At 43.0% G+C, this 72089-nt stretch overlaps 1 protein-coding gene across 1 annotated transcript; it reads right to left on the reverse strand.

Annotated features, from left to right (window-relative positions):
- Window positions 1-223: 223 nt before the first annotated feature.
- Window positions 224-25911, reverse strand: TLR3 (toll like receptor 3). Its single transcript, XM_054030905.1, has 5 exons — window positions 25705-25911; window positions 20563-21011; window positions 11848-12039; window positions 6576-8404; window positions 224-5901 (listed from the first exon to the last, which is right to left on the reverse strand). Exons 2-5 carry the CDS (start codon window positions 21001-21003, stop codon window positions 5673-5675), a joined length of 2691 nt encoding a protein of 896 aa, XP_053886880.1. The 5' UTR covers window positions 21004-21011; window positions 25705-25911; the 3' UTR covers window positions 224-5672.
- Window positions 25912-72089: the final 46178 nt, after the last annotated feature.

Here is a 72089-nt window from a genome sequence, read left to right on the forward strand (position 1 = left end):
TTAGACAAACATCTGGCAGGGGCGGTCTAGATAATACTTAATCCTGCCATGAGTGCAGGGGACTGGACTAGATGACCTCTCGAGGTCCCCTCCAGTTCTATGATAATATAAAAACAGTATTAGTGTATTGATTATTTGAAATAATTTTACTCAGTCATTTCAGGCACATTATGTTTTCCTTGAAATCCCTTTCATAGAACAAACAATTTTTGAAGAACTCAGTATGAAAATTTTAATTTGTAAATATTGAAGTACAGACAATATTTAGTCTTTGTTTCACAATTAATACCTTTATTACACATGTTAATAGCTAACATTTGTTAGACAGCATGTTATATTGAATTGGGATGAGAAGTCTAATTTTTGCTATTATTTTTCATTACAGTAAAGATTTAGAGAACACACAAGGAATGCTCCACAAGTTAATCTTTAAATAGAGGAAAGTGTAAGTGACATGGTGTAAACCTGGCACCTCATCATTAAAGCCTCGCCTCCTCAACTTTCATGGCTTAAACAAGAAGAGAGAATTTGTCGCTTGGACTGAAAAGACGATGAGAAAGATGAGATGAGAGCATCACAATGAGGATAATCCTGTTACTGTAATTAAGGAATCATCACATATCAGTTCACCTGTAAACAAAGCCCTTTATTTTCATGTTAGATCTTCTGTAATCAGCTGTATGTATCCTTCAATCTCTACCAATGCACACAAAGGCTATTTGTTCATTTTTTCTCTTTAGCTAAACTTTATAATATGGCATCTGTTATCGTAGAATAGGTGCATTTTTGAAAAGGCTGTTAAAACTGATGCTTTTACAAATTGACATGTACATTTTATAGACAAAACAGCTTTATTGTATGATTTATTATTTATATAAAGAGGTACCACATTGTCTGAAATTTGTTACTGTAAAACAAATGGTTAACTCAGAAGTCCACGAGTAGTCAGTCTCCTTTATGGGGACTTTGTCAATTCCCAACTCCCTCCAGAGTTATGCATCTGCCAGTGGCCCAGGTCGACAAATGGATTGAGACATTACAACACTCAGTGTTGCAACACTTAACTTTAGCTGTCTAGAAAATCAGTGGAACAATGGACTCTACAAACCCTGAGTTAGGCACCTAGGCTCCCTATACAATGCATAGGGAGAGATATGTTCTAAAGAATGGGATCTCCAAAAGCCAGTACACTAGTTGCAGAGCTGCAATGGGAGAAGCTGACAAGAAAGGTGTGTCCAAAGCTCCATCCCAGTCTCTGAGTTCAGTACCTAGGTACAGGTTGCAGGGAGGTGCCTATGTCTGCTAGCAATCCACAACCAAGAAGTACCTGTCTCCTGCAGTCAGGTGAATTAGGCCACTAAACCACTTCTTGTGAGAAGGAGTTGGGTGCCTGCCTAAGTCCACGTAAAAATGACCAGGGGAGTGGAGGTGGTAGCCTTCCTCATAGGTGAATACCCTAAACACTGGGCTAAAGGCTAATATGCCAGTATTCTTAGCTCAATTCCCCTCTCTACGTCATAAGAAGGGAGTTGAACAGTGATTTCCCACATCTCAGGTGCCTGCCCTAACTACTGAGCTTTAGAGGGGTTTTCATTCTTTCTTGGGCCCAATTAATATTTAATTATTCAATTAAAGCTTCAACAAGAGAAACTGGGAGAGCCCCCAAACAGAATCTCCTAGAGATCAGTGAGTGTTTTTAAATCTCTTCTCTTCAAGCAGAAGGGGGAACTGAACCAAGGTTTCCCATACTCAGATAAGTACCCAAGGCTATACCTTGTAAGGGAATGGGTGTCCTCTAGCCCCTACCCCTAAATCTGGGGTTCAAGTACCTACCTTCCTTTGAGGATTTGAGCCTGAATGCTTTGCTGAAGCCAGCTAACCCATATTTGTGTGGATTCTGTACATATACACCTCTACCAGATATAATGCGACCTGATATAACATTTTGGTATCAGAGTGGGAGGAAGTTCAACCAAGCAGGTTAATCCATAGAAATTATTAATTATGAGCATGAAAAAATATCCTTCCATATGCTTGCTTTGGGAGTTTGTTTTGCCCATGAATATCTTTTTTCAGGAGAATATTTATGAGTTTCCTGCAGAGGTTACTAGAATAATTAGTTTGTGTGCATTGTGCACCCATATGGTTTAGTTCTTTCTATCTGATATAAGCCACAATGCATTCATCCAGCTCTCTGTCTCAGTCATGAGTTATCCAGCCAAGTATAAGTTACCCAGTGAATTACACAATATCTCAGGTGAAGTTAGGATGTGGATGAGAGAGAGTTGACTGTGATTTAATCTAGACAAGGCACAGATAGGAGGGTGGGATGAGGAAACAGCCATATGGCTTAGCAGAATTTATATGAGCACCCCATCACTGAGGGAATGTGACCATCATTTGTAAAAGTGTTGATAAATCCTGAGCTGCTCTTGGATGTTCAGATAGTGGTTGCAACCATTGGCACTTTTCTGTCTGAGCCTGGTGAGAAGAATGCAGCCTTCCCTCTCTGATGCTGCTATTCATGCCTTTGTTACCTCAAGATTAGATTGCTGTAATATGCGGTATGGGAGGCTACCTTAGGACCTGTCAGAAGCTGAAGCTAATGCACAATGTGGTGGGCTACTTATTCAGTGGAGCTGCACCTTAAAGCATATTAAATAGTACTCCAAGATCTCTGCTGCCTCACAATAATCTTCTAGGTGGAATTCTAGGTATTAGTTTTAACCTATAAAGTCTTAAATAGCTTGGGACACAGTTACCTAAGAAATCACCTCTCTTTCCCCGCCATAAGCCATTGTAGCGATCAATATGAATACTCATGTCTCAGCACCCTCAATGTAAATGAAAGGGAGCTGCTGTCAGCGTGTTCTCTGAAAAGGGTACTCCACTTTGGGACCTACTTTCCCTTTGGTCCACCAGATCCTGTATTTGGGAAGTCTGCAGAACCCATCTGTTCTCAGGTTATTGAAGAGGGGATGGGCTGAGGATTTGGTGGATGAATATGAGACACTTTCATTTGTATTTGTATATTTCTAATTTATGGAAGAGGGCCGCAGAGCCAGATGTGGGTACCTATAGATATTTTTTAGGGACACTAAGAAATAATAGTAATATTGGTAAAATAGTACGATAGGGTTTTTTTCATTCTCCAACTAGATATTGATTTCTGGTAGTAGTCTATTCAGCTGCTCACAGGAAATAGCAGCTATTTCTTATCTTGCTTGTAGAATTTAATGCATATTAGAACAGTTTTCACTGAAGGAGGAAAACCTAAGTGAACTGTATATATAACTCAGGGCTGAATTAAATATATCTCAGTGTTCATTGTAAAACCATGAGGATTTGCAAAGCTCCAGTTTGCAACAGCTTACCAAGAAAAATAGATATCTGAAAACTACAAGGAAAAAAAGAGTTAAAAATCCAATGTAAAGTTGTAACAGGGTTCAAGTCCTACCCTTCTTCCTGGGTTCCACTTGCTGCCCCCAATAAGGCTCAGAGAGGCTTCCGGGTTGTGAAACACATGTCTTTATTTATATAAGGTTCTCCCACCACCAGTGTCTATCTATATACAAGTCTTGTAGGATTAATCACCTCCTTTACAGGCAGAGGCAGCCTTCAGCTAGGAAGCCTGACTGACTGACTTCTCCCTGGCTCCCTCCCAGCCTTTTGGCTTGTCAGGCCAGCAGGTGTCGCCAATCCTCAGGCCAGCATCAGGCCTTTTCCATCAGCCCCAATCAGTTTCCCCTGATTGGAGCTGACTGGGCAGGGGCTAATTAGGTGCTTCTGTACCAGCACCCTGCTAGATAAGTCTACCCATTTCAACCAGAGTCTGTTTCTTAGTTCAGGGTTCCTCAAAGGTCCCCTCCCCGCCCCGCAACATGCATCAAATTTCAATAGAAAGATTGTGATGTGGACCACCTCTTCTATCATTGGCTATCATACAAGCCACCTCCTTTGCTAGTAATAGCCCCATAGTTTCCCTGTGGCATACAAAGAAATTGCATACTTAAATAGGCATGTATTTTTAGCTGCCATTTGATACAAGCTGGCAGCAGGAGAAGGGGAGCTGACTGTTGCTGTCATTCACACTAAGATTTATGTGCATGTAAAATGTCATGCAAATCGGGATGCTGTGGTTTTCTTTCACTGATCTAATCCACAAGAATTTTCCTATGTTTTAGTAATAGATTTCTAGGTAAAGCTACAACCTCTTAAAGAGACATATTGTATTTTGAATAGTATGTGATTATGTCTGTACAAAAACATGAAGGCCCCATTCAGTGCACATCACAACTAGCAGGCTGAATATCAGTGAAATCCATGGAGACCAAGGTAGAAAGAATCATCCCCACATGGCTGGGAAGCTGGACTCCTAGCACCACAGAAGGTATATACCCCTTACATAGACTTCCATGGTCTAGGCACCCAACGCAGCAGAACCATACCAATTTCTCTGCTTAGAGGGGCCTTCCATTATGGGAGAAGGAAGATTTGTCCCTAAAAGGGTTTAAAAGTTTTAGGGGCTGATTCTTCACTACCTTGCAGTTTGTATAGTCATTTATACCTGTGTCAAATGAGTCTGAGACTTCACCAAATCAGAATAGTAGCCTGGTACAAGAGAGTAGGGAATTAGGGCGTCAATGTTCAGTACAGTCAGAGCAATAGCCTGGTTCCTCCATCAAATTCTGCCCTACGGGTAGCTGTGAGTGCGCTCTCGTCAAGTCACTGTTAAGGCTCTCATTTTCCCTTTGACTATTAATTGTACTGTTTACAAGACACATGGTACCAGTATGCCATTCTTATTTAAACACCTTTCTCCAACTCATTTTAAGTGGAAAAACCAAAGGTAGAACTAAAAAGAAAAAAAGTACACAGCTTAGAATTTTGCAAGGTAAGGTCCTTATACCCAGAAAATGCATTTTGGATAATAACTATCTGCTATGGAAGCAATATTTATCAGATTTCATCTTTCATTTGAAAAAAAAATTAAGGACTAGAAATATCAATTTACTGTTCTTGAATTTATAGAATACTAAAACATTTCCTTTCGGGATGCCCTAAATTCAAGCTATTTTAGAGGGGAGGCATTTAGATAAAAGACTATTAGAATTAGGAAGCAGGAGAGAAGTTCTGGATCCTCTCACATTGCTTGAAATTCATCTTAATCCAGAGGGCCTGCAGGCAGCCCTCTCCAACACTGAAGGAATTAACAAATGAGGTCTACATGTCCAGGCGCATACTCCCTCTCTAGCATTCATTACTTTGTATATCTGTATCACATTTCCTCCCTCTTATTCATTTCCTCTTTAAAGTAAACAGTCCCAGTCTTTTCAGCACCCCTTCATATGGAAATTTACCATGCCGCTACTCATTCTCACCACCCCTTTCTTCACTCTATTTCTGCTCTATTTTAAATAAGCTGATTCTTTATGATCACAGATTGAAAGAGTTGTCGGTCCTATTTTTTGTGTCCATCATGACCATTTTATGAACTCAAAATACAGGTGAAACAATATACGAAGGATAAGAACAATTACCAATTAAAAACACATAATAGGAAAAATAGAGAAGTTGCTGTGGATTGGTTTAATTTTTCCCCATAAGGACTCTTATCCTTTAGTCAGTCTGAAATGAAGTGTCCTATCAGTTCAATCTTATACTTTAGAAATTCAATGCATGTTGCTGCTAGATTTAAGTGCCATTTTTAATTGCTGATGAAATGCACTGACCCGTTCTTTCTGAGCTGGCCAATCCAAGATGCAGCGAGATTTGAACATTCCTCTTCTCAAGCAAAGTGCATGATTCAGTTTGTAATCTGGAATGTCATGAAGGAAGATCAGTATGATGGAATCCCGACTTTGCTCAATAGCTTGCTGGACAGCATGGTACACCTTGAACCTTAAGCAAAAAATAAGGCAATTAAAAAATGGTGTCTTGAAAGTACATGCTATATAACTACACAGAGCTTATGAATGATTGAATCAGCTGACTTATGTAGGGATGAGTGACATCAAATAATTTTCTGTGATAGCCCCACAAAAGGTCAGTGCCGAATCTGTATATAGTTTTTAACATTTAACCTTTATGAGAATACTGGTATTACATAAATAAATCACTCATTTTTTAATTTAACAAAAAAAAATAATAATAATTTCCCCTCCAAGAAATTAACTCAAGTTAACTGTCTCAATTTTAGGCTCACTTAGTATACAGTCTTCTTTCTGTCAGTCACCCAAACTGGCAGTGGGACGGCCCTGGCTCAAAAAATGATCTCTGTATGTTTACAACCTCACCAATCATTGTCTTGTCTCAAACATCTATTTTTAGGGAAGATCATCTGAAGGGAAATGATGGTTTGATTGACTAGACAAGCAGGTAGATTATGAGCCAAATTCCGCTTTCAGTTACTCCAGATGTATCCCAGTGTATCTCCATTAAATGTCAGACAGTTATACTCATGTCACAAAGTATAATTTGCCCTGGACTTTCTGTTTTCAAGAAAGTAGACCGCTGTCTTAGAGATGACTGCATTAAAGATCTGCTGAACAAGTGTTACTCACACACATACTCACTTTTTGCACCAGGGATCTTTTAAGAGATGTTCAGTGACAACAAAGATAATCTTCCGACTTCTTTTTATACTATTAATAGTGGCTTCAAATTCAGATATGCCTGCTTCAAAGTCTCGTTCCTCTAAACAAAACCTGATTTGAGACTGATCATTTTCTTCCAGAGGAATGAAGTTCTTGGACACCCAATTCCTGTCCCTTCTTGCATGAATAATGTAGGCATCATAATCAAATTCTTCCTGTTGCCTGTCTATTTCTGTAAAACCAAGTACTCGATTTACTGACACGTTCCAGTAAAATGCTATCCTCCAGCCTTCAAAATGGATAAGAATAACAATAAAGAGGAGGAGCATTATCACAGTGGTGCTTATTATATACAGTAATTTAAAAGGAGCACTATCTTTGCAGGGTGAAATGTCAAAATGCATCACCAGATTACTATGATATTTAGGTGGTGTGTTGCAAAGGTAATGGGTATCTAATCCAGGTATGTTTGTTTGGGTCACATTAAGCCAACTAACAAACCAGGAGATACTTTCACAGGTGCAGTCAAATGGATTGGAATCCATCTCTAGTTCTTTCAGATTCTTGAAAGCTGTCCCAAACACTTTTTCTTCAACAGATGTTATAAGATTTTTCTGAAGGATCAATGAATTCAGAGATATCTGGTCATCAAACAAAGATGCTGGAAGCAAATTCAAATTATTTGATCCTAAATCCAGGCTTCTTAATTGAAACAATCCCTTGAAAACTTGTACTGGAATCTCATCCAAGCCATTAGACTTCAAATTAAGTATATGCAGGTTAAGAAGATCTTTTAAAAAAAAGACAGGGCCACCCGGATTGGCATGTTTCCAAAGTCGAGCCAAATTATTATGTTGCAAATCCAGAATTTCAAGTTTGTGAAGTCCATCAAACAAATCATCTTTTACATTAGCTAGATTGTTGTTGCTGATATCCAGGATGGTTAGATTCCGTAGAGGGTGAAAAGGTGAAGGAGAGAGGTCCAGATTGCTACAAGCTACCTTCCGTAGCATCAGTTTTCTAAGGCTTGGAACAAAAGCAAATGATTCGCTTGTCAAAGTCAACTGTTTGTTGTAGGAAAGGTAGATATCCTCAATATTTTGCAGACCTTTAAACTCATGACCTGTGAGCATCTGGTTTATTTCATTGAGTCCCAAATCAAGAATTTTTAGGTGTCCCAACCAAGAAAATGCTCCACTTTCTATTTTTGTGATTCTACTTTTTGTAAGATTAAGAAACCGCAGAGTAGAATTATCAAGTGATGAAAACGTTTTATTAGTTATTATTTGTAAGCCATTGGTCCAGTTACATAGACTCAAATATTTCAGATTGTCCAAGCCTGTGAACATATTAGGAGTAATTGCTTGAAAATTATTACTATCTATAAGAAGATACTCTAAATGGGTTAGCCAACGAAAGGAGAAATCATCAATTTTTCTGACATGTGACCGTCTCAGATTCAAATATTTGACATTGGACAATCCATACAATGAATGAGAAGATAAGTGATAAATCCTATTATCCTCTAGGTTTAAATTCTCTAAGTTTGAAAGCCAGGTAAAAGAGTCATTGTCTATCATGTTCAAATAATTTTTGGAAAGGTTTAAAGCTGTGATGTTTGTTGTTTGCAGTCCGTGGAAGGTTGACTTGTAAATATAAGAAAGCTGGACCTGGCTCAGTGACAGATTCTGAATTCTTGTGCCTGATAATTCCAAGCAAAGTGTCTCTGTGTGATTTTCGCCAAGCTCAACGTTGTTCAGCACAAGGCCATACAGATTTCCAATTGCATGTAAACAACCTGTGTGAAACTAGAAGGAAAAAACATTAATGATTTTGACATCAAAAAGAAAAAAAAAACCTAAGAAAGTTGTTCCATAAAGCCAAAAGCTGGAAAGTTCTTCAAATCACTACCATAGACCAAGAATACAATTTAAATTAACTCATAGATTTTCACTAAATTCCACAGGATTTAACCAAACTTTGTTTTAAAGTGTGTTATATTTCTATAGTAATGGTTCAAAACACTGTAGTAATACCCTTGAAAATTAATATTTTTCATCAGTAATGAAAAAACCTACCTCACTTTTACAGTAGATACATGAAAGTGATTTAAAGTCTGTGTCTAATTCTCATTTAGCTCTGAATCTTTAGCGGTAACTTGGAAATATATGTAACAAATCTCTCTGCCATGTATTTCCTGTGAGGTTTCATTTACTGGTCTATTGTCAAGAAGTGTCAATATGACACTAAATGAAGGAGAACATAGAATACTTTGGCAAAAAAAGCAAACAAAAAAGTATTTAGGCCTACAACAACAGTTAAGATTAACTCAGCCTCCTTTATGTGGGCACAATATGCACTCATGAAACTAGAGCCCATACATTTTTCCACAAAACGAATGGCAGTTACAAATCAGAATATTTGCCCCTCTTCTTGATTCGTTACCAGAATTGATGAGTGATAGGCAGAAGTACTCATCTGTGCTAGTACATGAGCTAGAAAGAACACAGGTTGACTTTCAGAGCTGACAGGGGGGTAGGAGGGAAAGAGACAACAACAAAACAAAACCAATACCAATTTACTTGTGAAATGAATACACTTACCTTGAAAGTCAGGGAGGACTCAACAATGCCATTTTTGCAATCACTTTTCAGGGCAGAACCATATTTTAAATGCTGCATTGACTGGAGTGTACATGTGTAGTACATAAAATAGCATGCAGGGAGTAAACTTGGATAGAGGACATCCACTTTTTAATCTATTTGTATGCTTTTCTACTGTGCTCATTTTCATAATAGCTAAATTCATTCATGCAAAGTGCTCAGCTAACACCATCTCTGTGAGCTAGGTAAAGGTTAGGAAATGAAAGGACAGACTGATTAACTAGTTTGTCCAAGATACCAGGGGACTATTTATGGCAGAACTAGGAATAAAACCCAGATGTTGGCAGTTCTTGTACAATGCATTGATAACCAGAGCCATTGGAACTTCAGTTAAAAGAGTCAGAGAGGTGGTGTGATGCCAGGGAAGATGCCACAGAGGGGGAAGAAATATACAGGAGAGAGAAGAAAGGAAGACGGGAAACAGAAAAACAAAAGTGGGCAATGGCACACAGGTAAGAAACAAGGAATGAAGGTGACAGTTGAACAAAGGAAGGGCAATGGGGAAGAGAATACAATGCAAGAGAGCAAAGGAAGTGGACAGCAGAGAACAAATGCAAAGGAGAAAGAGGGAAAGGAAAATTGATGCTTCTTTTCAAGAAAAAAAAAAAAGAATAGAAACATGAAAAAAGACAGACAATATTGTGGAAAAAAGGTTAGTACATTTATTTTTTGTTTTTGTAGTATTTTGTTTCATTTCCCTGGCCAACATCTCTAAGTTCGTGGGGAAAGAGATAGAATGGCTATTTTGAGCACTTATAGTACATTTATGTTGCTGCTTATCTTGTCTAGCTACTACGGTTGAATGTGTTTTCTTGGGATATGTCTACACTACATTTTAAAATCCAGAGCAGCAAGTTTCAGAGGCCTGGTCTATAGACTCAGCTCACAGGTCTTGACCTATGGCACTAAAAACAGCAGTGCAGAAGCTGTGGCTTGGACTGGAGCTTAGCTCTGAAGCCCTCCCCAACCCAACCTTCAGAGCCTGAACCCTTTGGCCACACGTAGCTGTTTTTAGCACGAGCCCCATGAGCCCAAGTCTGTAGACCTGGGCTCTGAGACTCACTGCCACAGGGTGAAATTTAATAGTGAGAAGTGTAAGGTTATGCATTTAGGGATGACTAACAAGAATTTTAGTTATAAGCTGGGGACGCATCAGTTGGAAGTAACGGAAGAGGAGAAGGACCTCGGAGTCCTGGTTGATCGCAGGATGACTATGAGTCGGCAATGTGACGTGGCCATGAAAAAAGCTAATGCGGTCTTGGGATGCATTAGGCGAGGTATTTCTAGTAGGGATAAGGAAGTGCTGGTTCCGTTATACAAGGCACTGGTGAGACCTCAATTGGAGTACTGTGTGCAGTTCTGGTCTCCCATGTTTAAAAAGGATGAAATCAAACTGGAACGGGTACAAAGAAGGGCCACTAGGATGATCCGAGGAATGGAAAATCTGTCGTATAAAAGGAGACTTGAGGAGCTCGGTTTGTTTACCTTAACCAAAAGAAGGCTGAGAGGGGATAGGATTGCTCTCTTTAAATATATCAGAGGGATAAATACCAGGGAAGGAGAGGAATTATTTCAGCTCAGTACTAATGTGGACACGAGAACAAAAGGATATAAACTGGCCATCGGGAAGTTTAGGCTTGAAATTAGACCAAGGTTTCTAGCCATCAGAGGGGTGACGTTTTGGAACAGCCTTCCGAGGGAAACAGTGGGGGCAAAAGACCTCTCTGGCTTTAAGATTAAGCTTGATAAGTTTATGGAGGGGATGGTTTGATGGGATAAAGTGATTTCAGTCAATAGGTCAATAACGTGCCATCGCTGGTAATTAGTAACAATGGTCAATGATGAGATATTAAAAGTTACTACAGAGAACTTTTTCCAGAGGTTCTGGCTAGAGAATCTTGCCCACATGCTCAGGGTTCAGCTGATCGCCATATTTGGGGTCGGGAAAGAATTTTCCTCCAGGGTAGATTGGCAGAGGCCCTGGAGGTTTTTCGCCTTCCTCTGCAGCATGGGGCAGGGGTCGCTTGCTGGAGGATTCTCAGCGATTTGAAGTCTTTAAATCATGATTTGGGGACTTCAACAGCTGAGTCAAGGGAGAGAATTATTCCAGGAGTGGGTGGGTCAGCTTTTGTGGCCCGCATCATGCAGGATGTCAGACTAGATTATCATAATGGTCCCTTCTGACCTTAGAGTCTATGAGGGTTTAAAATGCAGTGTAGATGTACTTTTGGTTACTAATTGTGGCACGATCCTGCTCCCATTTATTTCAGTGGAAGCTGAATCATGCCCTTTATCACTCAGTCTTAACTAGTAGTAACAATATTGCATCTTTACAAATCTGAAATGCTTAAATAAAAGGAAATGAGTAGTTAAGTGCATCAGAAATCTTACTCCACCTACATAATAAACCAACTCACAATATCAAGAATAAAGTAATGTGCATTTTATTACAACAGAACAATATTACCCCTGACCAAAATGAATACTATTCTTTTATCAGTGATTGCAAAATAGAAAAATTATGAGTCAGATCTTCAGCTGGTGTAAATCATTTATACCAGCTGAGGATGTGGTCTTGTATTTCTTACCTCTTTCAGTGGGTTTGATGATAAGTCAAGCCTATTTAAGGAAGTCTTGCTAAGAAAATCTAGTTCTTCCTTTTTTAACTCAGTGATTTTATTCTCTGACAGCACAAGCTCACGAAGGCTCTCCAACTGTTGCTGAGATCCTAATTTTGTAGAAAGCAAACGATTATGAGATACATCCAGTTTGTTCAAATTCTGGGGGGGGGAAAAACAAGTGAAAATACAGTAACAAGTTAGATACCTTTGGAATTATTTTAGCCATTCTGAGGTTAAAAATTGGTCACATTATCACAATTAGGAGAGCAATAGAACAAAAATTGTAACACAGAGAAACACATACATTGGAAGGCAATAGTATGTCTACATCAGATGTCACCCATTATGAGAATCCTTAAGCTAGATGACCAACATGGCTTCAGGCTGCCAACCTCCAGTCTCCTGCAGGAGAAAGCCCCCTGACATCACACACAGCAAGCTACAACCATTCGGTGATCTTGACCTGCCATGACATGGTAAAAAGCAAGCTGCTTATCTAAAACTCCTCCTCCTGCTAAAGGCCTACAGGACAGCAAACAGTTAGCCCAGGACTTGAATTCTATTCTCACCACTCCCTCTGAGTGGCCTTAATCCTTTTACTTAGTAAACATTATTTAGTTGCATTTCAACATTCTGATGAGGTAAGCAAGTACACCTCTACCTCAATATAACGCTGTCCTCAGGAGCCAAAAAAATCTTACCACGTTATAGGTGAAACTGTGTTATATCGAACTTGCTTTGATCCGCCGGAGTGCACAGCCCCGCCCCCCCCGGAGCACTGCTTCACCGCGTTATATCAGAATTTGTGTTATATCGGGTCACGTTATATAGGGGTAGAGGTGTATCTACATTTTACAGAGCAGTTAACTGGAACACAGAGTTTAAGGCGGTTGCTCAGACTTGCCTAAGGCAGCCAACCAACGTGAGAGAAGTTTTTAGAGCCTACCTATTGGCCCAGTTCTCGGTTGTTCTAAGGCCCTTTTATGCAGCCCCCAGATTGATGCTGAGCTGGTGGAATAGCTCTATGTTCACTCTTATCACAGACCCCCGCATGCTATAGTAAGGGGAGGTTATTCAGCAGTAGCTGCCAGGTCACCTGCACTCTGACTAACTAGAAGATCAGGCATCTCCTCACCACTCACATCCTCACTGGGGCCAGAAGGCTCACTGTGAACATGTGTGTCTATGTATCTCAGGAGAGCGCCTTCCTGCTTAGATAGAAAGCAAAGGAAGCTTTCCTTTCTTTTTCTGAATGCTGCCCCAGAGGGGTGTTTTCTTCTTTCTCTCACGACTGTTCTGTGCCAGCTCTAGTGGCCCTCAACACTCAATTGAAGGTGACAAATAAGCCGGCTGGTAGCAGGGCCTGAGTGAGGGAAGAGATCAGCATCTTAAGGGCCTAACCGGCTCCTACTATTTCAGTTGACTGCCTGTTCTCCTCAAGTGGGTTCAGGGAAGCAGCAGGAAACAGGAAGCTCCCTGAGAAGCTGGTGTTAATCAGTCCAGGCTCCTGGGGGTGCTAGAGAGGTACATAAGAGACTCCTCCTCCTCTCTCTCCCAGCAGCTCCTGCTGCTTTCTATTATTCCCTTTCACCTTTTCTTCTGCTTGCCTGTTGTGTCTCTTGTGCCCTCCTTCCTCCAGCACAGCACCCTACCATCTCTGTGCATCTAGAGCAAAGAGAATACACACGCACCAGCAGCAGACAATTTTCTACGCTCTGGGTCCTAGTGGCGCCCCCACCCCCAGTCTGGCACCTGAGGCGGCTGCCTCAGTTCGCCTCATGGTAAGGCCAGCCCTGCTCTCCTGCGCTGCGTTAATCAAATGAAATGGAGAATAAAGTCTTTTGTCTTCTACACAATAGGCCATATCTTATAAAAACAATCTGATTTAGGTGGGGATTAGGTCCCGCTTTGAGCAGGGAGTTGGACTAGATGACCTCCTGAGGTCCCTTCCAACCCTTCTATGATTCTATAAGAACAGCCATACTGGGTCCATCCAGCAGAACAGGTAATAATCAAGTGATCCATCCCCTGTTGCCCATTCCCAGCTTCTGGCAAACAGAGGCTAGGGACACCATCCCAGCTACTAACCATTGATGGATCTATCCTCCATGAACTTATCTGGTTCTTTTTTGAACCCTATTATAGTCTTGGCCTTCACAACATCCTCTGGCAAGGAGTTCCACAGGCTGATAGTGCATGGTGTGAAGAAGTACTTCCTTTTGTTTGTTTTAAACCTGCTGCCTATTAATTTCATTTGGTGCCCGCTAGGTCTTGTGTTATGAGAAGGAGTAAATAACACTTCCTTACTTTCTCCACACCAGTCATGATTTTATAGACCTCTATCATATCCCCTCTTAGTTGTCTCTTTTCCAAGCTGAAAAGTCACAGTCTTATTAATCTCTCCTCCTATGGCAACTGTTCCATACCCCTAATCATTTTTGTTGCCCTTTTCTGAACCTTTTCCAATTCCAATATATTTTTTTGAGATGAGGTGACCACATCTGCATGCAGTATTCAAGATGTGGGCATACCACGGATTTATATAGAGGCAATATGATATTATTTCTTATTATCAATCCATTTCTTAATGGTTCCCAACATTCTGTTCGCTTTTTTGACTGCTGCTGCACATTGAGTGGATGTTTTCAGAGAACAATCCACAATGACTCCAAGATCTCTTTCTTGAGTGGTAACAGCTAATTTAGACCCCATCATTTTATATGTATAGTTGGGATTAGGTTTTCCAGTGTGCATTACTTTGCATTTATCAACACTGAATTTCATCTGCCATTTTGTTGCCCAGTTACCCAGTTTTGAGAGACCCTTTTGTAGCTCTTTGCAGTCTTCCCGGGACTTAACTGTCTTGAGTAATTTTGTATCATCTGCAAATTTTGTTGCTTCACTGTTTACTGTTTTTCCAGATGATTTATGAATATGTTGAATAGGACCACGCCCAGTACAGACCCCTGGGGGACACCACTATTTACCTCTCACCATTCTGAAAACTATCCATTTATTCCTACTCTTTGTTTCCTATATTTTAACCAGTTACCAATCCATGAGAGGGCCTTCCCTCTAGACAGCTTACTTTGCTTGAGAGCCTTTGGTGAGGGACCTTGTCAAAGGCTTCCTGAAAATTTAAGTACACTATATCCACTGGATCCTCCATGTCTACATGCTTGTTGACCCCCCAAGAATTCTAGTAGATTGGTGAGGCATGATTTCCCTTTACATGTTGACTCTTCCCCAACAAATTATGTTCATCTATTCGTCTGACAGTTTTGTTCTTTACTATAGTTTCAACCAGTTTGCCCGGTACTGAAGTTAGGCTTACAGGCCTGTAATTGCCGGGTTCACCTCTGGAGCCCTTTTAAAAATTGGCATCACATCAGCTATCCTCCAGTCATTTGGTACAGAAGTGGATTTAAATGATAGGTTACAGACTACAGTTAGTAGTTCTGTAATTTCACATTTGAGTTCCTTCAGAATTCTTAGTTGAATACCATCTGGTCCTGGTGACTTATTACTGTTTATCAATTTGTTCCAAAATCTCCTCTAACGACACTGCAATCTGGGACAGTTCCTCAGATTTGTCACCTAAAAAGAATGGTTCAGGTTTGAGAATCTCTCTAACATCCTCAGCCATGAAGACCGATGTAAAGAATTCATTTAGTTTTTTCCCCACAATGGCCTTAACATCCTTGAGTGCTCCTTTAGCATCTTGATCATCCAGTGGCCCCACTGGTTGATTAGCAGGCTTCCTGCTTCTGGTGTACTTAAAAAAAAAAAAATTGCTATTACTTTTTGAGTCAAATTCTTTTTTGGCCTTCCTAATTATATTTTTACATTTCATTTGCCAGAGTTTATGCTCCTTTCTATTTTCCTCACTAGGATTTAGCTTCCCCCTTTTAAGGATGCCTTTTTGCCTCTCACTGCTTCTTTTACTTTGTTGTTTAGCCACGGTGGCACTTTTTTGGTTCTCTTACTATGTTTTTTTAATTTGGGGTATACATTTAAGTTGAGCCTCTATTATGGTGTCTTTTAAAAGTTTCCATGCAGCTTGCAGGGATTTCACTTTTGGCACTGTACCTTTTAAATTTCTGTTTAATTAACTTCCTCATTTTTGTGTAGTCCCCCTTTCTGAAATTTAATGCTACAGTGTTGGGCTGCTGTGGCGCTTTCCCCACCATAAAGATGTTAAATTTAATTAAATTATGGTCACGATTACCTAGCGGTCCAGCTATATTCACCTCTTGGACCGATCCTGTGCTCCACTTAGGACTAAATCAAGAATTGCCTCTCCTCTTGTGGGTTCCAGGACTAGCTGCTCCAAGAATCAGTCATTTAATGGGTCAAGAAACTTTGTCTGCATCGCGTCCTGAGGTGACGTGTAGCCAGTCAATATGTGGATAACTGAAATCCTTCATTATTGAGTTTTTTATTTTAATAGCCTCTCTAATCTCCCTGATTATTTCACAGTCATTATCACCATCCTGGTCAGGTGGGCGGTAGTATATCCCTACTGCTATATTCTTATTATTAGAGCATGGAATTGCTATCCATAGAGATTCTATGGTACAGTTTGGTTCATTTAATATTTTTACTTCATTTGATTCACACTTTCTTTCACAGTGCCATTCACCCACCAGCACAACCTGTTCTGTCCTTCCGATACATTTTGTACCCAGGTATTACTGTGTCCCATTGATTATCTTCATTCCACCAAGTTTCTGTGATGCCTATTATATCAAGATCCTCATTTAATATGAAGCACTCTAGTTCACCCATCTTATTATTTAGACTTCTAACATTTGTATATAAGCACTTTAAAAACTTGTCACATTTTAGCTGTCTGCCATTACATGATGTAATTGAATGGGACTTTTCTTCCTTTGACTGTTTCTCGTCAAATCCTACCTGTATTTTATCATCATCCATCCTCTCCTCCTTACTAGGATATAGAGAATCTCCATTAGTAGATCCTCCCCTAAGGATACCGCTGTCCGAACCATGTGCTGCTCCGCACCTGTCGGCTTTCCCCCAGACCTTATTTTAAAAACTGCCCTACAATCTTTTTAATTTTAAATGCCAGCAATCTGGTTCCATTTTGGTTTAGGTGGAGCCCATCCTTCCTGTATAGGATCCCTCTTTCCCAAAAGTTTCCCCAGATCCTAATAAATCTAAACTCCTCCTCCTTACCTACACCATTGTCTCATCCACGGATTGAGACCCTGCAGTTCTGCCTGTCAAAGTGGCCCTGTGTGCAGAACTGGAAGCATTTCAGAGAATGCTACCATGGAGGTCCTGGACTTCAATCTCTTACGTAGCAGCCTAAGAACCTCTCTTCTATCCTTCCCTATGTCACTGGTATTACATGTACCATGAGCACTGGCTCCTCCCCAGCACTACACATAAGTCTATCTACATGCCTCGAGAGATCCACAACCTTTGCACCAGGCAGGCAAGTCACCATGCAGTTCTCCCAGTCATCTCAAACCCAGCTATCTACGTTTCTAATAATTGAATCCCCCAAAACTATTACCTGTCTCTTCCTAATAACTGGAGTTCCCCGCCCTGGAGAGGTATCCTCAGTGTGTGAGAATACCACAACATCATCTGAAAGGAGGGTCCCAACTATGGGATCATTTCCCTCTGCTCCAGTTGGATGTTCTCCTTCCCTGAGACTTTCATCCTTCTCCACAGCACACAGACTGTCAGACTCGGGGGTGGGACCGTTCTACTGTGTCCCAGAAAGTCTCATCTCTATACCTCTCTGTCTCCCTTAGCTCCTCCAGTTCAGTCACTCTGGTCTGCAAAGCCCATACATGGTCTCTGAGGGCCAAGAGCTCCTTGCACCAAATGCACACATACGCCACCTGCCCACAGGGCAGGTAATCATACATGCTGCATTGGGTACAATAAACTGGATAGCCCCCACTCTGTTGCTGGACTTGTGCCTCCATTATCTTTTTTACTCCTGCAGCTAGTTCCTTTCTGGTTGTTTTGTTATTATCAGGGGGTTCTTGGCTTTAAGTTTAAATAAGGTTAAGTGTATCTAGCCCCCCCGGTTCACACTCCCTCGTCTAAAAACTCCCTCACGAAACTCTTCTGTTAGCTACTCCTGGTCGCTAGCTCCTCTGGACACTTGGGAGCGGGCTTTTTAAAGTCCTGGTCTTCCTGAGTAGCCCCGCCCCCTGGTTAAGGGTTGATGGGTGCTAAAGTGCTTAGGAATCAAAACCTCGTTAAGAAGCTCTCAGCTTTGCCTAACAGGCTGCTAGGCTCATCACACACACATGGTCAGACAGTGCCATAACAAGGGCAAGGTGAGTGAGGCACTTGCCTCAGGTGTGCAAAGCAGAGGGGCGCAGCTCTACTGCCCAACTGGGGTGGAGGGGGAAAAAAAACAAAACAACAACAACAACAAAAACCCACGTGATTGGCGGTGCTTCGGCAGCAACTCTACTGCCGCCACTTTTTCGGCGGCGGGTCCCTCAGTCCCTCTCAGAGGGAAGGACCTGCCACCGAATTGCCGTGGCCGCTTCATTCATTCTTTGGCGGCAGGCCCTTCCCTCCGAGAGGGACTGCGGGACCCGCCGCCGAATTGCCACCGAAGAGCCTGGAGCTGGCCCTTGCCTCGGATGCAAAAATTCCTTGTTACGGCTCTGCGGGTCAGCACGCCGTCCCCCAAACAAACAAATACAGTATATTTCAGTCATGCAGCAAGTACATCACAAGCACAAACACATACATGCTAGAGACCACAAACTTACCCGAACCATAATCGCTCCTCCTTCACCTGGAGAACTCCCTCGCAAAACTCTCCTTATTGTGTTACTTAACCCACATGTAAAATGTAGCTAATAATTATTACCCACTTTTGCTATGTCCTTTGAGATTACAAATGAAGTATTACCAGAGTCCTATTTTTATAAGTGGTCAAACAGAGACACAAAGTAAACTGGGAGGCACTGTATGTTAGTATATTAAACATTGGTCTTCACAGTTAGACTTGAATACTAATAACTTGTAACCTTGGGCAAGCTTGTTAATAACTTTGAGACTCTATTTCCTCAAATAAAAAATGGGAATTATACCACTACTTTGCCAGCCTCACAGTATTAGTTAAGGCTAGACTGTGGACCTGAAGTGCCTAAAGGCACAAAACCTGCTTATTTAAATAATCATATATCCTCACACTCTGGGGTAATCACCAAGTAGCACAGGAGGAATGCCAGGAGCATAGCCAGAGCAATTGTGTTCTGGTGATACTCCAACTGCTAAAAAAAAAAAAAAAAAAAAAAAAAAAAAAAAAAAAAAAAAAGAGAGCTTATCTGGTCAGGGTAACCACAACACTCACTTGAGCTGCTGGAGATCAGTTTACTGATAAATAAACTGTGGTTACTTTGACAACCACCCAAGGCAGAAGAATGCTGACAAATTCTAAGCAGATGACCATGTTGGCTAGCAGCTACAAATTAATATAGGCCCCAAAAGCTCATAGAGGCCTGAAAAAGGTAAGAAATGTAACCCCTCAGCTTGGTAAAGAAAAATCACAAATGTGCGTGCTTGGAATATGAAAAGTTGACACACAAAACATACTACCGTCTAGACTTGGCCAAAAAGGAGAAAAACTTGCAGTAAATTTAGGAGATTTTAAGTCATTCTACATTCTGCTGTTTTTCCTACACCTCTACCCCAATATAACACGACCTGATATAACACGAATTCGGCTATAACGCAGTAAAGCGGTGCTCCGGGGGGCCGGGCTGCGCACTCCGGTGGATCAAAGCAAGTTCGATATAACGCAGTTTCAACTATAATGCGGTAAGATTTTTTGGCTCCCGAGGACAGCGTTATATCGAGGTAGAAGTGTATCTGATTTTTCATTTTCCTCAGGTTGTATTATCTTCTCTCATTTCCACAGGGACTGAGGGGGAATGATATGCAACCTCAAACTCTGCCTCCATCTCACCCACCTCTCCAGACCTGCCCACTTGCCACTCTTCCCCTGTCACAGACCATGGACCCTGTATACAGAGAGGCCTCAGAAGAGGAAGAACCCCACAGAGGTGGCAGAGACCCCATTCTGCTCTAATCCAGTGGGCCTTATCTGGAACATTCTTTGGGAAAATAAAAGGTCTGAAGAAGTTAATAGTAACAATAGGTTGCTTCTTCTCCAGAGAATGAAGAAGAATATATTTAGGCTTGGAAGGCATAGCTATTTATAAGTAAATGTCGATAAACATCAATTTCACTGTACACACACAAACCGATTGATTATAATAAAAATTTACAGATACACAAAGTAAGAAAAATGCTGCTCGAGTTTGATTTAAGGTTATTTACATTGTATATTTTGACATATGAGGTTAACAACTTGTGTTTTAACAGTTATAAAGTTTAACTTTTTGAATCTCAACATCTACTGCCATTAAATAATTGTCTGGCCTCATCCATAATTTCCCATAGCTATGAACATTCAAAGTGATAAAAATAATAACATGCTTAAAAATAAACATGAGTATTAGCTGGCAAAATTATAAAAATTAAAAATTTAATTAAGTGTATTGGACCTTCCCAGATGAGGACCATGACCTGCTCTGGAGATGCATTGGATTCTAATTCAGTAATTGCTTTTCATTTTCTAAAAGGGAAGAGAAGAAATATTTCTATATATCTTACCTTCAGGTTTTTGAAAGGATTGCTTTTGATCTTTATTATGTTGTACCCTAAATTGAGCTCTGTCAGGCTGGAACAGGAAGCAAAAACATTGTCAGTGAGCTCATGCAACTGATTATGTTGCAGCTTCAAAACTTTCAACAGGGGCAAAGTTTGGCACAGTTCTGGCTGAAGTTTAGAGAGGGAGTTGGATCCTGCATCCAAGTAAATAAGCTGGCTGTACTTTGTTAAATTTGCAGGTGGTAGCTTGTTTAGCTGGTTATGAGAAATGTCCAACGCTGTTATATTAATTGGGAGATCTGAAGGAATTTGTTTCAGCTTTAGATGACTGCAGTCAGCCACTTGATTTCTGATCTTACATTGGTTCTCAGCTGTTACACAAAGCAAGGAAAAGGTCAACAGGCTGTAAGACAAGCAGGCCCAACTGGGATGGGAATCTCTCATTGTTCTATCTACAAAAGAAAAATGAACACATACAGTACAAGTTATAATCATTTTGGTAAAGTATGTACATTAACACTTACTGTAAAGTAAGCCAGATTATAATCAAATACTCTCCCTATGCTATATGCACTACAACACAATTTGATAATTTTAAATTACCTAAAACATTTAATCCATCCCTCCCATACAGTAGCATTCCCTTGTTGAAAAAATTAAATTCAATCACATCCCAAAAATTTAGGTTTTGTTTAAACTTTGTTTTTGTTGTTTAAAGTCTGACTGGAAATGTTTTAACTTTTTTATTTCAGTGAAAACAGGGTGGGTTTTATTTTTTAAATGCCAATTTAAACTTGGCCCAGAATTAAAATTTTGTAAAATCAAGGTGTCACAGAGTGGTACCAGCCCTAAAGAAGGAAGAAGCCAGTGCGCCTGTGATTCACCAGCTACCTCCTAAGTGAAGCTTAAGAGAGGGCACTTAGGTCCTATAAATAGGAGGTCCTTGAAAGGTCTGTCAGGACAGGTGAGAGTTGCTAGGGTCTGTGAAGGAAGCTTTAGGTAGCTCCTGAAGGTAGGTGAGTAACAAGAGGGGTGAATTCCCAAGCCAAAGATCCAGGACTGGAGAGGGTTTAAGTCCAGAGGGACTTGCTTGTGACTTCTAAGCCAGAAGGTGAAAGGCCAGGGAACAGCAGAGGGTCTTACTGGTGTCTCCATGCATGGGCAGCTGGGCCCAGGTGACCAATGAGAAGGTTAGGGGAAGTGAGGGATGCTACCTCAGTGAGGATGAACTCCCAGCAGAGACACTGTGGGGATTCCTCCTAAGAACAGTAAGGTTTAACTTTAGCTAGAAGGGCTGGGGTGACTGTTGTGGTAAAAGGACAGGAGATGACTGAAGAAGAGCCTCCATGTGGTATGTGTTATGGGGATGGACTACTAGAGCCTATAGGATTTTACTAACTATGGTTACGTCTTCACTTACCGGAGGGTCCGGCGGCAGGCAATCGATGTTCTGGGATCGATTTATCGCGTCTGGTTAAGACGGGATAAATCGATCCCGGAAGTGCTCGCCGTCGACGCCGGTACTCCAGCTCGCCAAGAGGAGTATGCAGCATCGACGGGGGAGCCTTCCTGCCGCGTCTGGACCTGCGGTAAGTTCGAACTAAGGTACTTCGAATTCAGCTACGTTATTAACGTAGCTGAAGTTGCGTACCTTAGTTCGAAGTGGAGGGTTAGTGTGGACCAGGCCTATATCACTGGGTGTGAGAAATGGACTAGTTGGGGCTTTTGCTATGGATTATTTGATCTAGGTTTTAGTAAATCCTCCCCTGCCTGCCCCTGGAGGGTATTAGTGAATCAGAGAAACCTGTGTGGTGTTACTGGGAACTCTGAAGAGGAATGCTGAAGCAGGGGTGCCTGTTCTGCTGCAACCTGATGCTGGAGGATGCTTCCGTTGAGGTCACCCTGTCACAGGGGGATTTTTAATAAAACCAAACACCAACTGAAATGTTCTAACATTTTAAATATCTTAAAACAACTGTTTTTACAAACAAAAAATAAACACTTCCCTGTAGTCTTTGAAACCTCAACCTTAAGAATCCAGAAGTGAAATTGACTTAATTCTCTCTGTCCAAGTTGAGAGAAATATAAAAAGCAAGTTAAAGTGATGGGTATATTGGATTTTTAACATTTTTCCATTTTTAATATTGTAATGTATTAGTAAGAGATTTATTTACAGTTAGTCTTTTAAACTAAGAATGTTTCTTTAAACATCCCTTTTGGAACCCAAACATTTCAGCATTGTCCGAAATGCATGACGACTGGAAAAAGAAGCTACTAAGAAACAGATAAATGAAAATGAAACTAAACAGTCAAAAACTAAGTTAAGAGCACCAGAAAGGGCAAATAAAATGCAGAAGTGGTAACTTTTACCTTTAAATAAAATCCTTCATCCGACTAACCAGTGATGTTACTAGCAATAGAGGTAAGAACATTTGTAATCTTGCAAGTATATCAGACCAAATCATGCAATTAGGTACACCCACGTATCCACAATGATTTTAGGTCCAGATTCAGTAAGGTGCTTAAGCATCTGCCTCACTTTAAACCAAGTGGTCCGATTGGTTAGATTGCTCATGCAATCAGTTACCATGTGCTTGTGTGCTATACTGAATAGGGATTGATTAAAATACATAATGCTTTGTAGAATCAGAGGCTAAATAAAATCATAGGTAGACCTCAGAGCAGAATTTTGCCCATTTATTTTAAACACTTTCCAATTTAGAGTGCTTCCAATGCTTTATTAGAATAGGTATTCTGAAGTCAGATATCTTTTTGACTCTTGTTCTCAATACAACAGAACATTCTTTTTTAAAAAGTCTTTTTGAAAGAGTACCAGTAGATGATCAGTTTCTATAGAATATTCAGTTAATTCATTTGAAAAGATACTATATTAAAAATGAATTTGTTTAAACATGTTAGACAAAGCTGTTGAGTTTTTTTGTTTGTTTTTTTACAGTAGAAATAAGTCTTACAAAAAGGTTTTAGAGTAGCAGCCGTGTTAGTCTGTATCAAATTTGTTAGTCTCCAAGGTGCCACGAGTACTCCTGTTCTTTCAAAAAAGCAAATTAAGTTACAAGTACAGCTTCTATACCTATGTTCTGCTGCCAAATTGTTTTACAATAATATTGTAAATCTTTATTTCTCTTGTTGCTCCATAAAAGCTCTGATTTTCTTGAAGTTAAGCAAGAATAAGCTCTCATAGATCTTATTACAGGCCTAATTCAGTGGAATTCTTCTGTATTTACACTGCTATAAAGGAGAAGAAGAACTTGACCCATTATGACCATGGGTTCAATTAACGTATTGATACAGTGCATGAACCATTAACAGATTTCAGCACTGAGTTTTTAAATTCTTCCATTTCCCATATTCCCATTGTGTGACATTGCTAAATATTATATATTGTTGGATTATGGACTAATTTAAAATCTACCATAAGTAGAGCACACACCTACAGTCCTACTACTTTAATCAGATGTGGTGGGGGACCCTTGAACCCAAGCACAGCTCCATTAAATTGAGTGGGACTTCATGCAATTGCAAGGATCTAACCATGAAGATCCTACTGTAGAATCTGAGCCTGTTTGCTGCCAGCCTAACAGAAACACCATTCTGCTGAGCGCAACACAACTTCAGTTAAATGTGCCATTTCTGCTTTCCCCTGCCCCATGTTACCTTGTATTCGTTTTTTTTAATTTTTCCATCAGATCTATTATGCAAGAATATATAGTCCCATGTGACAAGAATACATTCTGTATATACACACACTGCAGAACACAGCAATCCAGTTGGAATCAACTTGTCCCTTACTTGTGCAAAGCAGTCCTTTGATGTCACTAGCACAGCTCCCTGACCACAGGATTCTGCTTGTACATTTCACAATACACCTCTACCCCAATATAACACAGCCCGATATAACATGAATTCGGATAGAACACAGTAAAGCAGCGCTCCGAGAGGGTGGGGTTGTGCACTCCGGCGGATCAAAGCAAGTTCGATATAACGTGGTTTCACCTATAACACGGTAAGATTTTTTGGCTCCTGAAGACAGTGTTATATCAGGGTAGAGGTGTACCACAAGAAAATGCTAATCCTCTTCCTAATAAGACTACAATACAACTCTAAAGCTTGCTGTAAGCTCTATGGAGCACATCCTTATTGCTGTACATAATCTTTGTTCATGCACATATCCCCATTATGTAAGGCTTACTTTTATAAATAAGGGCCTGATCTTGCAAACCCTAACTTCCTCTCCTTTTAAAAATATAGGGTGAAATCCTGGCTCCACTGAAATCAATGGCAAGCTCCCCTGGACTTCGAGAGGATCAGGATTTTAACAAAGCAAACCTCACCAAAATCACCTAACATCCACTCAATCGGCTCCAGGGCCCAATCCTGCATGAGCACCATCTGGAAGGTAACAGAGGGTCCTGTGGCACCTTTAAGACTAACAGAAGTATTGGAGCGTAAGCTTTCGTGGGTGAATGCCCACTTCATCAGACGCAAGGCTTGCATCTGATGAAGTGGACATTCACCCACAAAAGCTTATGCTCCAATACTTCTGTTAGTCTTAAAGGTGCCACAGGACCCGCTATTGCTTTTTACAGATTCAGACTAACACGGCTACCCCTCTGATATTTGGAAGGTACTGAACATTCCCAGCTTCCAGTGACTTAGTGCTTCCCAAGCAGCAATTAACATCTTCTAGGATTGGCCCCATTGTCTTAAAGATCCCTTGAAACATGATACAGGAGGAGAGTGCATATGGCATGGCATTTTCTGCTGTAACAAATATGATTTTTTTTAAAGAATAGGTTGAGAGTAGTTTCTCAATTTATTACATTATCTCACAGACTCTTTGGAGATTTGAAATTTCAATTTTTCATACAAATAATGTAATCATTAGCCATTAACACATAGCTCTATGGAGTCAGAGAGAAAATCAAACATAACACCCAGTACTAACAAATATAGTGTTTTAAGGTTAAAAACTGCATTGCTTATACATATCCTCATCTGGGTTTTTAAGTTTGTAATTGCTGCACACTCATCAATATTTTATTGCTAACTTCTGTTTATTGAGAACCCACTCTAATATTTCCTTAATTCAAAGTTGTTAAAAATAGGATTTTTTTTTCCACTCACCAGATTCCAGTAATGTCTGCTTTAGTATAGAAAGTTCCCCCTTTTTTGGTTTCCCCTCTTTTTTTCTGATGGTTTGTTCTTAGGAAAGGGGACTTCACCACGATAAACCTTCTAAGTAAAAGTTGTGTCATACAGTAAAAGCTGAAGAAAGTACCAAAAGGAGAAGCTACGCTCTCCTGTTTGTAGCTATATTGAATGCTCTCCCACTTCTCCGATCCTTCATTGTTTGCTTTTAACAAACTCTTCCTGTTTCGGTGCATCTTGCAAGCTCGTTCCATTTAAAGAGACAGCAGCCTCCTTAAGCCTTGTTGTTACCCAGGATTCATTTCCAACAACTAATCCAAGACATTAAGCATTATTACTCTTTTCAGCCTGCAGTAGTTTCCAATCCCCATTATCTTTCCAAGGTATTTCAAAATTGCCTGGTTTCTTAATCCCTTCTTTTTGCCCTATTGTCCCTCTCCTTCTGCTCAGTTCTGCTTCATTTTCACATCTTTAAATTAAGAGTGTGTCTGCACTGCACCAGAAAAATGTATACCCTTATTCTGGCAATGTGCAGTTCAACTAGTGCTGAATTCTATGCAGACAAGGCATGGGTGTTTTTACTACCCTGGTCACAACAAGTTTTCATTATAAAGCGGTAAAAATGCCAGCACCTAGATCACACTAGTGCTTACATGATTGCTAGCACTGGTGCAGCTGCATTGGTGCTGGAATACAGGTTTGCATTTTTCCAGTGTAGACAATGCCTTAAGGGGCAGCAGAGCAATGTATCCAACTTCTAAAGCTTAACTATATTAAAAATAAAAGTTGTACTCACATTAGATTTCCAGCTTGATCCCTCAGTTCAGTGAAATATAAAAGCAATAATTACATCCCCACACTTTAGCCATTTACAAACTTTCTTTCTGCACCATTCAATGTGGGGTGAAGGTCCTGGAGAAGTCTGACTTACTTGGAGCCCACAGAGCATAACAGGGGCAAAGACAGCAGAAAGAAAGTGAACAAATAGAAGCACTTTCCTTCCCCTCCCCCATACACTGCACAGCCCCTTGGCTGTGCTGCCAACTAAATAGAGAGCGGAAGGGACTCCTCTAGACAGCATGAATTAGCACCCTTTCCTTATGCCCTTTGATTTCTTTCTAACATTACCAGATAAGCAAACAATAACACAGAGCAGCCTATGGAACAACAGAGCTTTACCTCAGACGGTTCTTTTCTGTGGTAAAATAAACAGAACTGCCAAGTCTCATTCATAGGGAGGGATACTCCCTCATTTTCCTTTCATTGTAAGGCAGTTTCTGGGGTTGTGTGCTTCAGCTGCAAACGGTTGCCATCTCTACTTCCAGCTATGGAGAAACCAACAAATCAGAACAAGCTGATAAATATACTTGAATATGCATCAATCACTGGACTACAGATTCATTCTTACACTCTTGTATGCTCTTGCTTTCTCTACCTCTGGCCCAATGACAGTTATATTTATCCTCAAAGGGTTAGAGAGAGTGAGTGAGAATGACTCTGTAATCCAGTGGTTAGGTCTAGGGTTGCCAACTTTCTACTCACACAAAACCAAACACACTTGCCCTGCTCCTTCTCCAAAGCCCTGCCACCGCTCACTCCATTCCCCCGTCACTCACTCTCCCCACCTTCATTCACTCGCTCATTTTCACCAGGCTGGGGTGGGGAGGGAGTGAGGGCTCTGGCTGGGGGTGCAGGCTCTGGGATGGGGCCAGAAATGAAGAGTTCAGAGTGCAGGAGGGGCTACAGGCTGAGGCAGTGGGTTGAGATGCGAGAGGGGGTGAGGGCTCCAGCTGGGGGTGCAGGCTCTGGGGTGGTGCCAGAGATGAGGGGTTTGGGGTGCAGGAGGAAGCTGGGGGTGGAGTTGAGGTGTTCAGAGTATGGGCGGGGCTCTGGGCTGAGGCAGGGGGTTGGGATGTGGGAGGATGTATGGACTCTGAGCTGGGGGTGCAGGTTCCAGGGTGGGGCCAGAAATTAGGGGTTCAGGGTGCAGGAGAGGGCTCTGGGCAGGGGATGTGGGGATAGGGATGAAAAGTTTGGGGTGCAGGAGGGTGCTCTGGACTGGGATCAAGGGGTTTGGAGGGTGGGAGAGGGCAGGGGGTCAGGGGTTCAGGCTCCAGGTGGTGCTTACCTCAAGCAACTCCCAGAAGCAGTGGCATGCCCCCCTTCTGGCTCCTATATGGAGGTGCATCCAGGCGGCTCTGCATGCTGTCCCATCTGCAGGCGCCACCCCCGCAGTGCCTATTGGCTGGTCAATGGGAGTTGCGGGGGTGGTGGCTTGGGGCAGGGGGCAGCATGCAGAGCCCCCTGGCTGCCCCTATGCGTAGGAGCCAGAGTGGGGACATGCCAGCTGCTTCCTGGGAGCCGTGTGTCACGGAGGCTAGCAGGGACCCTGCCAACCCCCCTGTGCGGCACTGCCAACCAGACAGTCAACGGCCTGGTGAGCGGTGCTGACTGGAGCTGCCAGGATCCCTTTTCAGCCAGGTGTTCCAGTTGAAAACCGGACACCTGGTCACCCTAGTTAGGGCACATGTGGGAGACCTGGGATCCAGTCTCCCTGCTCCAATGACTCTCTTATTAGTTATCCACCATGCAACAACATCAACATCAGAGACTGAGGGAGCCATGCATCAGAATGCTCCCTGGCTCAGTGGTTAGCGCACTCTCCTGTTCAGATCCTTTCTCCTCTTCTGGCGGAGTGGAGGGAATTGAATCAGGGTCCTCCCCCATCTCAGATGACTGCTCTAATCACTGGGCTAAAAGTATAAGTTGGGTGGCAGCACCTCCTCCTCCTTCTATGTGGAATACCTAACTGGGTCCCACAACAAATGATTTAATCTGACTCCAGGTGACTGGTTTCTGTTCGTGGGTGGCTATGCAGAGCTACATATCTCACCGCAGCCCAGGCTTGGGCACCTGTCTCATCTGCATCTCCCAGGGGCTAATTTAAGCAGCTCCCCACCTATTCTGCTGGCTTTTTTGGATTATGTTCTTAGATGCCTATCGCTCCCCATTTATTGGCTAGGAGCCTAGGTGCCTAACTGGGTTTTGTGGATCCTATAGTTGTTTCTGTGATTTTCTAGGTGCCTAAAAGTTAGGTGCTGTGATGCTCAGCATTGCAATGCCTAAGTCCTTTTGTGGGTAATCTGACTAAATGAAGTTGGCCTATTTTGTCCCTATTAGGTCTTCTGCCAGCTGAATTCCAACACTGATGCCTTAGACATTGCTAATTGTTCATGTTCAAAGCTGAAAATATCTAATGCGAAATGCAAGTTTAAGATTGTGTGAAGCTCTCAATCTATAAACTGTGGAATAACAACTTTCAATTCCTTCTCCTGGCCAAAAGAGCAGAGGCTCAAAATAGGGAAGTTTGTCTTAGTACAACTACAATAGAATCATATTGATTTTAGTATTAAATAAAAATGAGCCCACTCAAGTCAGAGCCCTTCTGTTACACTCAAAGAGTTCTAGACTGGGGCCCTAGTTACAAGATATAAAGGGCCTAATTTTTCACCTGGGCTCCAGTGCCTAATCTCACAAAAATGCATATGAAAACATCTCTGTGCATGCAACATGGTATTTGCATATGAAAATTGAAAAGTTCCATGCACAGAGATAGTTAAGTGCTCTGTTAGCCAAAATGTGCTCTTGTGTATGCCAATGCTGGGTTTTGAAAGCACATGCATTGCACCCATGGCTCAAAATTTTCCCCAATGGGTAACAGTAAGAGAAAGTTAAAAAGCTAAATATATATGGCTTGGTTAAGCAAAGACAAATGGGGGAAATGCTAACCGTCTAGACACATATAACAGTTGTAGATACAGTGTTGCCAGCTCTTGTAATATTATTGAGAGTCTTGCATTATTTGGTGTTTTCTTAAAGCCCTGGCTCCTACGGTCGTTTTATTTAGTGAGAATCACAGCATTCTTTTTTTAAGCAATTTTTTAGTCCTTGTGATTGTAGAGAAAAGCTTGGAAATGTATACCAGAAAGGCTCAAAAAACAGAAATAAAAAGGATCCCAATTTTTTTTAAGGTCTCTTGATTTTTAAACCAATCTCATGATTTTGGGCGGCCTGACTCATTTTTGAAAGCTTGGAGTTAGCAATACCAAGGAAGGAGAAGAGTTATTTAGTGTGGTTGAAACTCTGTCAGAAGTTGTGATGAAATTAAGAAAGGGAAAACTTTGTTCCCCAGCCTAATAGATCTCACTGAAACTATCTCCCAAGGAAAGGGGTAGAAGAAGCCTCATCATGTGGGACATCTAAATCTAGACTGGAGAAAACACTGAAAAATGTACTGCAAGGAGAAATCATGCATTTAGAGTAGGATAGACTAGGTGATCTAGAGTCTTTAGCTTTTGATATCTATCCTTGTATGTACATGCCCTACAAAGAGTAAACTGGAGACAGAGAGCAGTTAGTGCACCTGGAGGGTGCGCCAGTCCTATTTGAACATGAAGCCCACTGTGGAGGAGCTGGGTCAAGTGATGAGCATAAGGGAGAGACACAGGAAAGGGGAAGGTTGGGTGTCTCTGCTCTCTGCAGATGGTCTGATAGCAATCAAGTGAATTGAGGAAAAAGCCAGAGGAGGGGAGTTAGCTCCTGTGGTGGGTCTCAAAATAAGAGCAAGATTCTGGGGAGGCAGTCCTGGGATGCTGATGTTCAGCTAAGGGACAGAGTACTTGGGAAGGGTTAAAGTTCAAATCTGGGGAGGGCAGAAGTTATTTAAGTTTACACTTTTGGTTGGGGACTTATTTGAGAACTTCAGCGGGAATCCTTTAAGTTGTAGCCCTGAAGGAAGGATGAAGGCTGAGACCATAGGGAGTTTGACAGGAGTGTTGCTACACAGTGAGCCTGGAAAGGGGGCTGTTGGGAAGGTGGACAAATGGCTGAGGTAGGAAGTCCCACAAGGAGGAAGCAGGGGGTCTGAGTAGACAGACCTTGCATGCTAAATGCAAAGTCCCTGAGCTGGGTCCCCAAGAAGAGGGGGAGCCTCGGTTCCCCCTACTGGCAGCTGGAAAAATGGTGGTGTGAAGATTCTGCAGACCAGTGGTTGAAGGATTACTGAGCTCGGACCTGGTTTAAGGACATGGGGATTATTGTTCATTTGGATTTTGTGCTCCTGTGGTATGGGGGTGACTCTAAATGACCTGGCTGAAGAGCTAATGAGAAGAGGCAGATAACACAGGGTTGAAGTGGCTGTCAGTAGGGGATGCTAGCTGAGCATCCAGCTATCCCATGAGGGGGCATGCCAGTGGTGAGTCACGTTTCTACATTGAACTTGGGGGGAGGGATAGCTCAGTAGTTTGAGCAGTGACCTGCTAAACCCAGGGTTCTGAGTTCAATCCTTGAGGGGGCCACTTAGGGATGTGGGGCAAAATCAATACTTGGTCCTGCAAGTAAAGGCAGGGGGCTGGTCTCAATGACCTTTCAAGGTCCCTCCTGGTTCTAGGAGATAGGATATCTCCATTCATTTATTGTCTGATACAGTGAGCATATAGGAGAGATGGTTATTGTGTAAGGTTTATCACCCTCCTTGGCTCATCCTCCAGCCCCCTTCATCATTACATAATATAAGTTCACTAGTAAGAACTTGAAGCATGTATTTCAGGAAATGACTTATGATTTCAGCCTCCAGGAGTACAAGCCCTGAAAACCTGATCCTTATCGGGGCGGCTCCAGGCACCAGCTCAGCAAGTGCATGCCTGGGGCGGCCTGCCAGTGGCTGTGAGGGCGGTCGTCAGGCTGCCTGCGGCAGCATGCCTGCGGGAGGTCCGTCAGTCCTGCAGCTTCGGTGGTAATTCGGCAGCGGGGATGCCGAAGACGTGGCACCGGCAGACCTCCCGCAGATATGCCGCCAAATCTGCGTGGCCAGCGGACCACCTGCAGGCGCGCCGCCGAAAGCTGCCTGACTGCCATGCTTGGGGTGGCAAAAACCATAGAGCCACCCCTGATTCTTATCCTCACAAAAACAAGCTCTGTGAACTCTGCCTAATCAAAAAGAAGAACAGGAATACTTGTGGCACCTTAGAGACTAACAAATTTATTAGAGCATAAGCTTTCGTGGACTACAGCCCACTTCTTCGAATGCATATAGAATGGAACATATAATGAGGAGATATATATACACACATACAGAGAGCATAAACAGGTGGGAGTTGTCTTACCAACTCTGAGAGGCCAATTAATTAAGAGAAAAAAAAAAAAAAAACTTTTGAAGTGATAATCAAGCTAGCCGAGTACAGACAGTGTGATAAGAAGTGTGAGAGTACTTACAAGGGGAGATAGTCAACGTTTGTAATGGCTCAGCCATTCCCAGTCCTTATTCAAACCGGAGTTGATTGTGTCTAGTTTGCATATCAATTCTAGCTCTGCAGTCTCTCTTTGGAGTCTGTTTTTGAAGTTTTTCTGTTGTAATATAGCCACCCGCAGGTCTGTCACTGAATGACCAGACAGGTTAAAGTGTTCTCCCACTGGTTTTTGAGTATTTTGATTCCTGATGTCAGATTTGTGTCCATTAATTCTTTTGCGTAGAGACTGTCCGGTTTGGCCAATGTACATGGCAGAGGGGCATTGCTGGCACATGATGGCATAGATCACATTGGTAGATGTGCAGGTGAACGAGCCCCTGATGGTATGGCTGATGTGATTAGGTCCTATGATGATGTCACTTGAATAGATATGTGGACAGAGTTGGCATCGGGGTTTGTTACAAGGATAGGTTCCTGGGTTAGTGGTTTTGTTCAGTGATGTGTGGTTGCTGGTGAGTATTTGTTTTAGGTTGGGGGGTTGTCTGTAAGCGAGGACAGGTCTGTCTCCCAAGATCTGTGAGAGTAAAGGATCATCTTTCAGGATAGGTTGTAGATCTCTGATGATGCGCTGGAGAGGTTTTAGTTGGGGGCTGAAGGTGACAGCTAGTGGTGTTCTGTTATTTTCTTTGTTGGGCCTGTCTTGTAGGAGGTGACTTCTGGGTACTCGTCTGGCTCTGTCAATCTGTTTTTTCACTTCAGCAGGTGGGTATTGTAGTTTTAAGAATGCTTGATAGAGATCTTGTAGGTGCTTGTCTCTATCCGAGGGATTGGAGCAAATGCGGTTATATCTTAGAGCTTGGCTGTAGACAATGGATCGTGTGGTGTGTCCTGGATGGAAGCTGGAGGCATGTAGGTAAGTGTAGCGGTCAGTAGGTTTCCGGTATAGGGTGGTATTGATGTGACCATCGCTTATTAGCACAGTAGTGTCCAGGAAATGGACCGCTTGTGTGGATTGATCTAGGCTGAGGTTGATGGTGGGATGGAAATTATTGAAATCATGGTGAAATTCCTCAAGGGCTTCTTTTCCATGGGTCCAGATGATGAAGATGTCATCAATGTAGCGCAAGTAGAGTAGGGGCGTTAGGGGACGAGAGCTAAGGAAGCGTTGTTCTAAGTCAGCCATAAAAATGTTGGCATATTGTGGGGCCATGCGGGTACCCATAGCAGTGCCGCTGACTTGAAGGTATATATTGTCCCCAAATGTGAAATAGTTGTGGGTGAGGACAAAATCACAAAGTTCAGCCACCAGGTTAGCTGTGACATTATCAGGGATACTGTTCCTGATAGCTTGTAGTCCATCTTTGTGTGGAATATTGGTGTAGAGGGCTTCTACGTCCATAGTGGCCAGGATGGTGTTTTCTGGAAGATCACCGATGGATTGTAGTTTCCTCAGGAAGTCAGTGGTGTCTCGAAGATAGCTGGAATACTCAAAAACCAGTGGGAGAACACTTTAACCTGTCTGGTCATTCAGTGACAGACCTGCGGGTGGCTATATTACAACAGAAAAACTTCAAAAACAGACTCCAAAGAGAGACTGCAGAGCTAGAATTGATATGCAAACTAGACACAATCAACTCCGGTTTGAATAAGGACTGGGAATGGCTGAGCCATTACAAACGTTGACTATCTCCCCTTGTAAGTACTCTCACGCTTCTTGTCGCACTGTCTGTACTCGGCTAGCTTGATTACCACTTCAAAAGTTTTTTTTTTTTTTTCTCTTAATTAATTGGCCTCTCAGAGTTGGTAAGACAACTCCCACCTGTTTATGCTCTCTGTATGTGTGTATATATATCTCCTCATTATATGTTCCATTCTATATGCATCCGAAGAAGTGGGCTGTAGTCCACGAAAGCTTATGCTCTAATAAATTTGTTAGTCTCTAAGGTGCCACAAGTACTCCTGTTCTTCTTTTTGCGGATACAGACTAACACGGCTGTTACTCTGAAACTTGCCTAATCAAAGCAGCTCCCATTTTGCATATTGAATACTTGCCACTAGCTGCCTGTAAAGGAGCTGCAGAGTGAGGCATTTTCACTGAAATTATTAATTGAATGACTCTAAAGTCAGAAGAAATTGTGGACTCTCAATCTAGTGGCAGAAAAAAACCAAACAGAACAAAAGAAAATAAACTGCTTGTTATAAAATCTCGTTCCTCAGCAACAAATCAAATGATAAAATACTCACACACTGGCATTCATATTACAAACAGCAAAAGATTATGTACATATAATAGCTTATTAAAGAAGAGTGCCCTACATTAACACTACAGTATTCCTCAATATGTACCCTTGTACACTTTGAAGATAGAAGAACAGGAGTACTTGTGGCACCTTAGAGACTAATAAATTTATAAATTTGTTAGTCTCTAAGGTGCCACAAGTACTCCTGTTCTTCTTTTTGCGGATACAGACTAACACGGCTGTTACTCTGAAACTTTGAAGATAAATATTCAACCCTATGTGATATGCTGCCATCTCGTGGCTTCAAAATGTTGCTGCAGCATGTGTTTTGCACATATGTATCTCTGACCTCAAAGGGTGCGGCTACGCTGCCCTGCCCCAAGAAAAGGCAATAAGTCTCAGACCCCAGGCCAAATGACTCTGCTCAGGTGTCTCATGCTATGGGGCTACAATTAGAATGTAGACATTCTCGTTCAGGTTGCAACCCGGGCTCTGACACCCACTCCTCTAGCTGGGTTTCAGAGTCTGGTCTGCAGCCTGAGAAGAAATGTCTACACTGTTATCTTTAGCCCCAGAGCGTGAGCTGGAGTCAGTTGACTCAGGTTCTGAGATATGCTGCCATAGTGTGTGTGTGATTTTTTGCGGTGTAGACGTATCCAAAGAAATTCACATGCAGGATCTGTCATGGTCAGATGTCGGGTCTTGTATTCTGTCTGTTCTGCTATTTATTATTTGTATTACCATAGTGCGTAGGAGCACCAGATATGGACCAGGACCCCATTTTGCTAGGTCCTGTACAAACAGAACAAAAAGACCATCCCTGCTTCAAGGGTCTTACAATCTAAGCATTAAAAGGGATAACTCTTTTTTGCTACTTGTAGAGTAACTTATAAATAACCAAATAAACTGGAAGCTCTTTTTTGATTGGGGGGGATGGGAATTGGACCACTTGTTTAGGAAAGGATTTAGGAGTCTAGCTGTGGGCAACCAAGTTTGAAAATGTTGCTCTTCACTTTAGCCATCTGTAAAACCATGCTAATACTTAGCTATCTCACAGGGTATGCTGAGAAATAATTATGTATAAAGAATTGGAGATAATTCTTATTTCCTCTTGGTAGAGATCTTTCACAAAAGATCTAAATCATGACAAGTCAGGGAAACAGTAGATGACTCAAATATTTTTAGGGTCAAAGTTATTTCTTAACATTCACCAATCACTCCTTAATTTCATCTGAAAGGTTCCTATGCTAAGTCTTGAAACTTAGTACTGAAAAAAGCATAGAATAAAAGGCTGACAGTTAGGCTGAATCCTCCAGTTCATAGATTAATAGATTTTAAGGCCAAAAAGGACCATTATGATCTACTCTGACCTCTCAAATAACACAGGATAAAGAATCTTGCCCATTAATTTCTGCATCAAGCCCATGTACTTCAGCTCAAGCAGAAGTTATCTTTAATTCTTCCTTCAGGGCCAGAACTCTTCCTAGTGATTCTCTCACTGCAAAACCCTGTTCTTAGGCTACATCTACACTACAGGAGGGAGTCGATTTATGATACGCAAATTCAGCTACGTGAATAGCATAGCTGAATTCGACATATCGCAGCCGACTTACCGCGCAGTGAGGACCGCGGCAAAATCGACCTCCGCGGCTTCCTGTCGACGGCGCTTACTCCCACCTCCGCTGGTGGAGTAAGAGCGTCAATTAGGGGATCGATTGTCGCCTCCCGACGGGACGCGATAAATCAATCCCCGAGAGGTCGATTTCTACCCGCCGATTCAGGCGGGTAGTGTAGACCTAGCCTTAGTGTGCCTGGGAAGGAATGGGTTAACTAATTCTCCACAGCTTGCCCAGCAGCAACCTTAATCCCTCCTTTACCAAAGGGGGTTAGCTAACCCCTTTCATGCCAGCCTATAGAGAGGTTCTAATCTAGACATCTAAATTGGGGGTACCAGACAGCTGGCCTGCTTTATTGTGGCCTATATAACACATTCAGTTTAAAAAGCTTTTCAAAGTACATTTCTAGCCCTCATGATTACACTCATTTCATATTCACCAAATTATCTTTGTGATATAGCACTTTCTTCCTGAGTGTGCAGACAAGCTGAAACCAAAGCTTTTAGGCCATGTCTACACTGTGAGCTAGGGGTGTGATTCCCCTGCTTATGTCCACATACTTGTGCTGGTACTCTTCAAACTAGTGTGTATATAAATAGCAGTGTAGCCGTAGTCTCATGGTAGTGTCAGTGGAGGCATGGCTGAGCTGTGATAAGTAGATACCCACTGGTTTTAGGTGGGTTTGTACGATGCATGACTCTGTCATACCTCCATTACTGTTACCTGTACTACTGTGGCTACACTGCTACTTATATTTGCACTAGCTTGATGAAAGCTACCATAAGTACGTGAAAACACAGAGGGGAATCATGTCCCTAGCTCATAGTGTAGACAGCCTTAGGGGTATAAACTCCTTTGACTTCTATTAATATCATTGAGGTATCAACTCTAAAGCCAAGTTGACGTAATGTTATATATTTTGAAACCTGCTGGAGCAGCAGTGTGTACAGGCCACTAGGCTTTGCATGTGGTATACAGTTAGGAAACAGTTATTTGCAGCTCACTATGCCCCTGTGGTTCCTTCATTTAACATTTCTTGTGTAAAAATCAAGACACAATTGGGGACAAGGATGGAATGGTCTTAAGCAACTTCAGAACAAGCATCTCCTGGGGCACTAATTATCCTCCAAGTGACCAGAGTGCAGACCCATCAACTCACTCCCTGCAGCCACCTCAGCCAGGACCCCTCTTGTTGTCTTGCTTGCTGGCGGGCTGGCTGCTGCTTGGACGCCCTGCTGGTCTTCCTCCCAGGGAGGGAGCATCTCCACCACCACTGAGGCCTCTCCTGGCTCATTGCCACTGCTGCTGCTGCTGCTGTCAGAGGAGTTGCTGCTGTTGCTGGAAGAGGAGGCTGTTGCAGAGGTACTCTTGTTGCTGTGACTGTTGCTGTTGCCCGGACTGTGCTTTTTTCCATCCTCGTCTTTGCCAGTGCTGTGGCAGTTGTTGCTGCTGTTGTCGGTGAGCGAGCCCACTCCTTTCCAGTCCACCTGTTCCCCCACTACCACCATCATCTCCTCTGTGACTCCCACAGACCATCTGGGACTGTCTCTACTTACTAACTCAGCTGCTCCCCCCTACCGCTTTGCCACCTTGGACTGCAGCAGCAGCCAAGACTTTGTTCTCAAGCACAGATGGTTACACGTGTCCTCCTCCTCCTCCCCTTGGCCTTGTTAGTGTCCCCCCCCACTTCCCCAGATGCTCTAGACTGGTGGGCCCTCCCACCCTCTGTTTGCCCCACATAGCAGTTTGCCCCTTTTTCCTTTGCTACTAGCCCCGTCTGCCCACAGCTGACCACTTTGTTTGTCCCTCCTACCCTGCTCTAGTCCCCTAGAGTTTTTTTGTTAGTTTGCCTGTCCTGCCCCAGACCTGTTTTCAACCGATTCTTTTCACACCACCTCTACCCCACCCCTGCCCCTCGCCCTCCTGCTTGATCCATGCACTCATGCCCTCCCAGCAATTGTGAACCCAGACCCGGCTCCAGGTTTTCTGCCACCCCAAGCAGCGGGGAAAAAAAAAAAAAAAAAAAAAGCTGATCGGCGGCACTTCGGTGGCAGCTCAATCGCGCCGGTCCATTCTTTGGCGGCAGTTCGGCGGTGGGTCCTGCACTCCCTCTTTTCCACTTCAGCGGCAGCTCAAAGAGGAAGAGAGAGACTGAGGGAACCGCTGCCGAAGACCCGGACGTGCCGCCCCAATACCGGAGGGAGTGCTGCCCCTTTGTATTGGCCGCCCCAAGCACCTGCTTCCTTCACTGGTGCCTGGAGCCGGCCCTGTGTGAACCCCCCTTTTCTGTTGATCCCCACTGTACACTACACTCCCTAATGTTGTTATAGTGTCCTCCCCACTTATCCAGTGCAGCCAGAGGAGGAAGTGCTCCCATTCCGTGTAAGGCCCCTGTGACCCCTCCTTGTTGGTTCCCTGTTCTCCTGCCCGCAGCCTAACGGGGAGGAGTGATTAGCCGCCTCCCCTTTTCCTTTCCCTGCACATCCCCCTCCGGTGCTTTCTCCTGCCCCCTTTCCCTGGATGGCAGGGGAGATTGCGGAACGGCGTCCCCAGTTGATCCCATTGCCCCCCCCCTCATTTTGCTCCCCTATCCACCCCTGCAGTTACCACTTCAACCAGTTCTGCCGGGTCCATCGTTACCGCCCCTACTGAGGCAGCAGCAGGCACAGGTGAGGACTCCTCTGCTGCCAGGGATTCCACCCCACCACCAGTGGGTAAGAAAGGCCAGGGGAAGAAGAAGGGCAAGAGCCATGCCCAGAAGGCAAAATCTCCCATGGTCGTGACCATTCTCCCTGCCACTGTCCTGCCATCAGCCGCAGCTCCCCCTCTCCTTGCCGTTCCCTCCACCAGCTGTGGGGGCACCCATCTATCGGCCCCCAGAGTGTACACGTAGGTGCCTGCAACCCCTCTGTCCACCACACTGTCATCTGCCCCCGCCGTCTCCCCTACTTCCATCTGTAGTGGCCAGGGCCCCTTACCCACCCTGACCAGGAAGCACGGCATCCGTTGGCTCCTAGTGTCTCACCCCACGTGAAGACCTATGTGCAAGCATTAGTGCGGGTGGTGGCCATCATGGCAGCCTTTAAGAGATACTGGAAGGTTGTCTTCTTCCTTGCATCAGAGGCTGCTAACAAGGAGGCACTGGAGAAGGGCCTTATGGTGGGTGGCCTCTACATCCCCCTCAAATCCCTGGAGGACCTGGGTATACAGGTAGTTTTTAACTCTGTCCCATCCTTGCTTCCCAATGCTGACCTTCTTCCCTTCCTCTCCACCCTGGGGAAGCTCTATCCATTATTAGCCCTCTCCCGTTGGGCTACAAGGACCCTGCCCTGACCACATCCTCTTTTCCGCCGGCAGGTATAGATCCAGCTACCCCTGGCAGCATGTGACAGAGAGGCTCTCAAGGAGTCATTCCAGATGCGCCATCAGGGGGTCCAGTAGTGGATGCACTATTCCTCGGGAGAGGCCCGGGGTTTCCTCTGCCAGGTGGCAGGGCACATCCGGAGGGACTTGGACCCCTGAAATCTAGGAGGACCCCAGCCTTGTCACCACCAGCAACCCTGGATGCCTGGTTCCCGCTGCCGACCCATCCTCTTCCGTCTGCCACTGCCTGCACTCTGGCCCCAGGGATAGCCCCCCGCAGCCCCCGCCATTGTGCCCAGACGAGTGGGTGGGCCCCGCCGCTGCTGTGTATAGTGAGGTAGAGCCTGCAGAGGAGAGGGCAGCTGGGCTGTAACCGGGCTTGGGAGAGGGCCTGCCCCAGGGAGAGACCTCCCTTCCCCTGTCTACTTGGCGTGCACCAGGTTGCAGCCCCTTTTCCAGCTCCTCCAGAACCTTCTCCTAAGATTCTGGCTGCACTTTTCCCCACATCTTCTGATTTACACATACACCCTATCTGTGGCCCCACAAAGTCACAAGACCTCCTCATCAACCTCCTCCTGGCACTGGCCATAGGGTTGCCAACTTTCTACTCACACAAAACTAAACACCCTTGCCCTGCCCCTGTCCTGCCCCTTCTCTGAGGCCCCACCCCTACTCAGTCCATTTCCCCCTCCCCCCCCATCACTCGCTCTTCCCACCCTCACTCACTCGCTTATTTTCACTGGGCTGGCTCACCCGGGGTGGAGCCAGAAATGAGGGGTTCAGAGTGTGGGAGGAGGCTCCAGGCTGGGACAGAGGGTTAGGTGCAGGGGATGAGGGCTCCGGCTGGGGATGCAGGCTCTGGGGTGGGGCCAGGGATGAGGGGCTTGGGGTGCAGGAGGGTGCTCCGAATTGGAACTGAGGGGTTCGGAGGGTGGGAGGGGGATCAGGGCTGGGGCAGGGGGTTGGGGCATGGGGAGAGGGAGTGAGGGCTCCAGCTGGGGGTGCAGGCTCTGGGGTGAGGAACTTTTTTTCTGTCATGGGCCACTGACCCACAGAAAAACATCAATCCCTGCCTGGGGAGGTGCAGAGGCTCAGGGCTTCCCCCTGCAGCGGGGCGAGCTGGTGCTCGCGGCTCCTGCCCCACAGGGGAACAGGGAGCCCTGCTACGTTTCCCACCCTTGTCCTAGGTGTAGGAGCCGGAGGGAGGACATGCCTGCTGCTTACTGGGAGCTGCGTGAATTGGAGGCGAGCAGGGAGCCTTCCAGCCCCACTGCGTGGCACCACCAACTGGAGAGTCAACGGCCCAGTCAGCAGTGCTGACTGGAGCCACCAGGATCCTTTTTCAACCAGGTGTTCCGGTGAAAAACCGGAACTGGCCAAAGGGGCCATCTATAAAACCAGGAAGAAGATGCTGGATGGGGAGTGCTGTGCGACTTTGGGGCCTATTTCTGCAACCAGGCAGAGTTTCTCTGGGCCATGTCCTTTGGCTCCTCAGACACTTTTGAGGAGCAGCAGACGCTGTCCAGGGTTCTTTGTTCTGTGTCCCCTTCCAGTTTCCGGTTTATGGCCCCACAAGTTCACTCCTGTCACTGTTTTCTTATTAGTTGTACCCCAAAATAATTTGGGCCTCAGGTTTAGTCGCTCCTCCCCTTAGGCTGGGGGGGAGGGCTTCAGACGAGGGCAAGCTTGTGCCCGCTCACCTCTGGAATTCAATAAGTACTCAGTCCTTGCACTCTGTCACAATGGCTCATCTGAAATTCCTTGGAGATCAGAGACTATCTACTAGTCATTGCTCTGACATTGCTTATAGTTTGCAGCCATTGTACTAACAATGACAAAATTTGGGTTATATTTTTTTTTTTAAAAAGCTAATATGTCTAGAATTTTTCAAAATCCTTTTGTGTTTAACAAATGACAAGACCTAGAGCTGGTCAAAAAAACGTCAATTATTTTTCCATTGGAAACTTTCTAATTTTTTAATTTTGTTTTTATTGAAATTTCCCCTGGAAATATTTTGGTGTTTGTAATGAAAAACAAAACCAAAAAGATTCATTTTCCAAACATATATTTTTTTGGAACAAAACCTTTTTTTAACAAAAACTTGTACCCAAACCTGATTATTTACCCAAATATCTTGTAGCTTTTGGTGTGCAGTTTCCCAACAAAAATCAGTTTTGTTAAAATTTTTACTTTTAACAAATCTATTTTCATTAAATTGCTTTTTCATGAATATATTTTGACCAAGACTACACAATATAAAGCCATGCGGAAGACACAGCATTGTTATTGGGCCCAGTATTAATATTTCTCTATTCTTCACACAGTAATTTCTTATAGAAAGGGAGGGATAGCTCAGTGGTTTGAACATTGGCCTGCTACACTCAGGATGGTGAGTTCAGCCTTTGAGGGGGCCACTGAGGGATCTGGGGCAAAATCAGTTCTTGATCCTGCTAGTGAAGGCAGGGGGCTGGACCCAATGACCTTTTGGGGTCCCTTCCTGTTCTATGAGATAAGTATATCTCCATATATTATCTATTTTTGGAAAGTGAATTCTCTGTGCAGTGTTAGTGGTAAGAGTTAGGCTTTTTATTGGTCCGTCTGTTAATTAAGAAAGCAGACCTTTCTTTGACAAGCAAGCCACTATTCAGACAAACTACCACTAGATGGCATTCTTAACTTCGCATACAATATGGATGGCCAATATGATTAGAACAAATGAGCACCAATGAGGGTTATATATAATTAGAGTCCAAAAGACAACCAAAAAATCCCAAACTAACAATAACCAAGTTAGCTGAGCATCTGAGGCCTTGGTCCTGGAACTGGCTCAGCATTGGGCCAGTTGCAGGATTAGGGCCTTAATTTTTTGAAATATTAGTGAAATTACAAAGAAAATCCATGTGAATATTTTTAATAACTATGCATTTAACATATAGAAAAGCAGAAGAGATTGTAGTCAACCACAGCTGAGAATAAAAGACAGTCCTCAAATCAATAGACTCTGGGCCCAATATTGCACTCCTCACTCACACAACTCTTACTGGAGTCAGTGGGAGCATTCTCTGAATGACATCAGGAGCAGGTGTCTGAATCTGACTCTGCTCCATTTTAACAGCTTTATGACAGTGTAATTCCACTGTAATCAATGAAGTTATACCAGCATTATGACAGTGGCAAAGCTCATTATCCAAGTGTGATGGGGTGTACTCCTCACAGTGGCCCTACAGGAGCTGAATTAGTCCAAGTGGGCCCAATGAGCCAATTAAGCTGCAAATAGTGGAGATTTAGGCTGTGTGGAGGGAGCTAAGTAGAAGGAAGCTCACCTGTGAGGGAACAACCCAGGCTTCTATAAAGCCAGGAAGCTGACAACAGCATGGAAGGCAGCTTGAGGCAAGGGAGAAGTGTCACTGTAAGATGGAGTCCAGGGGTAAGAGCAGTAAGGTTGGTGTAAGTAGAGCCCTTAACTCTTCACTAGAGCGCCCTGGGCCACAGTTTCCGCCCCCCCCCCCCTAGCCACTGCAAAAGTGGTATTGCTAAGGGTAGTGGATAAAAAGGCTGTTGGAATCATTTCTGGAAAGACATAGTTAGGGCAGCAGGTACAAGGGCTGCCTGATGCTGCTTGTGGAGAGAGATTTGGAAAGACCACTCTTGAAGGTGAAACTGCTGAGTGACTTGGCTGGAGGGTCAAGTTCTGAAGAGGAAGCAGTAGCTCCTGGAGCGTGAGAGAGGCTGCAGGGCAGGCATAGGTATATATATAGAGAGAGAGAGAATGCCAGGGGTGAAAGTAACTTGCCAGTATGCTGAACCCCTGAGGTGGGCGTGGCCTCAACTGGAAGAGGCATAGCCTCAATGGGAAGAGGTGAGGCCTTTCAAGATTTAAAGGCCCTGTGGCTGGGAGCCCCAGGGCCTTTAAATCATGCTGGAGCTACCAGCTGCAGAGTGGCTGGGAGCCCTGGGGCTCAGGGATGAATTAAAGGGCCCAGGGCTCTGGCAGTGGTGATGCTCTGGGCCCTTTAAATCGCTGTGGGAGCCCTGCTGCCGCTACCCCAGGCAGCAGGGCTGGGGTAGCGGCGGCAGGGCTCTGGTGGTGCAGGGAGCCCCGGGTCCTTTAAAGTGCTGCTGGAGCTCCAGCAGTGGGGCTCGGGTGGCCTTTTAAAGGGCCTGGGGCTCCCCACAGAGGCTGGAGCTCTGAGACCTTTAAATCCCTGCCCGAGCTTGGCTGCCAGAGCTCTGGTGGTGATTTAAAGGTCCGGGGCTCCTGCAGCGGCTGGAGCCCTGGACCCTTTAAATCACTGCTGGAGAAGCCGGTCCGGCACAACGTACTGGCTTACTTTCATGTCTATGGAGTGCACTTGCAGGAAGGGGTGTTGGCCTGGCATAGCTAATCCCCAGAACCAGCAGAGATGCCATCCAGTGGTGAGTAGAACACCCCATTATACCAGGAGATATGTTTTTTGACAACCTTTTGTAGGTTGCCCTCCTATTGAAACTTTTTCTTGGCATGCCTTTCTTGGGCTTGCCCTTTAAATTTGGCACAGACAGCTGCAGCCCAAAAGCAACCATTTTGAAACTAGCAAGCTATTGGAGAAAGCATTGTTCTCCCTTTCATTTGGCAGTTTTTCCCCCATACACCTCTTCCTTTGCTTATTGCTGAAAAGATGCAGTCTCAAAAATTCCTGGGATCTGGGTTTGGTTCTGAGTTGCTTGCTGATGCTTATTTCTTGAATTGGCTAAATCTGAACACCGAATGTGCATCTCCCCAAAGTTGGAAAGTTCATGTTTGATTCTGGATTTTGACACCCCTTTGATTAAATGTAGGAGTGCTCAGATCTGTAGTTTTGGTTCACTAAATGATAAAGATGCAGTGATTTGGTTTTAGTGTTTGGTGCTAGTTTTTCAGGACTACCTTGACATTTCATCAAACATGAGCTGAAGTAGTGTTCAAATCCCACCTAATGTTAGGGGAGGATTCAAGATACAGGTCTGAGTCGAAATTGTGCTAGGGATGCATTGTGGTCCAATGGCTAATGTGCAAGTCGGGAGTCTTGGGTTCTATCTCCTCTCTACCATTGACTAGCAATGTGACTTGGGCAGTCACTTTGCCTCCTGGTCCCTCAGTTTTCTTATCTGCAGAGTGGGAATTAGCTTAGCTTACTTAGTTTTTTATTTTGAAGCAGGTTTTGCAATATCTAGATCTCAAAATAGATAGAAAACCCTATGTACTGCAGCATTTGGGTTTGGAATCAACCTCCCTGGAATCTCACTAGTCATTCAGATAGAAATCTCAGAGAGAGAGCACAAGGCGATAGCTGCAATTTAGTGTGACTGGCTGGTCTCAGATTTTGGCCACACCTAAAGCAGAATGGAAAAACAGGTAGACTAGAACCAGAACTTCAGATCTGAATCATTATTCTCCAGTCATCTCCAGATTCATAGCTCATCTATCCTACAACTGTTGAATCAAAACAGAAAAATTCAATATCGTACTACTCAGGAAACTTTGCATTTGGATCTGGTCATCGAAATTCCACACCCGAGCATGTTCAGATCCAAGGTTTTATTATCTCAATTGTAGAAAGCACTGAATTCTGTGTATGTATGGTTACAAAGGGCCACAACTTTTGTTACTAACTGACCAATACAACAATTTTCCATTTTAAAATGGGCTAGACTTCTGTATGCCCTGTCACCTGGCTTTTACCTAGTTTGCCTAGTCATTTCTTTCCTGGCTTCCTTTGTATGGAAAGCAAAACTCTTCCTCTCAACTCATTGTGAAGGCAGAAATTCCTCACTCACCCTTAGGCCTTGTCTACAAAACTCTGTAATGTAGACAAAAGTTATGCCGCTTTAATAAAAGCACTTTAATTAAACCGCTGTTGCATGTCCACACTATGCTCTGTGTCACAAAGCACATCCACACTAGTAGCTCTTGCATCAACACAGAGCAGTGTACGGTGGGTAACTATTCCCACTGTGCAACTGGCCTCAGGGTGCTTTGGGAAGGGTATGCAATGCCTTGTGGGGCAGGTACAGTGTTACATGATGCGGGTTTCTCAATCCCATTGTTCCATGGGCATCCTTCTAGATTGTTGGCTGCTTTTTTCAACTAAAGTGTTGGGTGGGGAGGAGGGAGAGTGTGAGACAGGGAGCGTGTGTGGGATGGGGGAGAGATTGTGTGTGTTAGAGACACCATGCAGACACTGTCATCCAAGTTCAGATCACAGCCTGAGCAGCCAATCCTGGGGGTCTCTCCCCACACAGCAGCAGCCTGTTCTGCCTGACTGCTGATTCCACATTAATGGTTCTGTGATTCCCTCTGAATTCTCCTACACCCTCCTCAGCTACAAGGAGTGGCATTCTCACCAGCTCTGTGAGCTCTCCATGCTGAGGAATGTCAAAGCTCCCCAGAGTTTTGAAAGGAGAGGGACACCTGCCTCCGTAGCTAGATGCAGGGCAGCCGGAGTTCAAAACAGACAGCAGAATGATCACAGTGAGCATTGTGGGATACTGAGGGAGGCCAATTATGGCGACATAGTGAACAGCAGTGTCTACACTGATGCTTTGTTGCTTTAACTTTGGCATGAAGCTTTTTTGCGGCATTTGTCAAGGTGGTTTTATTTTGTCGGCAAAACAGCAGAGTTTGCCACCAGAAGTAGCTTTGTAGCGTCTCCACTGTTTTGTCAGCAAAAGCTGCCTTTTGCTGACAAAATTGTGAAGTATAGACAAGGCCTTAGGCTACTTACATTTCAGTACTAGCTTTGGACCTGGATCTGTCTTAGGTCCTCAGCACACAGATAAGTGATAAATGCCTTAGAAATACCTCAGATTTGTTGTCAGCTGGGATGAGGGATGTGTGTCTCATGGAAAACTGATAATTCTCCAAAGATGCAGCAAAAGGTAAAAATATTGCTGATTTTCTTCCCCTCTGGCTATACATATTTTTGCTGCTAAATGGGATAGCTGTCAGGGTACATTAATTTCAAGGCTTGTAACCTTGATGGTCTCCTTTAAAAGGCTGCTGGCATCATTTTTGCTTATTTTCTTATTACTGTTTTCATCTTCTCTCCTTCCAATTTTGTTTTATCCGGTTGGGACTTGTCTGAGTTAGATCATAAGCTGTTTGGGACAGGACTGTATCTTCATGTGTTTGTACAGCACCTGGCATACTGGGGCTTCATCCTGATTGGTGCTTCTGGCATAATACTAGCATTGTTTGAAACATTTCAAAATTTAAAATGTAAAAGGGGACAGCATGATGCAACAAAGCCTGAAATGATGGGATAGGTGCCACAACTGGAATTGGTGGGAAATTGTTTTCCCATCCTATGAACATTTTTCCAAGTTTTCAATATTTTTTCCATTCTGTACCAGAACAAAACAGATCTTTCCAGACAAAAAAACACCACTTTGTCAAAATGAGTGCTAAAGGGCTATATTAATTCTCTCCAAATCGCTATTTGATTTATACGGAGTGGAACAGCGTCAACATGAGGGACTGAAACGGACCCATCCAATAGCTTGGTGGTTAGGATACACATCCTGGGATGTGATACCTGGGCTTAAATCCCTCCTCCAAATCAAGCAGAGTAGGGATTTGACTTTGGGTCTCCTGCATCCTGGGTGACCTCTCTAACAACTAAGTTGGTGGTTGGTCTTTTTCTTCATCTCATTTTGATCTGACAGTCCATCCTGACCTTGAGAAATATTTCCTGATGAAAGTTCTGTCAAAACTGGTACAGATCCACACAGTTTTTGACAAATTCCCAATGATCTCCAGCCACTATGCACAAGTACAGTGATGCCTGGAGGGACTGCTGTATGTGGACACTGCATTAGTTTAAACAAAGCAAGATGATCAATCCACACCCACTGAATGCTTGGAGTGAAGGGTGTTGCTTGCCGCTGCAGTGCTTAACCTTGCAAGGCCGCCTCCTGCTGCAGCCGCCAATGCTATATTTCCTAAGGAAAGAATGGGCAATCGAAGTGTGGATCTTCAAATTACAGATAACTCACTTTCCCTCCTTTAGGAATTACTGAATGGATTTGTAGTGCAACTCTAAAGCTACAGTATTTCTACCTATACCTCCAAATCAGGCAAGGTCCAAATGTAGGACACAATGAGATACAAAGACCCAAAATGAGGGTGGGGGATGACAAATTATTCATGCAAGAGACTTTAAAAGCTTTGGATTCAAATGCTTGGTATAAATTACTGTCTATAAAGTGAGTTTCATAATTCTTTATTTCCTATGTAAATTTTCAACAATAAAAGTGAGGGGGGGGGGGACAAACTTGTATAGAACATGAGGTGCTTTGAGACTAAGATGGGTGATGCCTCTTGAAATGAGGCATTAAGATAAATGGTTGCCAAAAAACCTCCGACTGGTAACACTGGATGTTGCTGCAAGAGTGGGAGCAAGGTAAGGTCCTGGCAATAGTCATAGGATTGCCAACTCCAACCATTCAAAAATCATGAGTCAGATTCCCCTAAAATCACAAGTCTGGCTTCAAATATTGGATTTTATTTTGGTGGTGGTGGGGGCAGGTATTTTGTCTTCTGGTTCTTGAGCTACTAATGTTCATGCTTTCAAGTTCTTCTCCATGAAGGCTAGTACTTTTCTTTAAATAAAATACCAATTTCATGTAATCCTGTGACTCCAGGAGCTGGGGCTTTAAGGAAAAAACACCAAATATTGTCATTAAAATCATAAGTCAGCAACACCAGAGCCATAATACTCTTAACGGATATTCAAGCCTCCAGTTAAGCACAGATTAGCTTCTCTCTAATTTTTAGGGAAATTGTTCAAGAGCAATTCTTCCATGTGGATCTGTAATTCCTTGTTAGTACCAACAGAGAAGTGACTTGGTGAATAAGTGCTGGTCAGGCAATTTACAGTTGCCTGGATGGGCTGTTTCAACTGTCCTCAATTTTTCCAAGTTGTCAACACACTTTAGGGAAGAAAATACATGAAACCTCATTTTAGTTCGTTGTTTTCTTTCCTTCACTTTGAATATGCTACCCACCCCGTATGTTCCAGATTTCCCGTGATGCAGATGTGATGTCCTGGGAACTGTAGCAGGAAAAATAGAGCAAAATATATATAGCCACTTTCATTCTAGTCACATTAAAATGTGAGATACCAGGGTCATATATAGACATAGATGTCCAGGGCAGTAACTCAAGGAATGATTAATGTTGCTACACAGGATCAACTGGACACAAGGTCAGTTCTTCTTAAAATCCACTGCAAGTGTTTTTTAAATGCTGTTCTCTGCCTGTACCACCCTGCCCCACTTCACAGAAGTTTTAAATGAACAACTTTTAAAAGGTGGCAAGAGAAAAGGTCAAGGAATATTGGAGTGACTTGTTATGTCACATGAACAAAACCTTCAGTGTGCACAAATACATTCTCTTAAAAATACGGTATAGTCCCTGGAAACACCTCATAGAAGAGCTCTCTCATAAAGTGGTCATATTATTCATTAACATTTAAAAACTATTGCTTCAAACTTTTCTCCATGGTGTTTTCTCTGCTTGCATCGCAGTAGCTAAGCAGAAGGTACAAGGTTCATAGAGGAGGGCTTGTAAGCAGCTCCCAAACAACATGCTTGGAATTCCTTCTTTTTGTAAGAGGAGTACAAAACTACACTTGAATAATTAAGTTATTGAGCTAGGGTTTATGCAGAAAAGACTGTAATTTGTAAGCTGTGCCTTAAGTGTCTGGTTTTGAAGTGATTTGCATATTTTTCCCTGGCATTGTAGGAATGCTATGAGAATTTGCTACCCAGATTTCACAGTACATGTATCTCATGGATACCTTTCCAAGTTTCTTTAGAAACACTGAGGTAGTGTCTGACAAGCACCAGTATTTTGATGTCTATATGGCTTATGAATACCTGTATTCATGCAACAGTAAGTCAACTTGTGCTTCCTTACAACATGCAATGTAACTTTGTTTATCTAGGTTACATTAAAAATTAATCATAATGATTTATGCAGGAAAACTATAACAGCTCTGATAAATACAAGTAACTAAATCTAGCCACAGAAATGCTTGCTTGCCAATTTAAATAGAGCATTTAGAATGCAGTTCACCCCTGGCAATTATTTCCCTGTTTATTGTATAGCACTTTAATTGTTTTCAGCTCTTCTTGTAATTACATCTCAGAGTACAACCTTTGATTGACCTTGTACTCTCATGCTGTTTGTTTCTTTATTTTTTTTTTACTAAAGGAAAAATCTAATGTCAGCTTTAGCTACTGCTATCAATGTAAAAATGCTTTTTAAAAATCTCCTACACTGCTTGTTCAGGACTTTTGGAGCTCATCTACATTCAAATATAGGTAAAGAGCATTGATTTGGATAAACTAAAATAATATTTAATGAGTTTAAAGAATATAGAGCAGTAAGCATAGCTTCAGATTCATTGGGTGCAGTGAAACTTGTAATGAGTGATCAGCAAATGTCAGTTATCTACTAGACCTGGTCTCAATACTTTCAGATGGTCACTGTAAACTAGGTATGTTACATATGGACAATGTACAGGGCCTACTGGATATCTGACTCTTTTTATACTGGAAAAGTACACCCTAGTCCGTGAAGTCATGGTGTTGCATTGATCTAACTTCATTATAGAATGTGGTCCATCAAAGATGAGTTTTGACTGCAAAATCTGCATCCAGCTCTGAACTTCCCAGAGTCTGGATTGTATGGATCTGGAATTGCAGTTTGGGCCCATCTCTAATACATATAGAGCCAAAGGGGCCAGATAACGAGGGGGACAATAGTTCTTTTTGTGAGTACTATTTTGATCACACATACACAGAGCTAAATGTATGTCAAATCTTAGTCTTTCTTGCCTTTTCTGAACATAATTTGTAAGGTAGAGATGGGAAGAAAAGGAGGGAGGTCAACTCTAGCCATTTGTCCTGGCCTTTGTTCACCTCACCTAATAAAACTATATGCATCTGTCTAAATGCTGGCCTTTTGTTTTCAATATGAAATAACTGAAGGCATAGAGAGACAGTGAAGATGAAGAAAAAGCAGAGTTCTCTTGCAAATCTTAAAGCAGGCTCCATTCTGCAGAACTTGAAAGGTCTCTATTCTCAGCAGAAGGCGAGTGGGAGGTAGCTACTTGTTATAGGCACAGTGGTATCAAAGAATCTATATGAGCTATATTCTACCCTACTACACACACAACTCTGTGAAAATATTGCACAAAGATCAATAGAATATGGCAGGTACTTGGCATTTTCCAGGAGCTGCTGGCAAGTTTGGAACTTAGTCCTAGCTTGGTCCAAAATGAACATAATGACTGCACACTGCAAGGCTCATCTATATTTTTCCATAGTCTTGGGAATGGCATTTGTGGTGAGATGGATATTGTTTGGGTTTTAATTGTTTCTGGTTTGCAAAATGAAGACAGGCCATTTGTTCTATGTGACTGTTTTTTAACTTATGATAAAGCTATCTGGCTCCCACCGTAGGCACTCATCTCCTCACCAAAAATGTACAAACTGATACTCTGCACATACTATACACAGGAACAATGTACCACCTCTGGATTGGAAAACAAGAGCCCCAACATCCTGTGTCATATGGGCAAACAGTACTTTCAGAGCAGCAAAATGTCTGGTAGTTTATATTACACTAATTCCATGATCCTGTTTGGAAAGCCAGAGCCCTAGGCATGTACAAGGCTTACATGAGTCCTGTGCTCGGCAGCAGTGGTGGTGTGTTGCACAAAGGTGGCATATATGGGGCAGCCTTATGTGCTGAATCATGCCCCCACAGGCCATATAAAACAAGTGCATTCACAGGAAACACATTATAGCAGCTTCCAACAGTTGTAATTTGTGCACATCCCCCTGCAGCTGTAGCTCAATCTCTGGTGTACATGGTAGATTATATGCAACAAAGAGGATAAGGAAACATGGGCACTTTAGGTAATATGCAATGGCCAAGTCACAGGATTGGAGCCCGTGACATAGCAGATCCCCTGTTGCCAAAATTGGCTGCGTTGAGGAGGCCCTGATAGCCACTATGCCTTGTGCAGTTCCAACCTGCAAGACTTGCCAATAACAATGATTCTAGCTAGTACCCACTCAAGTGTGGTAGAATGAATGCGATCATCTTTGGAAAGCTGCTGTCACTTGCTGAACAGAGGCACCATTCCTCCTCAGTGAATGTCCATGTTATGCTGGTGTAGTAACCTTACTGCTGCAGACTGTCAGGGGAGAGGAATTCTATGCCTTTAGCTCCAAAGTACAGGTCTCTCCTCTTTTGAGCTAAACCCATAATTCCCTTAGCTAGTAGTAGTAGTAACTATGAGCCAACATGGGATAATAGCCTAGAGGGAAACATGGCAGTAGTGTGTTACCACAAGGGCAGTTCCTTTACTTTTGCAGTTAACTTTTGTTTAATAGTCTGAGTTCTTTCCTCAGCAGCATACCCTGGCTGTCAATGGTGCTTCTTGTTTGTGGGTTAATGAGGACTTTTCAGAAGTTCAGAGCCTCCCCATCATCTGCAGTAAATCACAAATCCTGCAGCAGACCATGCCCATTGCAGCCTTCACTCTTTTCAGGGACCTCAGTTGTGGGACAAAAGGGTTGCTAATGTGTTCTGTGCACTGCAATTAAAATATTGGGTGTGCGTCATTTAGTCTGAGCTCTGTTTTCTAGACAGAGGGAAGAATAGGGTCTGCAACAGAGGGGCTATCCCTTTAAGGGCCAGGAAGCCTTGGGCCACTCTGCCCTGTTCAGTGAATGCTGCCCTGTGATACCAGCTAAGGGCTAGCTCGGGAGGAGGTTGTTTTCATGGAAGGCAAAAAGCTGGGCTAGAGCTAGGCAGTGGCTGAGGGTGGGTAGACCCAACTTTGATCATTAGAGCTCAGGAGCTCATGGTGAGACAATAAGAAGCCGCTGCTGGGAGCTTACCTACAAGAAAAGGGCTGAAGTCTAAAACCTGTGGGGCTGAAGATGTGTTGATGATGTTTCAGACTTGGACTAAGGGACTGTCCTCACGAGAAGGGGTGGAACACTTTAAAGTTGCTTAGTCAGAGGCCAAGTCACCTCTGTGGCTGGAGCAGGCTAAAGGCTCTTGAGGAGAGACCGAGGCAGTGCACCACAATGCCAGGCCTTGCTGCAAGGGGATGCACTTCAAGGTAGTGAGTCTTGTAATGGGGCCCTATCTCTTTAACACCACCTTCTGTTCAGCATGTAACTTGTGAAACAATGGGATGAGAGATGACCAAGAATGCTTTCACTCATGATCCTAATGCAATGTGTACTTGGTACCAAGCAGATGAATTCTACCCTGCCTCAAGCACTGATACAAGAAAAAGCTAAATAAAACTCTACATATGTGTGTGTACACAATATAGAAAACAACCAGAAGTCGGCACATACGAATATGGAAGATGAAGATTGGAGTAACTTTCCAGCTAAGTCTGAATGGAAATATATCCTAACCCGATGACAGGACAGCTGCATGAAAAATTACTTACAAGAACATTCCCAAGGAAAAAGATTAATTCTCACATTACAAAATGTAATTCTTTCAAAAGCTGAAGGAATGAGAACCTGATTATACCAAGGTTTGTACATAAAAACAACACTGGAAAGAAACTCAGCAATACATTCTAAGAGGAGAGGACTTTTTAGGAAATATTGAGCCAGTGCAATTCTACTTGTTAAAAGCTTCATTATTTATTTGGAAGCAGAACACTATGCATCAAAAACTGATTTTAATATTCTCCAAAAAGGTCTGATTAGTTTGCATGAGAATGTGGCTCTAACACCAGTTTAAACCAGTTTACAACCTCCACAGGCATAGTACAGGAGAAGTCGTAATTAACTGAAGGGTTTTCCTCTAATCCTGCTGCTTGAAAGGATTTCCCAAAAACTAAGGCAAAAATTGGAACAGAATAATGCCACCAATGCTGTCCACTTGTTGGATTGTCCACATTTGATTTCAGAAAATGAAGTGACGGAGGCTTCTTACTTACACCAATTGTAAGACCTTAAGTCAGCACCCAAATACCTCATCCTGTGGGAGTAGAGCTGGATGAATAAAAGTATAAAGGGAGGATGATGTAACTGCTGAGATGCATTGATTAGGTGCACAATAAATTTAGTTGCACATTGACTCTATGCTCAAACCCACAAGCTTGTATTCTATACACCTGACTATAGAGGGCCAGCAATTGGCTGATCTGTTCTTTTCAGTCTTTTTCATTTTGTCCAAAGCTGAAAGTTTTTTGGCCTGATTCTATCATTCCATCCTCATATACCTGGGGCCACATCAATTGTCATTACTCTGATTTTTTTTTTTTCTTCTAAAGTGTAGTTTCTTAGAGGAAAAATTAACAAAATACCATGTTGCGTTCTTGACTTCTGCTTAGGACTAGAGGAAACAAGCTGTTTACAGAGGTTTTCTCCTTAACATATCCACAATGTGACTCATATGGCACATGACCAGAATTCATCACTGAATTTGGTCCACTGGTTGGATCACTAGCTTCCCCAGTCTGGGCAAGGTACAGATGGGAGTACTCCGAGTCAGAGCAAACCAATTACTTTCACTGTTAGTGCAACTGGAAATCATTCACTATGTATAAGCCTCAGCCAAAAGAAATTTAATTCAAATACATTTATCACTCAATAGCTATATGAGAAGAGAACAGAAGGGTGTTTTCTTTAATCAACATTACTCTGGAGTGTGGCCAGGGGAGGGAGAGAAAAAACACTGACCTTCAGTTTGCCCACTTTGGGAACTCCTGCCAACTCCTTTTCTCCCACAAAACAAACACATCCAGTTACATCTTTGACTGTACTGCTTAAAGAAAACCACTGATACATTTCAAATGAGAGCTGAATTCAAGCTTGCCTTTATATTGTACAGTACAATCCATGAACTGAGAAGCTCTCCTGTTACTTTGAGCTCTGCACAGTGCTGCTGTAAGCTAAAGAAGCCCCAGCAAGTAAAGGAACCTGTTATAAACCTGAGCAGGTCTGAGGCAAAGGATATGTATTGCAGGAGACTAAAGTGGTGCATACAGTATATTGTTTGTTTCTATAACAGATTTCAATTAGGGATGTATATTGGTTTCTGATGCCTCATTTCTGTGTTTTCAGACCCACAATAAAGAACTTTGAATCTAAATATAAAGAGGCAGACCCTCCGCTGGTGTAAAGTGTCATCGCTCCACTGAAGTCAAGCGATGACACTATGCCTGCTGATAAGTTGTTCAAGGGGACTGATACTGTTGCATTGCGGGGGCCTAAAGAGAAAAATGCCCCCCTGTGAAAGGGCTAGGCTACTGGTCCCCTCTAGTGTATCTGAGAGGTTGGTTGTGGGGAGCCCAGCCTTCGTCTCTCTTAACCTGCCTGGAAGTTTGAGGAACTCCTGGACAACGTGGTGGAGGATGAGCCAGTGGGACTATCTACTGGGTCTGGGGATTTCTAGGTGGGAAAGGGGTCAAGTCTGTCTCTACCTTTTACTCCTGTTCAATCCCCCTGCTCAGTTGCTCTGGCAGCTCACTGGTGTTCCTACTGCAGTCGGTGGTGGTGTGAGCCTGGCCTTGGAATGTTCTGTGGCTTTTTTATTTGGACAGAAAGCCAATATTTTCTTGAACTCTATTGAGAGGCAAGAGTGGCAATTTTTAATTTTTATAACTCAGCCAACTCTGAATAGAATTTCATGGGACAAAGGAAAGGCACTGTTGTAGTTCAGGGATTCCACTTACTGAATATCAAAGGCCTGCTGCACACAATAGAGATGTGAGAGCTTCTCAAAGAAAATGTGCCAGGAATCCTCTCTAATGGAAAGTATTAGGCAACCTAATTATAGGGGCTGCTACCAGCTCCTCCTTTAATATTTTGTATATTAAAAGCTAGATCCTTAGCTGGTGTAATTCAGAATACTCTGTGGAGTTACACTAGCCAAGGATTTGGCTCCAAATAATTGACTAGCAACAACAACAACTGAGCACTTTCTCAGGGGTCTATTTTGTTTTTTGTTCTCCTGACTAGTCTAAGCTAAACTGTTCAGTTCAAGTCTAGAAATCTTGTATACTTTTTGAGACCAAATCTGCTTCCTAGAGGTGACTCACTCATTTGCTGCACACAACATATAAGGTAGAGTGAACAGAGCTGAAATTAATTCCATTTTAACAAACACAATGGCAGATTTGAGGACTAAAAGGCTTTCTGGTGTCATACGATTAAGTCCTAGAAATGACTCTCATGCTGCTGTCAGAAACTAAGATCCCCCCCCCTTTTTTTTTAAATCTCACTGTTTGGCTGTTGTCCAATTTCTCTGATTCATCTCTCAAACTTGTAGCCTTTGTCAAGCTTTTTGGGGGGGAGGGAGAGAAAGAAAGTCCTTGAATTTTTTTTCTTCCTTATTTGTTACCAGGGATTCTGTTTGAAAAGCTTAATTGCTTGATTTCCAGGAATTTGAGGAACTATAGAATAGAGATGTAATACAAAATGCTTCAGAAATACAGGTGCCTCCAAACATGGAGATATCTGATGATCTACCATAGAGAGAAACAATTGTCCTACAGATATGCTATTTTATTTACCTATTTGTAGAAATATTTGTATTATAGAAACTTACTTTTAAGCAGCTGCGTCTAAAAACTTTATTTAAACAATGAAGTCTCATGCAGAAGAAGCATTTTATTGAATGCTGTTAGATACAACAAATATAAACCAGGTCATCTCCCAAACTAGACTCTTTTTTAGAAGCTGAAAAAGAAGCTGGTAACCAGAAACTGCACTGTAACAAAAAGCTTGCCCTAAAAATGCATTAGGATTTAGTCCCAAAGCTTTTGGGGAAGCTGTCACACTGTTATCTGTCATGGATATATCCACAATCTGGTTGCTCATATAATAACATTTAGCAAACTTCTAAACTTAAATCTGTAACTAACAATAAAATTTGGAAACATCAAATTGAACCAAAGGCATGAAGAAATCCTAACCACAAGAACCATTTCAGTTACTACTACTGCTGTGTAGTGTCTGAACTCCAGCAAACTGAGCAGAAAGACCCTAAGGCATTTTTAGCCTTAAACGTTGGTCTTCTATACTGCAAGCAGTGTTGTTGTCAAGGTACTAGCTGTACAAAAATTATTTATTTTTCAATACTACACCTGCACTGGAATGTCCCTGCAAGAGAAATTCTTCTTACTATGCTAGTGTCTGCAACAAGGAACCTGGCCCTTAGTGATTTCTCAGCTTCACTACTTTGTTACCTATTTGAAAACTTTGCAGTCTATTCTGAATCGTACACTGGTTATGGCCCAGTTCAGCCACTTCTACTCAAGTTGACTTCAGTGGGATTAAAGGCAAGATAAATTACTGCTCAGCAGAAAGCCGAGGTCAACACACACACTTAGTACTGATATAACTATTTCAGTTTGATTTGTATGGGTTTTTAAAAAAAATCAAAGTAGTTAGGCAGGCACAACCTCTAGCATGGATGCAGTTTAGCTTATTCCCTTTTGTGTACGGGAACATAGGCGCCAACTTTCCTCAGCACCGGTGGGTGCTCGTGCCCCCCAGCCCTGCCCCTATTCCACCCCCTTCCCTAAAGTCCCCACCCCAACTCCACCCCCTCCCTGCCCCTATTGGACCCCTTCCCCCAATTCCCAGCCTTCTTCCACGACCATGCCATGTTCTCCCTCATCCCCCCTCCTTCCCAGTCATGTGAAACAGCTGTTTTGCAGCACAAGCACTGGGAGCTGGGGAGGGAAAGCAGGCACGCGGTGTGCTCAGGGGAGGAGGCAGAGCAGAGGTGAGCTGGCGGGGGGGGTGGGGAGCTTCTGGTGTGTGCTGAGCATCCACCAATTTTTCCCTGTGGGTGCTCCAGCCCAGCCTTGGAAATGCCAAGGTCAGGGCAGTCTGCAAAAGGGAGAGCAGATATCCACCAGTCTTAGGAGTAACGTTGAAGTTAAACTCCCCAACCAGTCACAAACTGTGCTTCTGATCTTCCCTCCCCCATTCCCACTGGTTATCAAGAAGCAAAAAAGAAATCTCACAGCCCCCTTTATTGCATTCCAGTTCTTTGGTCCCCAGTCAGCACCTAGGTCCAGTACAGTAAGAAGTTATTTAAAAAACTCTGATCACATATACAAAATGTTCAGACCCCCAAGAGTCAGCCACATTACCAGGTCAGTATAGGTTTGGCTCTTACCCAAAATACCAGACTGCCAGCCAATCCTTTACTGTCTAAAACTAAAGGTTTATTATAAAGAGAGAACAAGAAGAGAGCTGTTAAATAGTAAAGCAGTTACATACATACTTCAAAGTCCATATATCAGGTTCCTAGCAGTATTGGTGAGACTGTTGAAAGTCCCTCTGGAATACATCCACAGCTTGGATGGGTCATTCAGTCCTTTGTTCAGAGCTTCAGTTTGTAGCAAAGTTCCTCCAGAGGTAAGAAGCAGGACTGAAGACAAAATGGAGAAGATGCAGCTGCCTTTTATAGTCTTTTGCCATGGTACCTGTGCTTCCTTTGTTTCAAACACAAGCTGCCCAGCACATGACTTGGACTTGTCCTGATTTTATAGGGACAGTCCTGATTCAGATTGGTCGATATTAGACCAAACCATGCTCGAGTACTTCCATGGAAGTTAATGGAACGCATGTGAGCAGGACTCAGAAACAACTGTATACATCTACATACCATACTGGCACTTTCTGAAGACACTCTTTCTGTAGAATATCAACTTTCATTTTTTTTAAAGTGTCTAGCTGTTATGGTGAAGCATAATTTTTTTTCCAATTGGAAAAAACATTTCATTCTTGAGTGGATTTTTTTTGGTGGTAAATTAGGGCACTAGGGATGAGCTGCTATTCAGGCAAAAGGTCCCCTCCAGGGAGTCAGTCCTGCAAACTGCTGAGTACCAACTTCTGCTGACTTGTCTACTGGGAGCTGAGACATTTGATACCTTGCAGAATGAGGCCTCTAGTGAAAGAAGGCAGGGAAGCTCAGAGAAAATCTTTGGGCTTGTAAATACACAAAGTAGCATGGCTTTGTGGATGCAGTTATGCTACAAAGGGTACATCTTCACTACCCGCTGTATTGGCGGGTAGCAATTGATTTATCTGGGATCGATATATTGCGTCTCGTTAAGACGCGCTATATCGATCCCCGAACGCGCTCACCATCAACTCCGGAACTCCACCAGAGCGAGCAGCGGTAGCGCAGTCGACGGGGGAGCCGCAGCCGTCGATCCCGCGCTGTCTGGACCCCAGGTAATTCAATCCAAGATACTTCGACTTCAGCTACGCTATTTGCGTAGCTGAAGTTGCGTATCTTGGATCGATTTCCCCCCCCCCCAGTGCAGACCAGCCCTATAACAGTGCTTTATACAGGTATAGCTATTTCTGTACAAGAAATAAGATATACTGGTATAACTGCATCCCCACTAGGAGTTGTATTTCTGTGTTTAAAAAAAAAAAACAACAACCCCCAAGTGATAGTGCAGCAAAGAGTCCTGTGGCACCCTATAGACTAACAGACGTATTGGAGCATGAGTTTTTGTGGGTGAATACCCACTTCTTCGGATGCATGTAGAAGTGGGTATTCACCCACGAAAGCTCATGCTCCAATACCTCTGTTAGTCTATAAGGTGCCACAGGACTCTTTGCTGCTTTTACAGATCCAGACTAACACGGCTACCCCTTTGATACAAGTGATAGTGATATCACTACAAAAACTGTGTGTAGATCTAGATGTGTCACAGAGTAGGGCATGCTCTTCCTATGAGGAGATCTCTCAACAGCCATGAATTTCAGTTTAGGAAAATCAGGTTAGCTCAGTGGATCACTGAAAGACGAATAATGACCTCACATAACTCGTGACATGCATAAATTCCATTCACTGTGCTTGGCAGCATTAAGAAAAGTGGCTTGTGAGCAACATTATTCTCTCTCTAGTGTAAGGAAAGGTATGAGTTACTGGTATGGGAATGAATTTCAAATAAGTGCTATCTATACTTTTATTCCACATCCTTATAAATAGTATCCTGAATGCCTCACATGATGCAAAATTGGTATAGGACTAACAGTATTAATCCTTCTGTTAAGCCTCGGAGCTGAGTGGCTTCTAGAAAGCTGAGCAGACTCAAGTCTGAACTGAATGCTCATGCATTTAATCAAGTGTTGTGCCTTCTTTTCTAACAAACCTCAGTTCTGAGTACTTACTAAATATTACTTCTTGTATATCCTTCGTTTACCCTTTCCCCTTAAGCTTGTCTTTCTGCCTCTGCATTCCCCCCTTAAATTAGCATAGTTTTCATATTAGTTAAATATGGCACATTCTAAACAGTAATCCACTCCATATCCTTTAAAAGAACAAAACCCAGCCCTTCAAGTAATACAGAAGCCATTCACTTTTTTTTGCAGAACACCAATCTCTGTCTCTTGAGCCTTGACCTGCAGAGTAGTGTGTACACTCCACACTGATGCTTCTAGACTCTCAAACTGCTCCAGAGAGTTTTCCTGAGAGACAAAAAAAATTTCTATTCACAGGGTTTGAAGCAGAAGTGGAGAAAATGTTTTTTTTTAATTGAGTTTTATATTTTGGCTTGATATTGTGGCAGCCATCAATTTGAATTTTTCAATGGAATCTTGAGACATTTTTCCTGGTGTCCTGGGCCACACACATTTGGGAAAGTGTGACAATTTAAGAATGTCCACAAATCTTGCAAAAAACAAACTTAAATTATGGCTTTTATTTATTTATTTATTTTGCTTTAGCAGTAAGGGGGTGGGGGAAACATAGGCATCCTCAGAGCAAGCATTAGTGTTCACCAGGGATCCTAGAAAGCCAGTTGCCATGGGGGGAATATACACAATTTGCAGGTTTGTGTTTGATTCACAGAGAATCCGAGAATCCAGGCGCCCAGCTCTGAAGGCAGCATTGCTACCAGCGCAGTGCAAAAAGGTGGCATAGTGTAGTATTGCCACCCTTATTTCTCCACTGAGGCTGGCAGTGGCACTGCCTTCAGAGCTGGGCACCCAGCCAGCAGCTGCCACTCCCCAGCTGCCCAGCTCTGGAAGGCTAGGGAAACTAAGTTGAGTGTTGTATTTTAATTGCAGGAAAATGGATATTTTTGTTTTTATCTCAGAATTTTGATGTTTTTATCACAGGGAAAACTAAAATCCCTGGTGTTCACTACACAATGGACAAGGACAGATATTAACCCAAAAAAGGCCACTGTAAAGGGGGGGGGAAGAGAGTTGTCAGCTGGATATCTTTAAACTAGGGCTGTCGATTAATCGCAATTAACTCAAAAAATTCTCAGTTTTAAGCACACTGTTAAACAATAGAAGACCAATTGAAATTTAGAAAAACATCCAAAATATTTAATACATTTTCATATATATTGTGTTGTAACTGAAATCAGTATATTTGAAAATGTAGAAAACATCCAAAAATATTTAAATAAATGGTATTCTATTTAACAGTGCGATTAATCGCAATTAATTTTTTTTAATTGCTTGACAGCCCTACTTTAAACTGTATGGTATTTGGTAAAAGACTGCCTGTAGTGATGCTAGCTAATGGCTACAATGGAGGCTGTTACTCAGGGGCTTGGGGGGAAAATGCCAAAGAATAAGAATACAGAACATGAAAGAAGGAAGTTTTTGAAGTCTGTTCTAAGTCCAGAGTTGGTTTGATTTCTACATACTGAGATTTGCTACCAGAAATACAGCCGTGAACTATGTTTTGGTAGTCTGGAGCAATTAATATCCATTTAGGGTTTGATTTTCCCATAAGGGGCCAATGCTGCAAGCCCTCTGCACAGGGGAATCAATGCAGTTATACTGGCATAAAACTGGAGTAAGGTCCTAGGCTTGCTTTTATCCTCCTGTAGCAAAAAAGCAAGCAAATAAAAAAATCAAGAATAAACTTACCATCTTCTTGTCAGATTTTATTTGACTAGTGAGGGAGGATATTATCTTCTAGTGATATTATGAGTCAGGCAGAAGGGAATGTAGGTGAAAAAGCAATCAGAAATGTAAAAAACCTAGCAGTAGTATGAAGAGCAGAGTATAGACCCCTCTCTTGATCTTATCATTAAGGTGGAGCAATCCTGACAAATGTGTGGGAGTTTGTATTTCCACTGCCAATGTTCTACCACTCCTTGCCAATGGTACCAGTTTCACTGATTGCAGTAGTGGCAGGATTAGGTTGGTGGTTAAATGGAGGACTTCTATCTTGAGCTATCATTACCTCTTGTGGCTTTTTGTGTCCATTTTTAAGCTTGTTTTGATTTTTTTTTCAGAACTGAATTGTTTGTACCTGAAATATAATTACAATCTAAAACAGCCTGAAAAAACTATAACTAACCCTGTTCTTCAGATTCCTCACCCTACTGTCTTAGCGCCACTGCAAGTAGTAATACATCATATACTAATGAGAGAGATTGGCAGAATCTTTGGAATTAGGCCTGTATGCTTAGTAACTCTAATATCCTGATGAATATTAATAAACAATTGTGAGTGTTAACAAATGGGCAATGCCACAGCCACTTTCATCTTCCACCATGACAGTACAGTCATCTTCTACAGATAGAGCATCAGTGGTAGAGATATATCTTTAAATTTCTCAAATGATGCTGCTGAGTATTTCATGTTCCACATGTACCTCAGTAACATGGAAGGGACACTCTGAGTTCACCACTGTTTTCAAGGAAATGAAAATAGACAATGAAAGAGGCACAACTGATAAGCTGGAAGAGGAGCAGCAATGAAAGCATTAACTCCCAGCTTGATATTTTTCTTTCTCCTCCAGGGGCTCTCAGACATACTTCTCCTGTTACTGACCAAACTAGGGGGCAGTTGCTTTCAGGGGCAAGAAAAACCTTCTGGGATTTCAAATGAAGAGTTATTAGTTATTTCTAACATAGTGTTTTCACATGTCCTACATATTGCCTCCATAATTAGAATATATTATTGCTTCCCATTGTTATGAAATGAATTATCAAACCTTAGATCTTTATACATGCAGGATATTTTATTAATGATGAGACATAAATGACTCTTGTCGCTATTAAGTAGATAGTAAATGTGATATGTCACTGATTTTATAATTGTGGCTGAAACCAAATGCCAGTTGTGCATATGGGAAACTGTATATTAAACACTCACAGAAAGGCCAAACAGGCAAAACGGTTAGCCCAGTGTGATTGAACTGTCGTATAAAAACTTCAATTTGAAAATGACCCAGGAGCATTTTAGGCAATCATTCTTTTCATCCAAGATCCTTAGTGTAAGTGGATTAAACAAAACATCGCAGTATGTGGGGGAAAAAAATGTTTTTCGAAAAATTTAAGATGCCCAAATGCACCTTCCCCCTTTCCACATATGCAGTAGATAAGTTTCTGGGGGGGAAAGTAACAACCACAGAGTTACTGCACTGTTATATACTATTTCACCTAGCTTATGGGTTGAGTTAAAACCTCTTTAAACTGTTATGCAAATAAGTACCCCATTTAGGTCAGTTGTAGGAGACAGTTAAGGGGCCACACTTAAAACAAAGCCTAATGGAATCTGCTCAGAAACTAGCATCCGGTGCACAGAGGCTGGGGATTGTGACTGGGGGGAAGAACATACAAACTGAGAACAGAGTAGACTTAGGGAGAGATACAGGCTGAAGGAGCAGCTGAAAATATGTGGCTGACTCTGGAAGAAACATGGGGAGAAGTTTTTTTGGGTCAGGAAATCAGGCTGAAAAGAGGGGTCTTGGTGAACAGAAGAGGCTGTTTGCTGCTATTTGATTCTTTCTGCATTCAGAGAAACAGGACTCTCTGTTCTTTGTAAATAAATAAAATTGCATCAAAGAACTGCCAGACTGCCACCAATTTTTACTCCCAACTCTGGAACACCACCATGGTCCCAAACTCTGACTAGCCGCTCTGGTCAAAGGGGGGCAAGAGTACACTGAGGAAACAATTTTTCATATTTTATATAAATAAAAAAAACAGACCCTGACTTTGCACACTTGACAAGTCAATTGATAGTGCCAGAAAAATCTTAAGTTGAATCATGATGTTTTGAGAGAGAATATGTAAATTTCTATAAGGTGGTATAAATCACTAGGGAACAATTCAGCTGTTTCCTCAATATGCACACACAGTTTAAAGTTTTCCAACAGTACTGTGCACTTCATTATTATGACTCAGGCATTGTGGCAATAAAACACTGGAGCCCTCACCCTTCTCTGGAGAGAAGCAGTGGTGTTTTTTTTCAAGTTAGTGGTGTGTATTTAGGAACTGAGAAGTGATAATGCATTTGCAGTCCTCCAATACTAAACAGTGATTACACATCATTTGAGCTAGAGGCTATGACAGGACTCCTTACTCATTATAGGAGCTGCAGTATCTCATTTCACTAAGCTGCTCTTTACTCTGATTCCATGGAGACTTCAACATTGACTGCTATCTTCATAGCAGTGAAGGTTACCCCCAAGCCTAATAAGGTTCACTGTTTTGCACCTGACATACCTAAGCCCTTGTGGAAAGGAATGTGAAGGGGACAGGTTGCTTTGCTTTGTTCTTTCTGTTACTTTTCAGGTGACTGGGGGGTTGAGGGAGTGAATGAGAGAACTGCTCAGGGGGAAAAACACTGTATGCCTTACTAGTATCTGCACTATAACATTATCTGCTGAAATTAAGTTTGCAGGCACTGCTGTGCATGTGGTTGGGAGTATGTTATCAGGTGCAGTGTCTGTAAAATGACTCCAGTAATTACAACTGAACTTACTCAAATCTGTTGCATCCAGCCTGTTAATCATTAACTATTGTGCTATCAAAACAAATTCTTTATTGTGGGCCAATTCTGTGAGCAGCTGAAATTTCCATTGGAGTAGAGCAGTTGTCTCCAAAGCGGGGTGCGCAAGAGGATTTTTTTTCCCCCCCCATCAGTTCTGGCGGGAGTCTGAGTGGTGGCTTTTTTTTTTTTTTTTGCTTTGGCAAAAATGGTAGAGCTGGTGCAACAGGGGGTGCATGCTCAAAAATTTTTTACTGATAGGGGTGTGTGATCAAAAAGTTTGGAGACTACTGGAGTAGAGGGTGTCTAGCGCTTCTCAGGGTCATGCTTAGCACCTTGTAAGACTGGCTTGGCCCTCTAGTATCCATTATACAACACTTCTAACTTGTAAGCTAGAGCAGTGGTTCTCAAACTTTTTTGTGTGTGTGTGTGGCGCCCACTTGAAATTCCTGAGGGTCTTGGCAGACCATTTAATCTTTCCAAATGTTGTTTGTACCATTAACTAACTATTGTAAAGTGCTTTGGATAAAAGTGCAATATAAAAAACCTTAAGCATTTTTTTCTACAAATAAAAGCCTTTCTAATACAATGGATGTGCCCTCTCTCCCCTGCCGTGGCAGCCCCCAAGCTGGGGCTAGGAAAGGGGGGGGGTTCTCCCCAGCAGCTGCAGCTCTGGAGCTGGGGAAAGTCTCTGGCCACCACAGCTCTGCATGTCCCAAATTCTCCCCACCCCCTCTTCTTACCTCACTGCCCCCTCCCCCTTACCCCCCATTTCCCCCAAGGCCACCACCTCACCTTACATGTGTGTCTTCTCCAGGGTCCAGGCACTTAATTAGTGGAGCCACACCTGCACAGCTCCACTAATTAGGTGGGTGACCCTTATTATTTCATGTGTGGCTGCCCAGGCATGCACCTTAGAGGGGACTATCTGTGGGCCACAGTTTGAGAATCTCTGAGCTAGAGATACTACCCCAGCATAGATAGACTAGTTGAAACTGATCTGACAGAAAAGCCTTAGCAATAGCACTGAGGAACACCACGTTTCTGGTGGGTTCAGCTTTGCAATAAAATCAAAATAGTAATCTACCAATCATACATTTCCCTTACTGCCTCTTTTCTTCCTTCCCTCTTCACTTCATGATTTTTCTCTTCCTTCCCTTTCTTTGTGTCTTCCCTCTGTTCCTCCTCCCTCTACACAAAATCAAATAAAACAAGTGGACAGTTACAGGATTACCTATAGCTTGATAGTGACTGCCCCTAGCTTTACATGCTGTTAGCCAGCAGGTAGCACTGGGATGAGAGGCATTTTATACCAATAGGGTTAAACTGTAACCTAGATTCACTTCAATCCAGGCCTGGGAGTGGCACAAGTCTTCCTCAGCCTCTCCTCTGCTGGAGACTGCAGCCAACCAGCATAGATACGCATCAGAGCATTGGGGTGGCTGGGTTGTTTTCTGATTCATGGCCTCTTGAAAGATTCCTGAGGCAGGGTAACTATGGTGCTCCTAGCAGAACTTATAGCAGTCCTATCCTCAAAGTGGGAGGGCAGTGACTGGAAAAAGCAAATGACCCCTGGTCACTACAATCTTCGCTGGCATTGAAGTGCAACTTGTATCTCCCTTCCCCTGCAGAGGTAAATCTGGGCCTTTTGGCTGTACTGGTAAAATATATGGTATTCCTAGAGCAAATACAGCATATTTGATATACCTCTGTGATGGAATGTATTCACACACACACACACACACACGTACTGAAAGGGTTAAGTGGAGCTGGAGAGCTCAATGAGAGCACCTGGTGGTAACTACACAGGTGTCAGGCTCAATTAAGGGTGAGATTCAGCTACAGAGGATCTGGGTGGTTAATGTAAAGTAAGGGCTTCAGGGCAGAAGCACTCTAGTCTATGGGGAGAGTAGGCCTTGGGATCCTTTCTTGAGACAGGAGCTCTAATAATAGAGTCAGAGAGGTACTGAGAAACCTTAGGGATGAAGTGCCCCTTCCTAAAGGGGTAGGAACTGGCTCTCTGAGGAGACAGCTTGAGGCGCTTGCTTACTATTGGAGTTGGAAAGGACTCTGCAGAGCCTGGAAAAGGGCATGGAGACTAGCTGAGGTAGGAAGAAGTGTAGGGGAGTATCAAGGCATCTAAGGGAGCAAACCTAGGCTGATCACTATCGCATTTGTGGATTGGAACCCCCAGTAAAAGGAGAACCTGGCTTCCCCTGCAGACCATGGAGGAAGGAAGGGTGCCCTGCACCCCCTCCGGATAAAAGAGGCAAGGACTATTAGTAGCTGTAAGACAATGGCTATAAAGAACACTGGGCTTTAGAGTCAGTTCAATGCTCTTACACCAGGCCTTCAGCGCCTATCTGTTAGGACTTTGTTACCACTAAAGGGGCAGGACTGAGTGTGACCTGGAGCATCAAGATAGAAGAAACAGATCCCTGCAGAGCTGGAGTATCTGTCAGCAGGGGATGCCAGAAGAGCAGAACCTGCTATACCATAAGGAGGTGTGCTGACTGGTGAGTCACTCTTTGATCTGTTTGTTTTTAAGATTTCTTTAAATTAAGAGAATTTAGAATGTGAAATCCTGGCTCCATTGAAGTCAATGGCAAAATTCCCACTGACTTCTGTGGGGTCAGGATTTCACCAAGACTTTCCCCTCCCCGATGTGTACTCCTATAACTGCTTGGAACTCTTCTTGTTATATGTGGCCCCTTCAATTATAGTCAGTAGTCAAACTGGAAAGGAGAGCAGTGGTACACTTCTACCCTCTGCCCGCTTGATATGTCACTCACAGGTGACTGTCTGAATGTTCAAAACATGATTATATGTGCTCTTCTAAGCAACTCAGATTTGGTATTCCCTAAATGAGTTTTGGATATATGGGCACTGGTGGGCTCCTTAATCTTGTCTCCCCTTCAGTGAGGCTCAGATGCCTTACTGAGCTCCATGGGAATAATTCCACCATGGTGAGTTTCAGATTCCCTCCCTTGGGTTCGGCTTCTCCCCTCTGCCATGTTGGCTCCATGTTTTTTGGGTTTTTTTTTTGGGGGGGGGGGAATTAAGTGGTGGTGTTCTACCAAGTGCCACCCATTCAAAGACCAAATGAAATGTCATTCTATAATAAGATCACCTCTGTGCTTTCATCAACAATGAAATAATATATTCATTTAAAATAACCAGCGAGCATCTGAATTAGTGCCTCAATTAGATGAACAAGGGCAAATCATACCTCTCAGAACTATTGTTCCAAGCTCTCAGGCACATGTCACTGCACCAGTTATGCTGGGTTCATAGTTTGAAGATTTTCTCCATAGGTGCTAAGACTAGAGATTTTTTTTTTTTAAACAAACACCGCCCCTGCCCCCCAGCTCTACAAGGTGGCCCAATTCAAGACCTGGATACAGTATAATAAACATGTAGTGGCATGACATGAACCTAAATGTTTGCAATGCTATAGTCTATATCTTTTCTGTATCTAGAAACTTAAAAGCAGTTATAGCACTGCACATAGAAAACCTTACACCCCAAATGTAAGTACTTGTCACTAATGTAATTGTCTTTGTCAAGCTGCCATTACAACATTGAGGGAGGACATTTATATCCTCTTAGTCACAGAGAGAATGATCCAAATACTCGTCAGCTGACCAGAGAGCTACTTTCCAGGTTTAAACTTGGCCTAGAAATTGTTTTGCAAGCAAATTAAGAGGAATTAGTCTGAAATTGCTTTAGTTGCATTTTAAAATTATCCTAACCTTTTTTGCATACTCACCTTTTAACAAAACACGAATGGCCAGATTTTCAGCAGTGCAATTCACACACTCTCACACGCAGCTGAACATGTAAACGACTTCTATTCATGCAAATAAGTGTATGCATATACCTTAGCTAATCTTCACATTGAATCATGTGTGGAAATGTACACTGCACTAGCCAGTGCATCATTTGGCTATCTTAGACCTTGGAAGTTAAATCTATACTGTCAGCTCAAAGATACATAATGGTGCCAAAAATTGCTCCGTTTAATTCTATAGAACATTGATGTGCACACAAGATATTAATTACAAGCATTTGTAACATCACTTATTTCACACAGAGCAAAACTTTAGTACAAGTAGGTTATGAATTGTACAGCTGAAGGAATAGGAATCAAGAGAGAGAACATTAAGAACTGTTTTTTTTTCAGATACTGTTACATTTTTTGTAAATGAGGTGCAGTGGGGAAACATCACTAAGCTATTGCCCAAGTGAGTAGAGAGAATAGAGGTGTAATCCTGAGTTCTGTGCAGGCAAAAAGTGTCATGGATTCTGAGAGGTCAAGTACAATAGTTGTGCTCAGTTATGGTGCATGCAATTAAAAGGTTTGCTGGATGGTACGACCCTCTGAAAATCAAAACGCAGTCCTGAGAGGAGTGATTCCCCCAACGCATCCCATTTTCCCTTACGCAACAGCTAATGCCTGCCTGGGCAAGGAGAACCCTAGCCCAAGGGAGTAGTTTTCCCCCCTATACACAAGGGATAGGAAGCTGCAGCAGCTGGGCCCAGGAGTAGGAATAGCTATACAGAGGCAAACTTGGCAGAAAATTGCTGCTGCTCTAGAGAGAAATAACTCTCCACTTGAGGGAGGACTCAGACTGTTTTGGTTTATGGTTGGTTTTCTCTTGTGAGGCTTGTATACACTTACTGGGGGATTGATGTGTGGGATCAATGCATCGGCAGTCGATTTAGTGGGTCTAGTGAAGACCCACTAAATCAACCACAGATCACTCTTCTCAATCTCGTGGAGTACAGGAATTGACGGGAGAGTATGGAGAGTCGATGGGAGAGTGTCTCCCATCAACATTGCACAGTGTGTACCTTGCAGTAAGTAGTTTTAAGCTACGTTGACTTGTTACACTATTCACGTAACTCAAATTGCATAGCTTAGATCGACTTTTCCCTGCAGTGTACACAAGGCCTAAGTAAGCAGCCCAAAAGTCTGAGAACTTTGTGTTGAGCAGAGTTGTACTAAATGTAAGCTGTTTTGAGAATAAACGGACGTTATACTCACTGAAGATATGTGCTCCCTGCCACCACCTGCAAGAGACAGCCTGTCTCCTGATGTCTGTGAAACTGTATTCTATATGGGGCATGGAACATGTATTTCAAGCAAAGCTAGTGAATGGCTTGACAGATTGGTAAGAAGTTATAGGGAAACTTTCACTTCTTTTATGACAATTTTTACGAAAAGTCAAGACAGTGTTAACATGATGAAAGGCTAAAGCTGTGAGAATAGCATGTGTGTGGAGAAATGAAGTACCATAACCACTTCTTGTCTTAACAGTGGTCATAACCAGAGCTAAGTCTTATAAACTTGGGCTAATTCCTAGTTCTCCTGAAAACAACTTTTTAAGATCTCCTCTTAACCTTAAAGTGTGAAACCTCTCAATTCCCAGAGGAATTAGAACTCCCAGTGAGAATTCACTGCATAACTGCAAAGTTGTTGAGCCCCTATTCTCAGCCCACTGTGCTGCAGTGGGTTTAACTTGGCAGTACTTGGTGTTCTCAGTGAAACTAGTTCAACTGTTTACCATCACATCCACCCACTGACACACATCTCAGAATGTTAAGTCTTGAATATTTTTTCAAACCATGAAAATCAGATTCCGTGATTGCAGTGACAGGTGTTACAAAAGTGCAGCCTGAGTCATTCCCAAATGAAATTGTTCAGTGGCTTAAATGAAGCAAGGTTGTAGCCTATGTAGTTTCTAATAGACAGGTGCCTGCCATACTTGGCTGCTATGGTCAGTCTCCACATAAAGGACTGGGATTGAATGGGCATGGTCTGCTCTTTCATCCCTAAAGTCACTTGCTTCACAGGGGTGAAGTGGATTGTTGATGTAGTTTGAGGAGGCTAGTACTACTGTGGCTGTCCCGTGCCTGCTCTAATACTTGTTCAGTCTCAAGGCATGCTGTTCCTGTTCCTCTCACAAATGCTTTGGCCTAGTACAAAGTTGAGTGAAGTGAGAGACTCCACAGCTTAGAGACTCCCATTCACTTCATTTCAGGAGGTTTGGGATCAGGCCCAAAACATATTGTGTGCAAAACTTCTGTCTAGAGTGGGAGGATGGCACAGTAATTAGGGCACTAACATGGGACTTGGGAGAACTGGTTTCAATCCCTACTTTGTCTTCCTGTGTGAGTTTTGGCAAGTCATTTTGTCTCTGTGTATCATTTCCCCCCATCTGTAAAATGGACAGCAGTACTTCCCTACCTCATACAGGTGTTGAGGATGAATATATTAAAGATTGTGAGGTGCTCAGATACTATGGTAATGGGGGCCCCATGTACCTGTAAACCTTCTGCCAGGTGAAGCCAGCAGCAACAAGGGCCAGGTTCAGTATCTAGGGGTTCCTTTTCAACAATACAACACAAAACCAGCTTGAGCCCCCACCCAGTGACCTGGGACAATTATCCACCACCCCCTGGGTGCCTCTAAGAGGCAATACTTCCCCTCTCACAAGCACGAGTCTGAGTGTAGCAAAAACTTTTTTAATAAAAGGAGGGAATTAACTCCACATTAATTTGGGAAAACGCCACAACTAGGGCTCATAAACACAAACCAAGAGCAAAAGACCTACCCCCAAGTAAGCTGGGCAGTGTCCTTTTCCCCTCAGGGTCTTAAGTCCAGCAACCCAAAAGTCCCTTTAATGTGGCCATCTCTTCTCTGTACCCCACTCACTCATTGTCCTTGGCCAGTGCAGCCCGAGAGTTCAGAGGTTCATCTGCAGAGTTCACCTACCACCCTGTGTGGAAGGCAGGGGGAAAGGAGGTACCTTACACCCTGCACTGCTCGGGCACTCACTTGTTGCCCCAACAGCTGATTGCCATGCCCCTGTGGGGCTCTGCCCTGGCCCTCTCTGCCAGCCTCCCTACTGGACTCTTGCCATGCCTCTCTACCAGCCACCCCACCCCCCAACACAGCTCAGTAATTTCAGCTGTTAGTCAGGGAGCCTCACTGCTAGTGCACACTGGGCAGTCTCTTGCAAGAGAGACATTGCCCCAGAGTAGGTCTAAAGTATAAGGTAGCTTCACAGCATGTAACACAACTCTCAATTAAATCTAAATCCGCTCTTTTATTATACCATGGAGAAAGGAAGGGTCAAATGGTGTTTAGGACCCTTAAACTGGATCCAGCTACAAGTACCTATCCCCACCCTCTCTCAACTAATTGGGCTTTGGAACCCATGTCCTCTGCCTAGCGAGTGCTGTTCAGTTGAGGGTGAGTCCCTCCATTGGGGTATGCTAGGTACAGTTCTGCTGCCCTCAGTTCACACAGCAAGGATAACAATGCTTTATTACTCCTGCCCCAATAACAAGGAGACTGGGGATCCAAAACCAGCCACAAGTGATCATTTGGGCAAGCAGTCCCGTCCTGCTGAGCACCTAGGCAGGGTGTGTGTGTCCATGCAAATGAGATCAGCTTCTGAAGTCTTTTCCCACAGATCACCACTAGATGTCAGGGGAGAGCTCATCCAGACTTTGCTTACATACCTAACATGTCTAATGTCTTCACACAAAGGCATGAGAACTTATAGCTGACCCTGAATCTGCAACTTTAATAGTAGGTATTGTTCTTTACTACTGCTGATGATTTTATGATCTAAGGCTCTCAGCCTTTCCAGACTACTCTATCCCTTTCAGGAGTCTAATTTGTCCTGTGTACCCCAAATTTCATCTCTCTTAAACTACTTGTTTACAATATCGGATATAAAAATACAGAAGTGTCACAGCACACTATTACTGAAATATTGCTTGCTTTCTCATTTTTACCATATCAATTGGAATACAAATATTGTACTTACATTTTAGTGTATATAGAGCAGTATAAACAAATCATCTGTATGAAATTTTAGTTTGTACTGACTTTGCTAGTGCTTTTTATGGTTTTTTTTTTTTTTTTTTTTTATGTAAAACTAGGCAAATATCTAGAGGAGTTGATGTACCCCATAGAAGATCTCCGCATACTCCCAGACATGTGCATACCCCTGGTTAAGAACCACTGATTTAAAGTCCTACATCTGCTTTAAATGGAACCAGTGCTAACTGTGGGTGATTTATCAGATTTA

Source organism: Malaclemys terrapin, chromosome 5 (assembly GCF_027887155.1).
Source record: "Malaclemys terrapin pileata isolate rMalTer1 chromosome 5, rMalTer1.hap1, whole genome shotgun sequence".
Classification (NCBI taxonomy): Eukaryota; Metazoa; Chordata; order Testudines; family Emydidae; genus Malaclemys; species Malaclemys terrapin.

Bases quoted from the DNA above. Each gene is read 5' to 3' on its own strand.
- TLR3 (XM_054030905.1), bottom strand. From the start codon at position 21,003: ATGAGAGATTCCCATCCCAGTTGGGCCTGCTTGTCTTACAGCCTGTTG. The intron at 12,040-20,562 runs GTAAGATATATA...TCCCCCCCCCAG, and splicing joins ATCCTTTCAAAAACCTGAAG to AATTTGAACAAACTGGATGT. The intron at 8,405-11,847 runs GTAAGAAATACA...TTTTCCTTCTAG, and splicing joins CATCAAACCCACTGAAAGAG to TTTCACACAGGTTGTTTACA.